The sequence below is a fragment of the Rutidosis leptorrhynchoides genome, chromosome 3, assembly GCF_046630445.1.
Source record: "Rutidosis leptorrhynchoides isolate AG116_Rl617_1_P2 chromosome 3, CSIRO_AGI_Rlap_v1, whole genome shotgun sequence".
Lineage (NCBI taxonomy): Eukaryota > Viridiplantae > Streptophyta > Magnoliopsida > Asterales > Asteraceae > Rutidosis > Rutidosis leptorrhynchoides.
The window spans coordinates 33,898,277-33,970,365 of record NC_092335.1 but is presented as its reverse complement, the minus strand read 5'-3'; the positions used below and the strand labels follow the sequence as shown (position 1 = coordinate 33,970,365).

General features: G+C 34.6%; 1 protein-coding gene and 1 non-coding gene across 2 annotated transcripts; one reads left to right on the top strand and one right to left on the bottom strand.

Annotated features, from left to right (window-relative positions):
* Positions 1–15,134: 15,134 nt before the first annotated feature.
* Positions 15,135–15,241, bottom strand: LOC139903557 (small nucleolar RNA R71). Its single transcript, XR_011778370.1, has one exon. It is a non-coding gene; the product is annotated as a small nucleolar RNA R71 (small nucleolar RNA).
* Positions 15,242–65,629: 50,388 nt separating this feature from the next.
* LOC139895923 (auxin response factor 18-like) lies at positions 65,630–69,009 on the top strand. Its single transcript, XM_071878470.1, has 4 exons — positions 65,630–65,844; positions 66,729–67,810; positions 67,885–68,687; positions 68,783–69,009. Exons 2-4 carry the CDS (start codon positions 66,770–66,772, stop codon positions 68,853–68,855), a joined length of 1,917 nt encoding a protein of 638 aa, XP_071734571.1. The 5' UTR covers positions 65,630–65,844; positions 66,729–66,769; the 3' UTR covers positions 68,856–69,009.
* Positions 69,010–72,089: the final 3,080 nt, after the last annotated feature.

The following is a 72,089-nucleotide window of genomic DNA, read 5'->3' as shown; positions in this document are numbered from 1 at the left end:
AGAATATCCCCATCATTCCGGGACTCTCATCGGACATGATAAAATCGAAGTACTAAAGCATCCGTAACACAATAGGCACAACTCGGTGAATCGTCGTTCGTATGTGGTAATATCGAATCCTTGCGTTCGTAATCCTCTAAGCTCTACCTTGAGCTTATTGACCTCGTTTCTGGGACGGTACTGCTCGTTCATCATGTGTTTGAATGCTGACCACGGTAGTGCGTAAGCAGCATCTTGTCCCACCTGCTCGAGATAGGTGTTCCACCATGTTAACGTAGTACCTGTGAAGTATGTGTAGCGTACTTTACCCTGTCTTCTTCAGCACATTTACTTATGGCAAACACCGATTCTACATTCTCGGTCCATCATTTTAATCCGATTGGTCCTTCGGTTCCATCGAACTCAAGGGGTTTACAGGCAGTAAATTCCTTGTAGGAGCATCCTACACGGTTTCTTACGGAGTTAGTTCCACTACTAGATCCTGAGTTATTATTGTTGTTTTGCATCGAAGCTTGTACTGCGGTTATGTTCGTTGCGAGAAAAGTACAGAATTCTTCCTCGCTCATATTCAAGTTCTGTCGAGTAGTCGGTGTCATTTCTTTCAAAAATAGCCAAATGAGTTAAGTTAATCATATAGAATATTAGGAGTAGTCAATAGTATTTCGTAGCATAATATGAACTTATTTATAAAAGCCTTTTCTTCATATTAGCGTTTTATAATTATAATTCGGGTAGTACCTACCCGTTAAAGTTCATACTTAATAGCTAGCGTAAAAATTAACTACTACTATCGTAATAATATTCTATCATGAAAAACTTAATTCATTAATATTTCACGCTTAAACTTTTTGATACAATATTTTACAATCATACCATACCGCTATTTTACATATCGCATAAAAGTACAAGCACGTTATCATACATATATTACAAGACATGGTAAGAGTAAATGACTTCAACTCTTTTATTCAGACTTGTTTGCTTCATTTTCTTCGGACTCGGTTCGTTTTGCTAATTTCCTAGGGATAAACGGGCCAGTACTCAATACTCATACGAGGAGTCCTTTTCACAAATGGTTTGGAAAAATCTGGTCCCTTAGATGTTCCCGGGCTATAGTTAAAGTTTAAGAAATACGGGTGTTTACGGTATATTCCGTCAGGGTATTTCATGTTAACATATAGTTCATCGGGTGAAACAACCCAACCCGTATTTAACACGAGTAAATTTTTTTTTTAAAATAATTAAACATTTGCACCCAATTAAACGTTTACTTACAACCCATTTAACAATATCACAAGTTTAATGTTTACAAAGGCACGAAGGCCATTAATCCAATGTAATACAAGTTTGACCCACTAAAAATGATAGTTTTAATCTAAACTACACCCGAGCATGGTTTGGGGCTAAACTACCTAAAACGCTAGGTCGACTTCAAAAGCTTCAACAATAATCCAACACGGGAAATAGTATCCAACGACCCCCTTTCCCTTGTCAGCAACTGCATCTAAAAAGATAAACAACGAGAGGGGTAAGCTAATGCTTAGTGAGTGCAACAATTATACGATTACATATACAACCTACTTACTTGCAATCACTTACGCATTTACCGCATACATGCTAGCAATATAAATAATCATACTATCACAAGTATAATGTTAAACCTTCGACCACACAAGCTAGCATAACAAAAGCATATAACTCGAACAATATAATATGCCACATTACAACACACAACCATGGTTAATCAATCGTACAAAGGAATGGTACTCGAATTTCCCATCGGTGTTCACAACAACCGTTAGAGTACTTAACACGTCGTACTCTAACCCCACAGGTGGCATCTTAACACATCAATACTTCACGCCGGGCGGTGTCTTAACACGTCGACACTTCACCCATTACAACTATTGGAGTGGCATCTTAACACGTCGATACTTCACCCCCGAGTGGTGTCTTAACATGTCGACACTTCACTCGCCACGTGAGATGTGGTGTCTTAACACGTCAACACTTCACAACTCATGCTACACAAATAAATAAAATATATATGCACGCATATAATTGTTCCACTCACCTTATCACGCCGGTGGTGATTAAATACTTCCGTAAGCCTCAAAGCAAGTACCTAATACATTAAGTACACAAATCAACATACAACTAGTGAAATTAACCACCATCACTTAACTCTTGAGCATTTAATGATCCAATTGCATTAAATGACTCACTTACACCAAAACCGCCCATTAATGGCCAAGACTCATTATAAATCACTAAAAGCTAGTGATTATAGTCCAATATCAACAACTAGCACCATCTAGGGTATTCTCATACCCATTTCACCCAACTAAGTCAACAATCACCCATTTGACCCATTTTAATACTTATACTCACAAACTTTGGTCAAACTTAACCCATTAACAAGCTTTCATTATTTCACAAGTGTATTAGTGACTAACACCACCATTAACACTTACAAATCCCAAATTACATGACCAAACCCTAGATTAACTCCATTTGGGTTTCCTTACATCCAATTAGCCCAAATTCACCCATTAAGTCCCCAAATGGGTCTTACAAGCCTCAAATGGCCAAAACCCTAGCCATAATTTAACTAAAACTCAAAATACGAAGTTAAGACTTACCAACACTATCCACTCGTAGCTAAGAACGAGGAGAACAACTTTACTTCTTGCACCAATGATCGAATCTCAAATCTTCACTCTCAAATCTCACTTTGAGATTAAATGGGTTTTATGTTTTGAGAGGAAATAGAGAAAGAAATCGGAAAAAAAATGAATAAGAATGGATAAGTGGTTGAGATTTAATGTCCCAATCAGATCCATACGCATAAAGATGGATATACCCTCGAATTTCCCTTTTTAAAAGCTGAATTCGGAACCAGTTGCACAGCCGCGACCCCCTTTCTCGCGGCGTGACGATGCGAATGATTTTTGTGATGACCCGTCCTAATCCACCTGGACGAATACATCAACATCTGGTCCCATTGCGAGGTTTTGACCTCTATGTGATACGTTTTGTAACATTGCATTCGTTTGAGAAGGTATTTCATAAATGAATATATAAATTCCAGGTTTTTAACATCTGATGATTATTACGTATAGACAATCACCATTTAAATGGTTTACAATAATACATCTGCTGACAATACAGTCAAAATAAGGTACATGGTAATGGTTTGGTGAATGCAAGTTTCTTGTATATAGCATGTATGACTCCAAGCACGTATCTTGTATCACGTATAAGCAAACAGCGGAAGACTTCTAGAAACCTGAGAATAAACATGCTAACAAGTGTCAACACAAAGGTTGGTGAGTTCATAGTTTTAATATTACACATAATCCGTATATCAATGTGGATTACAAAAGTTCAGTTGTTTCATTCAAAACGTTTATCAATATGTTTTAACATTTCAAATCATCTGTATGTAAAGGTTGATCACAAGATCTCAGTTATTTTATTCAAAACATTTATCAATAGGTTTTACATAAAAGGTGGACCACAAGATTTCAGTTGTTTCATCCGAAACGTTTATCAATCGGTTCTACAAAATTGAGCACCCTGGTAACCAAGCCTTAACATTTATAATAAGTACCCCTCGTTTAACATGCAACCAACATGTACAATACATGCAATCCAACGTGTACTAACTTCAAATAGCATACGTCTGTTTTATAGTTCAGGCTAGAGTTTCTTTCTATACCTGAAACAGACGGGGATGTCAAGCCCTATGGATCCATATACTACTACTCGCGCCCACCAGTTCTTATAACTGGCAGTTACTAGTTACCAAAGCTAAGGGATTTTCGGTTCAAACTCAGTATAGAATTTAGTATGTACTTGTGTCCATTATTTAAAATAAAGTGCATGTATTCTCAGCCCAAAAATATATTGAGAAAAACGGATCATATGAAACTCACTGTTTAATATTGATATACAATATTGCAGGAAAGCACGTAGACGCATCGGAGATGATAAACACGAGGTTTGATTCACAAAAATACCCCCGAACATTACCCATAATTTCTTTGGTAATAACCCATATTTTTCTTAGCTCTAGCTCGCTCGGAAATTCGTTTTGAAAATTACTTGGACAGCACTCCGTCGTAATATTTTATGTACATTATTATTTTTGTATCGCAAAAATAATAACATTAATAAAAAAATAATAAGATTAATAATAATCTTATTATTAATAATAATAATAATAATATTAATTTAAATAATTTAAATAATACGGAGTAAAATTAAATTAAATCAGAAGTAGAAATGGTCGAGCTTTTATAGTGTGGCCTGATTTCTCCTTCCATGCGATCGCATGGTTTCATGGGCATATGGCCATGCGATCGCATGGCCAACTGTCACCAGCCTGGTTCGTTTGTTTTTATCTTTGTCGACATAATATAAATATTAATATATAATTTATATAATTTATATAATTAATTATATATTATATTAAATTCACGTGCATAGTTGACTTGTAATTTTTGTTTCGATATGTCGTACGTCGTCACTCGACTTATGTCCCGGTTCCGGTTTCTCGAACGCATTTTCGTACGCTTAGAAAACTTGCATTTTACATTTCGTGACTCGTACCTTTGTCAAAATATAGTCTTAAATCATCCATAAACTATACCACTGTAGCAAAGTACTGTAGCAAAGTCACTGTAGCAAATAGTCAATTTTTACTGTAGCAATTCACTGTAGCAAATAGTGATTTTCAAAAACACTGTAGCATTTTGGGTACTGTAGCAATTTGAAAATGTTACTATCGTTTATTAAATAACTTGAAATTATATATATGTATATATCTTTTTAATATACATAAATCAGTTTTTAAATACACATTGGAAGTTATTTATAAATAAATTTTAATAATAAATATTTCAACTTATCATATATATTCAAATAAATATTTAAACCAATAAGTTTAATGTACGGTATCAAATAATTAATACATTGTTACCTTTTCAAGTTATAGTATATATGTATCTATTTACATATAATCGTTCGCGAATCGTCGAAAATAACCGAAGGGTATTTAAATATATAAAAGTAGTTCAAAAATTTTGAGATTCAGTTTTACAGACTTTGCTTATTGTGTCGGAAATGTTAATCATACAAAGATTAAGTTTAAATTTGGTCAGAAATTTTCGGGTCATCACAATTTTTGATATGAAAAACGTGCCTCCTGAATTTGTTTTGGGTTCAACGTCGCGACGCGACAGAAAACCATCGCGGCGCGGCAAAGGCCTGCGACTGATCATTTCGACAACTTAACTCGATTACCAATTTATTCGACTTGTACACTCCAATCCCTCTTCCTATATTCACCTAGCCTTCACCAAATAGTCTCACAAGACTCGACACTTATCGAAACCTATGCATATACTTATACACGCATACATTCTCAAATATATATATATATATATATATATATATATATATATATATATATATATATATATACACACACACATCAACTAACACTTTAACTCATTTAATCACATAAACGAACGAGTTATAAGCGTACTAACGATTAAATATGTACCTTAGACATGTACGGGAAAAACGGGATGTTACATCGGGTTTGGGATCGAGTTTCTCTATTTTAAAAGATTTTCCTTTATTGTTTTCTTTTTCTTTATTAAATTGGGCCTGGGTAATTTCTATCACTTCATCGGAATCCTCATCGGGATCCGATTCATCAGAAAATTGGTAATCTTCCCAATATTTTTCTTCCTCGGCGGAGACACCATCGACCATTTTTAACTTCGGTCCATTGGTTGAGGATTTTATTTTATTTAACTGTTTTTCTGTGTTTTTTAACATTTCCTCCTCCGGATCCTCTTCTTCCAGTTCCTCTTCTTCCGGTTTCTTTCGGTTCTTCTTCTTATGGAATTTGTGAATCTTCCCAAAATACATTCGACTCATCATTGTTATTAGGTGAGTCGATGGGATTGATACTAGAAGTAGACATCTATCACACAATAGCAAGCACGTTAAGAGATTAATATATTACATAATATTTACATGTTAAAAATATATAGTTTTCGACCAAAAGTGTTAAGCAATCGTTTCTAAAACAAACATGGTCGAAGTCCAGACTCACTAATGCATCCTAACAACTCAGTTAGACACACTAATGTAAATTTTCTGGTTCTATAAGACCAACGCTCTGATGCCAACTGAAATACCCCGTTCATATCAATTATAAACGTTTCATATTAATTGGTTTCATTGCGAGGTTTTGACCTCTATATGAGACGTTTTTCAAAGACTGCATTCGTTTTTAAAAAACACCATAACCTTTATTTTATCGACAAAGGTTTATAAAAACATAACGTAGATTATCAAGAAATGATAATCTAAAATATATCGTTTACACACGACCATTATATAATGGTTTACAATAATAATATATTACATTAAAACAAGTTCTCGAATGCAATTTTTAAACAATATTATACAAGCATGCTGACTCCAAATCTTGTCTTTATTTAGCATGCAACAGCGGAAGCTCTTAATAATCACCTGAGAATAAACATGCTTTAAACGTCAACAAAAATGTTGGTGAGTCATAGGCCTAACCTATATCCAGTGTTGTAAATCTCCCGAGATCTCCCACGAGATCTCGTTTTTAGAAGCCAGCCGAGACGAGATGTTCATCTCCCGTGATTTCTAGGTCAACAGATTCAAACTTGGTCAAAGCCACGATTTCTCGGATTTTTTTGCTAATTTGTAAGATTTTCTTGTAAAATTCATAATTTCTAAGATTTTCTCGTTCATTTCTCGAATATTTTTGTAAAATCTCGTAAAAATGTATATAAATATACATATATTTATGTTTTTATGTATATTTTTATTTAAAAAAAAACTATCAACTCAACGTAAGTCAACGTCCGAGATCTCCCCGAGATTATTCCGAGATGCCGAGATCTCCTTAAAAATGTCCAAACGAGATCTCTCCGAGATCCGAGTTCTCCAACCTTGCCTATATCATAAATCGTAATAATAATAGGCCACAAGATTTCAATTATTTAACCGCACACGTATCTCATGTACAACATATGATACACATAACCTGTGTATAAAAATTATTCATATGGTGAACACCTAGTAACCGACATTAACAAAATGCATCTAGAATATCCCCATCATTCCAGGACTCTCATCAGACATGATAAAATCGAAGTACTAAAGCATCTGTAACCCGAATGGGGTTTGTTAGGCCCAATAGATCTATCTTTAGGATTCGCGTCAATTAAGGTTTCTGTTCCCTAATTCTTAGATTATCAGACTAAAAAGGGTGATATCCGGTATAATAATCCAACCATAGAATGTAGTTTCAAGTACTTGTTCCTATTTTGTAAAACATTTATAAAACTGCATGTATTCTCATCCCAAAGATATTCGATAGTAAAAATGGGACTATAACTCACTTTCACAGATTTTCAATTCGTCGAGAATAAGACTTGGCCACGGGTCGATTCACGAACCTATAACTAATATATACATATATATCAAGGTATGATAGAAATATATTCACATCATATTTTTATTCACGTTTTGACGATTTAAGTTGTCAAGTTAGCAGTCCAACGTTAGTAGTCCACAATTAGTCGTCCAATAATAGTAGTACATATATAATTCAAAATATACCCCTGTAATAATCAAAACATAGTATACACATATTGTATAAGACTCAATCATGACCCACAATATCGCTATTGTAGTTACACGTATTGTGTATGTGGGTCTTTCGATTTATTCGACGTATTGTGTAACTAATGTCTTAACTAATCAAGATTACATGATATTGTCTCGGACTCATCCGAGACTAGTATATTACATGGAAATACTCGTGACATGTTAGAATACATGTATAATACAAGAAAAGTTAAGTAGGATGTGGTTAGTATAGATTTTTGTAAAATCATCACGTAGTCATTTTAGCCATTTTTAACCAATATTGTTTTGCTCATAACTTCTTCATTATAAATCCGATTTGGGTGAATCAAATTGCTATGGTTTCGTAACGAACTGAAATTTGTAAAACTAAACTGAAAAAGTGGTGGTTTATAGTCAGAGTTATAGGTTACATGCATATTTTTAAAGAGGTAGTCATTTCCGTTGAAGAACGACATCTTGATGACCATTTTGAAAAACATACTTCTACTTTGAGTTTAACCATGATTTTTGGATATAGTTTCATGTTAATATGAGATACCATTTTCCCAGAAAAACAACTTTTAAATCAAAGATTATCATAGTTTTTAATTATCCAACCCAAAACAGTCCCTGGTTTCACTACGACGGCGTATGTCCGGTTTTACGGTGTTCTTCGTGTTTCCAAGTTTTAAATCATTAAGTTAGCATATCATATAGATAAAAAACATGTGTTAAGTTATTTTTAAAAGTCAAGTTAGAAGAATTAACTTTGTTTGCGAACAAGTTTAGAATTAACTAAACTATGTTCTAGTGATTACAATTTATATTCTTCGAATAATATAGTTATATAGGTATGAATCGCATGATGTTATGAACATCATCACTACCTTAAATATAGTAGGTAAACCTACTGGAAATAACAAGAAATGATCTTGAGCTTCAAAGGATCTTGGATGGCTTGAAAGTTCTTGAAGTAGAATCATGACACGAAAACAAGTTCTAGTAAGATTACTACTTGAATTAAGATAGTTATAGTTATAGAAATCGAATCAAAGTTTGAATATGAATATTACCTTGAATTAGAAAGATAACCTACTATAAATAACAAAGGTTTCTTGATCTTAGATAATTACTTGGAATGGATTAGAAAGCTTGGAAGTAGTCTTGCAAACTTGATATGATTCTTGAGGTGTTCTTGAAAGATTGTTTTGTATGTTGATTAAAGGTTGAATTTATGAGCTAGATTGATGTAGATTTTGATGAAGATGATGAAGAACACTTAGAACATCAAGAGAGAACTTTAGAGAGATGTGTTTGATGCTTGGAAGTTGCAAAAGAATGTGTTTGTGGTGTATGATGTTCACGTGAATATGCATTAGCATATAAGGTTCCATTAGTTTGTTGTTTTGTTAGATATTTCATGCTAGTTGCCAAATGATAGTTCCCACATGTCTTGATGACTCATTAAGGATGCTAAGAGCTGATCATTGAAGTGTATATACCAATAGTATGTACATCTATAAGCTGGGTATAATACGAGTACGAATACCGAATGAATACGAGTAGAATTCTTGATGAAATTGAATGGGAATGTAATTGTAACCATATTTGTAAAGTTGAAGTATTTTGATATATGTCTTGAAGTCTTTCAAAAGTGTGTTAATACATCTTAATACATTACATATATATACATTTTAATCGAGCCGTTAAATCATCGTTAGTCGTTACATGCATGCGTTGTTTTGAAACCTTTAAGTTAACGATCTCGTTTAATGCAATTAATTCATTGTTATTATATCTAATGAGGTGTTAAATTGTTATATTATCATGATAACATAGTGTATTAATATATCTTAATACGATATATATATATATATATATATATATATATATATATATATATATTAAGACGTCGTTACAACGATAATCGTTACATATAAATATCGTTTTGAAATCCTTAAGTTAATAGTCTTGTTTTATGTATATAGTTTATTGTTAATATACATAATGAGATACTTAATTATCATTTCATCATGTTAAACATATATATATGACCATATATATATATTATCATGTCATATACAAGTTATAACGTTCTTGAATCATCGGATAAACTGGGTGGTCAAACGATTACATAAAATCCGTTTCAATTAATCAAGTCTTAATGTGACGCCCCGTACAAAACCATCATGTACGAATCATCAACAACAGGTCCATTACACGGTATAATACTACATGCTGTTTTAAAATGAGTTTTGCATTCATGAAAAGATAATTTCAAATTTTTTACAAAAGATAACGTGACACAAAGGTCGTTACAAAGCCATTATTCAAAATAACATAAGTTGCGAATGCAAAATAAAAGTTCCATGATTGAGACATCTCTAAGTAATGCAGCGGGAGTCTAACACAACGAGTCTGTAACAGCAAGTCTATAACACCAAGACAGCAAGTCTAACAGCGAAAGCAACAACGTCTAAGCACTTGAGAAATACACACTTAAAAGGTCAACACGAATGTTGGTGAGCTATAGTTCGTTTGTAATCAGTAATGTAATGTAAACCACGAGATTTTGTATTCAAAATAGTATGAAAAGTATATGCTTATCCGTGGGCACCCGGTAACTAACTTAACGTAATATTACCCCCTAAAAGTACACTTGGCGAGTGCGTCTATTTATGAAGTATTAAACACTCGTTGAATGCTAGCGCGACTAGCCCGAGTGGAGATGTCAAACCCTATGGATCCATATCTAAGATTCGCGTTCACCGGTTCATAAATCAATGACTAAATGTTACCGAGCTAAGGGGAATCTTTGTGCCGTTATGTCACCCACACATATATAAAGTTTAAGTACTCGTGTCTAGTATGTAAAACATAAAAAGCGCATGTATTCTCAGTCCCAAAAATAGTAGAGTAAAAAGGGAAGCTATAACTCACAGTGAATAAGCAGTAAAAGTTGATATGAAAAGTATGCAAGTACTAAGTCGGTCTGAAAGGTCGTCGACCTAAGTCAAAGGTCACTAAGTCAGTATATTGTCCCCAAAAGTTTAAAAGTGAATAAATTAAGTCTTAAGTATCATCATCATCATCATTCGTAAACGCTAAAGTAAGTTTTCAACAATAATAGAGATCGAAATAAAAGGCTGACTTCGGACAGCTGCTACGACCTCTATACAAACCGAAAAGACACGTGGTCAGTGTCTGATAATGCTAAAAACGAACATATATTTCATAGCATTATTCCTCAAGAAAGACAAGCTTTTAGTTGCAATTGTTCTATTTAAAAGTGATATTCGTTTAAATAATAAAAGGTGAAGACAAAAGACAGATTCGACGAATTGAAGACGCAAACGACCAAAAAGCTCAAAAGTACAAAAGACAATCAAAGAGGTTCCAATTATTGATAAGAAACGTCTCGAAATTACAAGAGTACAAGATTCAAAACGCAAAGTACAAGATATTAAATTGTACGCAAGGACGTTCGAAAATCCGGAACCGGGACCAGAGTCAACTCTCAACGCTCGACGCAACGGACTAAAAATTACAAGTCAACTATGCACATAAATATAATATAATATTTAAATAATTCTTATAATTATTTATATATTATATAATATATTATAAACCGTCGGCAAGAAAGGCTCCAAACTTGTGTGAGCTGTAAAAGCAAACTCCGCGAGTTGCGGAGTTTGCAGTGCAAAAATTACGCGAGTCGCGGAGCCCCAAAAACTGAAACTCCCTATAAAAGCAAACGAATTCTGATCGCAAAAATCATCATATATCCATCCTCTCTATATCTATACGTAAATATTTATATTTATATTTTAATTTTAATTTTAATTTTAATTTTAATCCTAATAATAAGGGTATGTTAGCGAATGTTGTAAGGGTGTAAGTCGAAATTCTGTCCGTGTAACGCTACGCTATTTTTAATCAATGTAAGTTATGTTCAACCTTTTTAATTTAATGTCTCGTAGCTAAGTTATTATTATGCTTATTTATACCGAAGTAATCATGATGTTGGGCTAATTACTAAAATTGGGTAATTGGGCTTTGTACCATAATTGGGGTTTGGATAAAAGAACGACACTTGTGGAAATTAGACTATGGGCTATTAATGGGTTTTATATTAACTAAACAATACCTTGTTAATTTAATATACAAACTTATAATTCGACGTATTTATATATAACCACATACGCTTGACTGGGTACGGTGGGCGGGATATCTATAAATACCAATAATTATTCATTTTACCGGATACGGAACTGGATTAATAGTTAATAGACTTGTTGACACAGGGGTGAATTACATTCAAGGGTAATTGGTGTAATTGTTAACAAAGTAGTAAAACCTTGGTTTACACGCAGTCGATAACCTGGTGTATTCATTAAACAAAGTATTAAAACCTTGTTACAATTCGAATCCCTAATTAGTTGGAATATTTGACTTTAGGAATAAGAATAATTTGACGAAGGCTTTCGCTCTTTATATTTATGACTGATGGACTATTATGGACAAAATCCGTATGGACATATTAAATAATCCAGGACAAAGGACAATTAACCCATGGGCATAAAACTAAAATCAACACGTCAAACATCATGATTACGGAAGTTTAAATAAGCATAATTCTTTTATTTCATATTTAATTTCCTTTATTTTATATTTAATTGCACTTCTAATTATAGCACTTTTATTTATTGTTATTATATTTAATTGCACTTTTAATTATCGTACTTTTTAATTATCGCAAGTTTATTTTATCGCACTTTTATTATTCGCAATTTCATTATCGTTATTTACTTTACGCTTTAAATTAAGTCTTGTATTTATTTATTATTTTACATTTGGTTTTAACTGCGACTAAAGTTTTAAAATCGACAAACCGGTCATTAAACGGTAAAAACCCCCTTTATAATAATAATATTACTTATATATATATATTTGTATTTTTATAAATTTAAACTAATATAGCGTTAAGCTTTGTGAAAAAGATTCCCTGTGGAACGAACCGGACTTACTAAAAACTACACTACTGTACGATTAGGTACACTGCCTATAAGTGTTGTAGCAAGGTTTAAGTATATCCATTCTATAAATAAATAAATATCTTGTTTAAAATTGTATCGTATTTAATATTATTTTCTTGTAAAAATTAATAGTATTTTATATCCCTTAGCTTTAACCATCAAGTATTTTTGGCGCCGCTGTCGGGGAACTCTTAAACGCCGAAAGCGCAACGCTAAATATTTAGAAAACAAAAAGATTTTTAGTTTACTTTTATTAAAATTCGTTTTTATAAAAATACGTTTTAAATATTCGAAAATATAAAAAGAAAAACAAAAATATAAGTATTTTTAAGATTTTGTTAAATATTTAAGTTTTATAAAGTTTCTTTATTTTTATTTTATAAAAATATAAGTTTTATTTAAATATTTTGTTTTTATTTAAAACATAAAAAAACTGAAAAAAATATATATATATAAATCTAGTTTTAAGATTTTTATTTATAAAATTATAAAGTAGTTATATTTTTATTCTAGTTTTTAAAATATAAGTTTTTATTATATAAATATTTTAGATTTTAAAACATAAAACAGAAAATATAAAATAAAAAAATAAAAAAGAAAAACGCGTCGAATTTCAAAACTGTACCTGAGTTGAATTTTGAAACCCCGCGACTCGCGAAGTTTGAAGCATCGAATACCGCGACTCGCGGAGCAGACCTGACACGGGTACACAGGAACCCTAATTCGCATTAATTACGGGTTTTATTAATTTTAATTAATTTTAAACCCTAATTAGTTTATTTATATTATATTGTTTAGTTTAGTTTTTATTTATTTGTTTTATTTAGTTAAATTAGTTTAAATAAAATATAAAATTAATAGTTTTATAAAATAAATAATATAAAAATAATATTTTTATAAAAATTGTACTTTTTATAACTTTTTGTTTATTTTTATATTTTGTCCCTTTTTAATCGTTTTAGCGTAATATTTGTATTTTTAGCTCATATTTAGTTTTAAACTTAGTTTTTGCCATAGTTATTTTTACTTCTAGATTTTTAGGCTTTGCCGTAGAATTCCTTAAGTACTTTTTCTTTAGACTAAGATTTAAGTGCTTTAGAATTTTGCGATGCCTTTTTTAAGTTTTAGTTTCTTTTTAAGTTATTTCCATTTGGGATATAGTTTTTCCTGTAAGCTTTAATATTTTTTTTAGACGACTTTTACCTATGTATCAATTATCATTCCAATTAGTAATCTCAATTTGCGATTATAATTTTAAGTTAGTTGTGGTAATAAGGTTAGGTTAGTCAAGTGTTTTTAAGTTTTATAAGTTTCTTTTATTTTTCCGTCACTTTTTATTTTTCAACCATTTTTCTTTTTCGACCTTTTTCGACACGCACTTTTTCTTTCTTATTTCTCGCTATTCTAGTTTTTAGGACTTAGAATTTTTTCTACTTCTTATCTAAATTTCTTAAAATTACGAAAATTTATTTTAACTGGTTAAATTGATAGACATCAAAATTTTCTGGTTCGTAGTAATAGTTGAATTTGTACGTGGACCGGGTTATTGGAGCCAAACAGTCCTCAATTATATTGAGACCAAACGAATCCTGCCCCTCTGCTGCATCTTTTGGCTATTCGAAACGTGGGCAAAATCAGAAAAGTCTATTAATTGGATAACTTATATAATTTTTCTTTCCTTTTAAAAACTAATAGGATATTCAGTGAATGCACCGAGCAAGACGTTCACCACCTTTTGTACGTTCACCACATGTAACTAGATCAAGACATTTAGCAAATATTACTGCCGTTGATTTTTCTTTAGAATCGTCATCCAGTCGACCAAGTACTCAAGTTCAAATTTCCGATAATCCATTTTTTGAACCCGACCTCACAATTGAGAATCCGGAGAATATTCAGGGACGATTCATAGATCCTGAACCATTAAATTTTTCTCCGGAACCACCAATCATTCAAACAGAGATTGTTGAGGAACGAACCATTAAATCAGAATCCTCTAGTGATTCCGATTCAACAAATTCAATTATGGAAGTAACAGAACCATTAAGTATGGAAGACCGAATGAGAGCTAAACGCACTGGCCAAGGTCACGCAATTACTCATCCAGACATTAATGCGCCAGATTATGAAATCAAAGGACAAATTCTACACATGGTGACTAATCAATGCCAATTTAGTGGTGCGCCGAAGGAAGATCCAAATGAACATCTACGTACCTTTAATAGGATCTGCACACTATTTAAAATCCGAGAAGTGAAGGATGAACAGATATATCTCATGTTATTTCCCTGGACTTTAAAGGGAGAAGCCAAAGATTGGTTGGAATCGTTACCTGAAGGGGCGATTGATACATGGGACGTTTTAGTTGAAAATTTTTTTAAACAATTCTTTCCTGCATCTAAAGCCGTAAGACTTCAAGAAGAAATTGTTACATTTACACAGAAGCCAAATGAAACTCTATATGAGGCGTGGACTAGATTTGGAAAGTTATTGAGAGGATGTCCGCAACATGGTTTAGACACCTGTCAAATAGTACAAATATTCTACCAATGATGCGACATCACTACAAGGAAAGACATAGATATAGCAGCTGGTGGTTCTATTATGAAGAAAACCGAAACTGATGCTTACAAAATTATTGATAACACTGCTTTCCACTCACATGAGTGGCACCAAGAAAAAGATATCGTTAGATCATCTAAAGCAGCTAGAGCCGATTCTAGCCATGACTTAGATTCCATTTCCGCAAAGATAGATACTGTCGAGAGACGAATGGAAAAGATGACTAAAGATATTCACTCAATACGAATTAGTTGTGAGCAGTGTGGAGGACCACATTTGACAAAAGATTGTCTCAGTATTGAATTAACAATGGAACAAAGAGAGAATATTTCATACATAAACCAAAGGCCTGGAAATAATTATCAGAATAATTATCAACCGCCAAGACTGATTTACAATCAAAACCGGAATTATAACAGAAATATTCCATACAACAACCAACAAGGTCCTAGCAATCAACAAGTATCCAATAATACTTACAACCAGCAAAGACCTAATTTTCAAAACAAACCACCACAACAAACCGATGATAAAAAGCCGAATTTAGAAGATATGATGACGAAGCTAGTTGAAACTCAAACGCAGTTTTTCACATCTCAAAAACAAACTAATGAACAAAATGCTCAAGCATTTAGAAATCAACAAGCTTCTATTCAAAATCTGGAACAAGAAGTAAGTAACCTAGCAAGGTTAATAGGTGAAAGAAAACCGGGAAGTCTACCTAGTGATACAAATGCTAACCCCCCGGAATGAAACAGCTAAAGCCATTACCACAAGAAGTGGTACAACACTTAAACCACCTGAAATACCTGTAACTTCTGATGAAGCTATTCCTACTTCACAAGAACCACAACCTGAACAAGATAAGGAAAAAGAACCGGTAGTTGAAAAGGTTAATGAAGATAACACAATTAAGGATAAACCTTATGTTAAATCATACCAACCACCACTTTCTTACCCGAGTAAAATGAAGAAAGAGAAACTTGAAGCCGAGCAATCCAAATTCTTGGATATGTTTAAACAGATAAATGTAAATCTTCCTTTCATTGATGTGATTTCAGGAATGCCTAGATATGCTAAATTCTTGAAAGAACTAATCTCAAATAGAAAGAAAATGGAAGAACTCTCGGCTGTTACCATGAATGCTAATTGTTCAGCAGCGCTGTTGAATAAGATACCAGAAAAACTATCTGATCCAGGAAGTTTCACAATTCCATGTTTTCTGGGTAGTCTTAGTTCAATAGAAGCATTGGCAGACTTATGTGCTAGTATAAATCTAATGCCGTATTCACTATACGCTAAACTAGACCTTGGAGAATTGAAACCAACCAGAATAAGCATACAACTAGCCGATAGATCAATAAAATATCCTAGAGGGATAATGGAGAACATGCTAGTTAAAGTTGGTACTTTAGTATTTCCAGTAGATTTTGTTGTTCTGGACATGGAAGAAGATTCTCAAGTTCCTCTCATATTAGGAAGACCGTTCTTAAACACGGCTAAAGCAATGATAGACGTGTTCGGTAAGAAACTGACCCTAAGTATAGAGGATGAGAGTGTTACCTTTTCAGTTGATAAAGCAATGCAACAACCGCAATCTGCAGATGATACATGTTATTATATTCAAACTATAGATGCACATGCAGAATTATTAGAAGAATTTCCAGAATTACAAGGAACAGGAGAATGTTCTTTAGGAGAAGGTAATGAACCAATTGATGAAGCTGAAATGTTAGCTACACTTATAGCTAATGGATATGAACCAACAACAGAAGAAATTCAAATGCTAAAAGAAGAAGACAGATATTGATACAAATCATCGATATAAGAACCTCCAAAATTAGAGCTAAAGCCACTTCCAAACCATTTGGAATACGCTTATTTACATGGTGAATCTGAATTACCTGTAATAATATCGTCTTCTCTTACTGAAAATGAGAAATCACAACTCATTTCTGTGTTGAAAGCTCATAAACCAGCCATTGCATGGAAGATTCATGATATTAAAAGAATAAGTCCTTCGTGTTGCACACATAAAATCCTTATGGAAGAAGGTCATAAAACGTATGTGCAACGCCAACGAAGACTAAATCCTAATATGCAAGATGTAGTTAAGAAAGAGATTATTAAACTGCTAGATGCAGGTCTAATTTATCCAATCTCTGATAGTCTATGGGTAAGCCCAGTTCAATGCGTGCCTAAGAAGGGTGGCATGACTGTCATTACAAATGAAAAAAATTAGCTTATTCCTACTAGGACTGTAACAGGATGGCGTGTGTGTATTGATTATAGAAAATTAAATGACGCCACCAGAAAAGATCACTTTCCCTTACCTTTTATTGATCAAATGTTGGAAAGATTAGCCGGAAATAGTTACTATTGTTTTCTAGATGGATTTTCCGGATATTTTCAAATTCCAATAGCACCCGAGGACCAAGAGAAAACCACATTCACGTGCCCTTATGGTACTTTTGCTTACAAACGCATGCCATTTGGACTTTGCAACGCCCCTGCAACCTTTCAAAGGTGTATGATGGCGATTTTTCATGACATGATAGAAGAATGCATGGAAGTTTTCATGGATGACTTTTCAGTCTTCGGTGATATATTTGAATCATGTCTAGCTAATCTTGAACGAATGCTTATTAGATGCGAACAATCAAATCTAGTACTTAATTGGAAAAAATGCCATTTCATGGTTAAAGAAGGCATCGTTCTTGGACATAAAATTTCAAAAGAAGGAATTGAAGTGGATAGAGCTAAAGTAGATGTAATTGCTAAACTTCCACATCCCACCAATGTTAGAGGAGTTAGGAGTTTTCTAGGGCATGCCGGTTTTTACCGACGTTTCATAAAAGATTTTTCTAAAATTGCCACTCCTATGAATAAACTCCTAGAAAAGGATGCTACATTCATCTTTTCAGATGAATGTATCAAATCTTTTAATATTCTTAAAGAGAAACTCACTAATGCGCCGATCATGATAACACCAAATTGGAATCTACCATTTGAACTAATGTGCGATGCAAGTGATTTTGCAATGGAAGCCGTTTTAGGACAAAGGATTGAAAAAAGATTTCAACCTATATATTATGCTAGTAAGACGTTACAAGGAGCACAAACGAACTATACAACTACTGAAAAAGAACTCCTTGCTATTGTCTTTGCTTTTGACAAATTTCGATCATATCTCGTTCTAGCAAAAACGGTGGTCTATACCGACCATTCTGCTCTTAGATACCTATTTTCAAAACAAGATGCTAAACCAAGATTAATCCGTTGGATCTTACTCTTACAAGAGTTTGATATTGAAATCCGAGATAAAAGAGGAGCAGAAAATCTCGCCGCTGATCATCTTTCTCGTCTTGAAAATCCCGAATTAGAAGTTCTAAATGAATCGGCCATACAAGACAACTTTCCTGATGAATATCTATTGAAGATAGATTATAATGAAATCCCATGGTTTGCAGACTATGCAAACTATTTAGTATGTGGATTCCTTGAAAAAGGATTATGGTACCAAAAACGAAAGAAATTCTTCAGTGATATAAAACACTATTTCTGGGAAGACCCACATTTGTTTAAAAGTTTTCCAGATGGAATAATACGCCGATGTGTATTCAGAGATGAAGCCAGTAAAATATTAAACCATTGTCACACAGGACCAACAGGAGGGCATTATGGGACTCAATTAACAGCAAGAAAAGTTTATGAAGCTGGATTCTATTGGCCTACAATTCACAAAGACACACACCTTCTTTGCAAATCCTGTGATGCTTGTCAAAGGGCCGGAAAAATAAGTCAACGTGATGAAATGCCACAAAATGTCATCCAAGTATGTGAAGTATTTGACATTTGGGGTATTGACTTTATGGGTCCATTTCCAAAATCTCATAATAATCTCTATATTCTCGTAGCCATTGATTATGTATCTAAATGGGCGGAAGCACAAGCTCTCCCAACTAACGATGCACGAGTTGTAGTCAACTTTTTAAAACGTCTTTTTGCAAGGTTTGGAACACCGAAAGCTTTAATAAGTGATCGGGGTACTCATTTCTGTAATAATCAACTTGAGAAAGTTCTTAAAAGATATGGAGTAACTCATAAAATCTCCATCGCATATCATCCACAAACAAGTAGACAAGTTGAAAATACCAACCGAGCTTTAAAACGTATTCTAGAGAAAACCGTAGGATCAAATCCGAAGGAATGGTCCATTAAATTGGAGGATGCACTCTGGGCTTTTAGAACAGCCTACAAAACTCCAATTGGAACCACACTTTTAGACTTGTTTATGGAAAAGCATGTCATCTTCCAGTAGAAATTGAACACAAAGCATTTTGGGCTTTGAAGACATGTAATCTTGATTTACATGAAGCTGGACGTCTACGATTAAGTCAACTAAACGAATTAGAAGAGTTAAGACATGAAGCATACGAAAATTCGTTAATCTATAAAGAAAGAACGAAGAAATGGCATGATAAAAGAATCAGAAGTTCAAAAGAATTTAAAGAAGGAGACAGAGTTCTTCTTTTCAATTCACGATTCAAGCTATTTCCTGGAAAATTGAAATCAAGATGGTCTGGACCATTCATAATCAAAAGAGTTTTCCCATACGGAACGATATAATTAATAAATTCAAATGGGATTGAATTTAAAGTTAATGGTCACAGAGTTAAACATTACATACATGGTCCGATGGAAGTTGACAACGAAGTTAATCACAATTTCGACACCACAGCTAACTAAGTGTGGGGAGAATCAAGTCTTTAAAGGATAATATGTATTTCTGTTAGAGTTAGATTGTCTGTTTTTGTGTAGTTCTCGAAAATGGAACCCGAATGGTCTTTCCCTAGCAGACCCTAAAGAACTAGTCTTCTCCCCCCATTCTGAATTTTTATTTTTTTAGGAAATGAAGACTGCCTGTGAACTAAACCATGGCCTAATGCTACACGCTTTGATCACTAAACGTAATAATGACACACTTCTGAGTGAAATAATATCAGTAATCAGAGAAAGATTGGACGGAGTTACAAAAGAATCCAGATGCGAAGATAATAAGTTACAATTTGGTAAAGGAAAATCAAAATCCGCAGCGAAAAGAAGAGCACGACACCTAGAAAGATGTCACAAATGCGAAAAATGGTCACATGGAGGTAAATGTTCAAATAATCAAACCTATTCAAACACCGAATTTGTTACTTTATGCAGAGACGGACCGTTCATATGTTTAGAAGAAAAAACACTGAATGCTCGAGGTTACGCCTATGTAGCCATGGAAAACTAATTAAACCGACTATCTTATGAATGGGATAGATCATATAACTAAGAAATCTATTTCACAGGTATGTTTGTACAGTTTTTATTTTTTTTATTTTTATTTTTAACCTTTTGATAATAAACGCTAATTTGTTCGCTATAAAGTATTAAATTGGTATTGAATAAAATTAGGTTTGGCGATCGAAATTATTGATATCATTCAAAAATTTATTACATCACTGCGAAATTTAACGTTTATTCTTAAGGTATAAATATCTTTAATCAATCAACCCAAAATATTTCAAAAATTCGTCATGAGTTAAATTAGGTCTTGGAACCGAAATTACTTTACCGAAAAAAGGGGCGCATATTTTTGATAATATTTGATTGATTAAAGTGGGATAAAAAGCCAAAAAGATTTTTAATTTTATTTTTACCATGTTTTTAAAATTAATATATAAATCTTAAATTAATATTGTAAACTTTGTAAAAATAATATATTTAAAATTGTAAATATTTGAAAAATTAATATAAGTTTGGTGTGAATTTATAATATGAATTTTTAAATTAAGTTTGGTGTGAATTTTTAATTTTTAAAATATGAATTTTATTTTTATGCATTTTAAATTTTAAGTTTGGTGTGAATTTTTAATATTAATTTTGAATTTTATATTTAAGTTGTGTGAATTTAAAAACAAAAATTTACTTTATCTCATTAAGTTAAAAATATGATTTTTAAAATTCGTCGTAAGTTGAAGACTAGGTCTTTGAACCGAAATTGCTTTACCCAAGGGAGGGACGAGAACTTTTATTATCATTATTTTTAATCTTATTGAATTAAAGTATGCCAAAAACATTAAAAAACCCCAAAAATCTTAGCTTTTAAAACAATCGCTACAAAAAGACAAATTTTAAAATTTTGTCAAAGGACGGACTAGGACATCGATCCGAAACGACCTCGTCCTAAATAACAAGGGAAACAAAATTTTAAAATTAATTACTTAATTGTTTTAATAAGTATAAAAAAAATACAAACTCCGCGACTCGCGGAGTTTGAAGGTTCAAACACCGCGACTCGCGGAGGGACCAAAACTCAGAAAAAAAATAAAAACTGATCAGTTGAACATCCCCACACCACAAATACTGCGAAACACAGCCGCAAAAACCCGAAAAAACACCCCCAAAATCACAATTTTTAACCGTTAATCACCAAATCTTTTACTAAAATCATGTTGAGAAGGATGCTATCAAGGAATTACTCAAGAAAAACGGTAAATTTCTACACCTAAACACCATTTAATCTGAAAATTAGTGTTCTTGAGCAATTTTTTCCCCAATTTGATTTTAATGCTTTTTAGTGTAATTATGCTTAAATTGTTTATGTATTATGCTTGTATAACCTAGATTGATGCTATTTAACATGATTAGAAGCCTTAAAATTCAAATTTTGAGTAATCTAGGGTTTGTGTTCTTGAGCAAATTTGGGGCTTTTTGATATAAACAGGTTATGGCCGATTTTTGTCATGAATTGTTGCTAAATTAAGTAGTGTAACATGTTTAGGTAGTTAAATGATCCAAACTTTGAGCCTAAACATGATTTTGAGAATTAAAGTGGACTTTTTCAAGTCTAAAATTCATGAACTTGATTTTTGAAAGATAATGCCATTTGAAACTTGTTTAATTGCTAGTAATGATTATTTTGACATGTTATTTGAGTTAAATGCTTATGAACTTGGCGAACATTTTCGTATATGCTTATTTGAAAAAGTGTAGATTTGATAAAAATATGAAAATGAGCTTAAGTTTGATATAAATTGATCATGTCATTGTAATTATTTTGATTGATGATTTTGCTGACACTAATGCATATTTAGATGCACAAAAATTGTGTTTGATGTGTTTTGAAGACTGAAAGGGGTGAATCTTCATCCCAAGCTCGAAATGCTCCTGCTGAGAATGCGGAACAACAGGAGGTGGATAACTACTACAAACAAGATATACCTCATCCAGTCATGACATTTTCTGATATGCACTTGGAAGATTTGCACCCGAACCTGAGATTTGACAGACTTTGGATAGATTATCCAAAATACCAAAGGGGTTTGCGTACTCTTCATTCTAAAGTTGTTGAGGTACCTAGGGTCATAGAATGGGGACCATTAGAAGCTGTAGAATTGGCCGGGCCAATTAGGGAATTACTTGCACAGAGGTATGGTAATTCTACTTTTAACGACTGGGTACGTTTATTCACCATGCGTAGACCTGTATATAAAGTATGGTGTGAAGAATTGTTGTGTAGTATAGAATTAAATGATCGGGTAGCTAGTTTAACCGATCGATCTTTTATTAGATTTTTGTTAGGAGGTTCGATGCGCCACATGTCTTTACTAGACATGGCTCAGGCTTTACATATATATACGCCTGAGGAGTTAGCATCTGCCGATTGTAGAGGGTTGATACTAAATGGTATAAAGATAGATGAAAATTTTGATACACATGGTGTATGGAGTCAAATGACAAGCCATCACCGATTCAAAGGGGGAAATTACTCTTATTAGGATATAGATAGAGCTGAATTAAGAGTAATTCATAGGTTTTTAGCTAATTCGATTACACAAAGAGGTAAGAACAAGGAAAAGGTAAATGAACAGGATTTGTTTTACCATATGTGTATTCGAGACCCACAAAGCGCTGTAAGTATACCTTATTGTGTGGGTTATTATTTATCAGCTATGGTTAGAGGGATGAGACCGCATAGCATAATAGGAGGTGGTATATTTATTACTTTGATTGCTGAATATCTCGGTGTGGATATAAGTCGGGGGGATTATTAGTCGAAGAACCAGAACCCCGCGATACAATAGGTTTAAATGTATACCATGGTGCGAAAGTTTTGAAGAGGCGAAATAACGCCGCAGTACAATACCATGGTAGACATCCACAGGTTGAGAGAAACCAACAGCAAGGTAATGTAGGAGGGGGAAATGAAATGCAAGAAATGCAAAGGTTTATAGCTTCACAGGAGTACGAAAATGCTAGACAAAGAGCATTTGAAGATTGGCAAGTTCATCAAAACCAAATCATAGCTTATTGCCAACATATAGGTAGAAACTATATTCCTACTCCAAAGCCCATATTCCCTCCCTGGTCTATAGAGATTCAACCACCGTATCCTACGTATAACCCAGCCGAAGCATTTTATAGCACCTATGGTTATGCATGGAACCCCTACTGGTATCACTATCATCCCTAGTCTACTTAGTTTTATTTATTTTGTAATTTGTAATGTTGATACGTTTAATACTTATGTTAATATTGTAATAATTTTTATAATTTTCTAACTTTTATTCTTAGATTTTAATAATTTTTAGATGTGGGGTAATATACCAAACTTCAAAAATATGTATATATGTTTGCAGTTTATCTTATGTACACAACAGGGTAAAACAACGCATTTTCAAATACTGGCATTAAGTTCAGCAAAAGCAACTAATTTTGACGACAAGATGCAAAATATATGTGAAATAACAACAAGACGGAATGAACAAATGATATGCACCATTTATCATTCAGCAAACAAACGCCAATATATTTGGAAACTTTGGTAAAATTTAATCATTTTCACACAAATCACCCTCAATAATTTAAATTGTTACTGATTTCTTGCAAATGAGGGCATTGCAAGATCTTAAGTGTGGGAAGGGGTTAAATTCTTACGGATTTTTAAAAATTTTTATCATAAACACTTGGTTACCATTAAAAATACTAGTAAAGCAGTAGTTGTATTAGAATCTAGTGCTCTCTGATAATAAAGAACAGCCCTAGTCTTATATACTGACTACCCAATTCTAGTAAAAAAATTTCAAAATTTTCAATTAAATGAACTCAAAATCATGTTTATACATATTTATGAACGATAAAACTAGGTTTTAACACTGAAATTATTGTTACCTCGGAAAGGACATAAATTGAGAAACAAACCAAAATGTTAAAATTCATTTAAAATGGAATAGAGGACAATAAAAAGGAAAATAAAAGCCAAGTTTGGGAAAATTCTCCAAGTTATTCAAAACATATGTCACATATTTTTGTACAAATAACTGAAAATACTTTTGCTTTGGACTAAACTAAAATTTTTTACCTGATTTACTGTAAGAAAGATGGATCTACACGATGAATTAATTCCATCATTAAAAGGAAGTAAATTCTTCCGAAAAAGAAACGCGCTTCTTGATTTAGGTCAGGAAGTTGTCGTCCAGACCAGCTGTAGGTTGACGAAAAACCTAGAAAAGTCATCACTAAAATCAGCAGGAAATCCACGGACCTCAGCATTAAACAGGGTCGCCAAGTGGTCAGATTTATCCTAACCATGAGAAGGATTTATCTCGTACAATGGGGGGGGGCACCATGCAAATTAGCTGGATAAGACTAATGAATCAGATCCCCAGAAAGGATAATCTCCTTAAAAGATCAAAAATCAGCTTTTAAGCCTGATATTACTCAATCCTTGAGATTGACCTTAAAGATTGAGAATTACAAACTCATGGAATTCAATGATATCTAAACTCGAGCCTGAACGAGAAAATATTTTGATCAAAATTACAAACCGATTTGTTTTCTAAAAACCCATTTTCAATGCGTTCATTACCATTGAACGTAAAATCCTAGGAATTCACCTGGAATTCATTAGGTCACCTGAACCAAATCGGGTGTCAACCGTAAGAACGGTGGTTGCATAGTGGTCAAAGACAGGACCTTGTGCCAGACCGAAAAATTATAAGGGTGAGCTTTACTAATGCTCCTACCAAGGATAGTAATTGCGTCCGACACGTTATAGACCATAATTAAAAGCATGCCAGGGGACATTGCCTTAATAGTTGCTTGTTCAACGCTTTCCTTTACAACCGGACGGTAGTTTACCGAAAGGTAATATACGGGACAAGTAAACTGGACGTGTTGCTTTCCAAATACAAGGTTAGCAAGTGGGTGACACAAAACCATAAGTTTTGAGCTAAAATTTTCAAATCTGAACCCACCAAACCCACAAAAATATTTTGCAAACACCGGTGAAGGGTTATTCCGGAAAACTTATCTAGGGTAAAAGCTAGATTTAATTTTCAAAAGATCAAATGTTTTCATAAAGATCCAATTTCCTTAATGGATCTAAATTTTTATAGTCATGTGGGACTGTAAACTATATCGTTACTACCATTGTTTATACCGCCGTATAGAAATCACTGATGTACAAAGTGTGAAGAATAAAGAAGTGATTCTAGTATTTCAAGACGATATTGTTGAGGATAAGCAACGCTCAAGTGTGGGAATATTTGATAATGCTAAAAACGAACATATATTTCATAGCATTATTCCTCAAGAAAGACAAGCTTTTAGTTGCAATTGTTCTATTTAAAAGTGATATTCGTTTAAATAATAAAAGGTGAAGACAAAAGACAGATTCGACGAATTGAAGACGCAAACGACCAAAAAGCTCAAAAGTACAAAAGACAATCAAAGAGGTTCCAATTATTGATAAGAAACGTCTCGAAATTACAAGAGTACAAGATTCAAAACGCAAAGTACAAGATATTAAATTGTACGCAAGGACGTTCGAAAATCCGGAACCGGGACCAGAGTCAACTCTCAACGCTCGATGCAACGGACTAAAAATTACAAGTCAACTATGCACATAAATATAATATAATATTTAAATAATTCTTATAATTATTTATATATTATATAATATATTATAAACCGTCGGCAAGAAAGGCTCCAAACTTGTGTGAGCTGTAAAAGCAAACTCCGCGAGTTGCAGAGTTTGCAGTGCAAAAATTACGCGAGTCGCGGAGCCCCAAAAACTGAAACTCCCTATAAAAGCAAACGAATTCTGATCGCAAAAATCATCATATATCCATCCTCTCTATATCTATACGTAAATATTTATATTTATATTTTAATTTTAATTTTAATCCTAATAATAAGGGTATGTTAGCGAATGTTGTAAGGGTGTAAGTCGAAATTCTGTCCGTGTAACGCTACGCTATTTTTAATCATTGTAAGTTATGTTCAACCTTTTTAATTTAATGTCTCGCAGCTAAGTTATTATTATGCTTATTTATACCGAAGTAATCATGATGTTGGGCTAATTACTAAAATTGGGTAATTGGGCTTTGTACCATAATTGGGGTTTGGATAAAAGAACGACACTTGTGGAAATTAGACTATGGGCTATTAATGGGTTTTATATTAACTAAACAATACCTTGTTAATTTAATATACAAACTTATAATTCGACGTATTTATATATAACCACATACGCTTGACTGGGTACGGTGGGCGGGATATCTATAAATACCAATAATTATTCATTTTACCGGATACGGAACTGGATTAATAGTTAATAGACTTGTTGAAACAGGGGTGAATTACATTCAAGGGTAATTGGTGTAATTGTTAACAAAGTAGTAAAACCTTGGTTTACACGCAGTCGATAACCTGGTGTATTCATTAAACAAAGTATTAAAACCTTGTTACAATTCGAATCCCCAATTAGTTGGAATATTTGACTTTGGGAATAAGAATAATTTGACGAAGGCTTTCGCTCTTTATATTTATGACTGATGGACTATTATGGACAAAATCCGTATGGACATATTAAATAATCCAGGACAAAGGACAATTAACCCATGGGCATAAAATTAAAATCAACACGTCAAACATCATGATTACGGAAGTTTAAATAAGCATAATTCTTTTATTTCATATTTAATTTCCTTTATTTTATATTTAATTGCACTTCTAATTATAGCACTTTTATTTATTGTTATTATATTTAATTGCACTTTTAATTATCGTACTTTTTAATTATCGCAAGTTTATTTTATCGCACTTTTATTATTCGCAATTTCATTATCGTTATTTACTTTACGCTTTAAATTAAGTCTTATATTTATTTATTATTTTACATTTGGTTTTAACTGCGACTAAAGTTTTAAAATCGACAAACCGGTCATTAAACGGTAAAAACCCCCCTTTATAATAATAATATTACTTATATATATATATATTTGTATTTTTATAAATTTAAACTAATATAGCGTTAAGCTTTGTGAAAAAGATTCCCTGTGGAACGAACCGGACTTACTAAAAACTACACTACTGTACGATTAGGTACACTGCCTATAAGTGTTGTAGCAAGGTTTAAGTATATCCATTCTATAAATAAATAAATATCTTGTGTAAAATTGTATCGTATTTAATAGTATTTTCTTGTAAAAATTAATAGTATTTTATACCCCTTAGCTTTAACCATCAAGTATTTTTGGCGCCGCTGCCGGGGAACTCTTAAACGCCGAAAGCGCAACGCTAAATATTTAGAAAAAAAAAAGATTTTTAGTTTACTTTTATTAAAATTCGTTTTTATAAAAATACGTTTTAAATATTCAAAAATATAAAAAGAAAAACAAAAATATAAGTATTTTTAAGATTTTGTTAAATATTTAAGTTTTATAAAGTTTCTTTATTTTTATTTTATAAAAATATAAGTTTTATTTAAATATATTTTTTTTTATTTAAAACATAAAAAAAACCGAAAAAAAATATATATATATAAATCTAGTTTTAAGATTTTTATTTATAAAATTATAAAGTAGTTCTATTTTTATTCTAGTTTTTAAAATATAAGTTTTTATTATATAAATATTTTAGATTTTAAAACATAAAATATAAAATAAAAAAAGAAAAAAGAAAAACGCGTCGAATTTCAAAACTGTACCTGAGTTGAATTTTGAAACCCCGCGACTCGCGGAGTTTGAAGCATCGAATACCGCGACTCGCGGAGCAGACCTGACACGGGTACACAGGAACCCTAATTTGCATTAATTACGGGTTTTATTAATTTTAATTAATTTTAAACCCTAATTAGTTTATTTATATTATATTGTTTAGTTTAGTTTTTATTTATTTGTTTTATTTAGTTAAATTAGTTTAAATAAAATATAAAATTAATAGTTTTATAAAATAAATAATATAAAAATAATATTTTTATAAAAATTGTACTTTTTACAACTTTTTGTTTATTTTTATATTTTGTCCCTTTTTAATCGTTTTAGCGTAATATTTGTATTTTTAGCTCATATTTAGTTTTAAACTTAGTTTTTGCCATAGTTATTTTTACTTCTAGATTTTTAGGCTTTGCCGTAGAATTCCTTAAGTGCTTTTTCTTTAGACTAAGATTTAAGTGCTTTAGAATTTTGCGACGCCTTTTTTAAGTTTTAGTTTCTTTTTAAGTTATTTCCATTTGGGATATAGTTTTTCCTGTAAGCTTTAATATTTTTTTTAGACGACTTTTACCTATGTATCAATTATCATTCCAATTAGTAATCTCAATTTGCGATTATAATTTTAAGTTAGTTGTGGTAATAAGGTTAGGTTAGTCAAGTGTTTTTAAGTTTTATAAGTTTCTTTTATTTTTTCGTCACCTTTTATTTTTCAACCATTTTTCTTTTTCGACCTTTTTCGACACGCTCTTTTTCTTTCTTATTTCTCGCTATTCTAGTTTTTAGGACTTAGAATTTTTTCTACTTCTTATCTAAATTTCTTAAAATTACGAAAATTTATTTTAAGTGGTTAAATTGATAGACATCAAAATTTTCTGGTTCGTAGTAATAGTTGAATTTGTACGTGGACCGGGTTATTGGAGCCAAACAGTCCTCAATTATATTGAGACCAAACGAACATAAATTTGATCAAACAAAATAATGGAACCCTAAGCTAGAGAGCTTGGATCCTTTTAACAAAAGTTATGAGATTTCAAAGCTAGAAAGCTTGAATCTTTTATGTTCTTGAAGATCTTCAAAGCAAAAGGCTAGATCTTCAAGTTCCATGAAGATCATAAACACAAGTTTTGATATTTTAACAAAATAAAAGAGATCATAAGTTAGAAAACTTAGATCCAACAAAAGTAATGAAGATTAAAAGCAAGGAAGCTTGAATCTTGAATGTTCTTGAAGATCTTTAAAGCATGAAGCTAGATCTTCAAGTTTCATGAAGATCATAAACACAAGTTTTGATCTTTTAACAAAAATAAAGTGATCTTAAGATATAAAGCTTAGATCCATCAAAGTAATGAAGATTCAAAGCTAGAAATCTTGAATCTTTAATGTTCTTGAAGGATTCAAATCAAAGTTTGAATCTACAAGATATAACAAGATCAAAAAGCTAACAAGCTTGATCTTATAAAGATGATGATGATGTCGTGATTTAGAGGAGGAGGAGAAAAAGAAGAAGAAGAAGAAGAAGAAGAAGAAGAAGAAGAAGAAGAAGAAGAAGAAGAAGAAGAAGAAGAAGAAGAAGAAGAAGAAGAAGAAGAAGAAGAAGAAGAAGAAGAAGAAAATTTAAAACTTACACTTTTTAGAGTGAGAAAGACTTGAGAGAAAATTAGAGAGTAAGTGTGTGTAAAATGAGAATGAGATCAAGTGTAAAATGGATGAGAATAGCTTGGTATTTATAGCGGTGGTGAGGGGTGGTGTCCGTGGGGGTTTGGGGGGGGGGGGGGGGGGACAAGGGGGACACCTTTTTTTTTAGTGGTGGTCTAAAGGTGGTGCTTGTTTTTAGGATCCCATGCAACATTTGTGATAATGGTTAACAAAAATGTTAGTATGTTGGCTCTTATAAATGGATTTTTGTCCTACATCTTAATGGATCATAATCCATTTAAAATTGGGCTAATTAAATGGTCCATTAGCTAGAGTAGGGTGGGCTAAAGTCCAATAAGGTAGAAAGTCTAACAAGACTAACTAGTGAGCATAAGTAAATTATTAAACGTAATTAAGCAACCAAAAACCCAAGTAATTATTATTAGAAAATAACAGTTAGTATTACGTAGTCGTAATATTCCAATTACGACAAAAGTTAAACGTGTACCAAAACATATAGCTCGTTCTAAATGTCAAGTGACCCTAACGGTCATAAAAGCTTTCGAGGATCAAGTTAAGTAACTAAGTACTTAATGGCACGTTGTATGGTATTAATGAAAGTAATTAACATGAAATAAAATCCCAGAATATAAACCAACACAGTACGCACAAATTCGCAGTTTCGTGAAGGTAACAAGCACAAAAGTAAGTCAAAAAAGTTGGGTCGTTACATTTAACAAGTTTGATTGCTTAACATGTTGAAAACATTTAATCATGTAAATATGAATCTCATAAAATATATAATCATGGAAAAGTTCGGGTCACTACATATACGAGTTTTGAATACTCACGCATCTGATAGGGTATATACTCGTGGGTGTAAGGTTCATATGCACAGGTGAAAGGTTCACACGCTTATGGACTGAAGAACAATGCTATTACGGGTTTTAAACACCAAAATCATGATTTTATAAGTTTTAACCATGAAAAAACTTTAGACACAACATATTTATCATATATAAACAATAGCAATCATCAATTTCATAAAACAAACACCGAATACAATGATTCAAGCATATTTCAAGTTCTATCAAAACTCCATTGAAATTGTGTTTAAATCTATACAAATCAGACATGTTTACCTTGTGTATGATACTGTTGATTACAAGGATGTTAACCCCACGAATTTAGCTTATCTTTGTTCCTAAAAATGGAACAAATATAAGGCATAAACCTTATCTTAGAAGCAACCGCCTCAACACACACCCACGGGAATTTTATTCGTGATCTGAAATATAACGCACCTCAATAAATGGTCTTAACGAGGCCCAAATTAAGTAATCAGATATATTCTGCGACCCTTGTCACGAACCATATTCAATCATACACTTAATAAGTTATAAACACAAAATTACTGAAATACATTTTCCCACAAGTACATATAATTTTAATTTCATAACTAAATCAACAATATACTAATATAAAATTTTAGGCCAGTCAAACGGGTGTTACATTTAGGACTCTCGATAGGTTCCAATATGAATTCGATTAGAAATTAGGACTTTATTGTCGACCGTGTTACTTATATACTTTCAAGTTAAAAAGAAAATTGTCCATTGGTGGTCGCTTAACGATGATAAAGGCGATTTTGGGGAGCCTAGGCATTTATTATATTTGTGTTTTCAAATCTCCAGAAGGCGTGTTGGAACCGTTTGAGAGTTTAAGGTCTAAGTTTTTTTGAGGATGAGGAGCAGGGTTGAAGAAATTGGTCTAGATCAATTGGTATAATGTCCTAGCTTTTTATTGTGAAAGTGATTTAAATGTTGGAAGCCTTAAAGCTTTTAATCTAGCTCTTACGCTTAAGTGGAAGTGGATTTTGTTATCTAGTCAACACATGTTATGGGTCAAGGTGATTAAAGCAGTTCATTGGTCAGGTATAAATTGTTATATGATATGGTTCGAATCCTGGTGTGTGGGCGAATATCATGGTTTTGGTCAAATCCTTGCACGAGGATGGCATTACTAATCGAAATATGTTCCAAAGAAAAATGATGATGGATATAGTACTCAATTTTGGAAGAACGTGTGGTCTGGCGATTCTACATTGGCTAATTGTTTTGGTAGACTTTATAGAAAGAAAGTGAGGAAGATTGCATGATTGTAGATATGTTGGTGAACGGCGTGTGGCAATGGAATGAGATTCGACCATTGAGAACTGTTTCAAATTTTCTAACTGTAAAGATCTCTATCAGTTACCTGTGGACATTCATGTGAGTGATGTCCCAGACTCGTGGCAATGCATGATTGGCAACGACATGTTCTATAAGGTCTAAGTGGGAGAGTTTTCATCAATACTACTATTCTTTCTTCCAGGGGCGGACCTAAGGTATCGTCACTGGTAGCACGAGCTACTAGTGAAATACACAATTTAGTGAAAATGAGTGACATCAGTAACTACCATTCCTAAATCTGTCATTGCTTCCTTCACTTCATCGGGCTACTACTTGGTATTCACGGATTCCTAATAATCCAGATATTACCTAGTAGACGGACGGGATCAACTGGATAGAAGATTGGGATTATTTGAAGAATACTACAGATAAGCTTTACGATACTATGAAGACGTATATATGGATGATGTGGTGACATAGGAACTCAATCGCATTATATAGCTATTTGATAAGATAAGTGACATATTCTACTCTATATGTATTTTATTTTTTTTGTTGGATTAGATATAGAGAAAAATGTAATGTTGGATGGAATTCCTGGCTTTTGAAGCCTTTGTAATTGTAACTTTGTCGGTTGTTTTTATCCTCTATAGCTGCTTGTTAGAGTATGGTTTATAAACTAGTGAAATGACCCGTGGAACCAAGGGGTTGTTTAAACAAAACAGTTTAATGATATGTTTTAGGTATTAAGTGAACGTAAATGCTAAAGTTATTTAGTTTAATGACCCGTGGAACTACAGAGTCCGACTAAGAAACTCGTCAGCTGAACATTTCATCAAACACCTAAAATGATATTAAACAATTAACATCCAATCATAAGAGATAATATTGATTGTTATTTCATTTTAAAAGTGTAAATTAAAATATAAATTTAGAATTTGTTTCCTTCTGCCTAGCTTTTATACCTTCTCGTACTCAATTCATAATAATTAATTAAAATAATTAAAAATTATTTAATTTTAATAATTAAATAATAATTAATAAGATTTAATTTTAATTCAAAATTATTTAAATTAATGACCCACCATGTTTAGAATTTTTCTTTTTATTTTTGATTTTTTCTTAACAAAAGAATTAGCCTAATAATAACATCATCATTTTAGGATTTTAATAGAAACTATAGATTATCAGTCGTTCAAAAAAAATTTGTTGAATTTATGAAAAATTTGTTTAATGTCAATTTTATTCTTACACAATCAAACACGCTTTAAAGAATTGTACTATATAATATCATAAAACATATTTGATTATATACGGATAAATTAATTGTGTACGAATTACTCCCCATTTGTTTATATGATAGTCGAAGATTATATAGAATATGAAAGAAACTCAAAGTGTTGGTGTATTGATGATAACTTGACTTCTCATAAGGGAGTTTATGGGTTCGATCCTCATGTCAGGTTGGGTCGTGCTGACTACTGTATGTTGAGTATAGTTCTGAATGACCCATATGTTGCGTGTGGACGGCTATACTGGAGATTCAGTAGTAAGGATTGTCGGTAGACTCTAGCCTGAGGGTCGTAGGTCAGGCCTGGAGCTGTAAAATATTTCCCTTGAGGTTACCCGCCAATTTCATGAGCCTCGCAGGTTGGGGACGTCTTGCGTTCGAGCCTCGCCAGAGGGGGTTTTACCACACACGATGCTTGTACGGATTTAACTTGGTGGTTTCCTCCTGAGAAGTGTAGAACTGTAATGTTTGTCTCAGAAAATGATTGAGTTGGTGAATTCCGATATCGCATTCGGATCCCGCCATTGATTCCTAACCGCTATTTAAAAGAATACAGAATATGAGTAAGTTTGTTAATACGATGATACTACGGTCGATCACCAATAAAGCGAAAATAGAAACACGTACAACCATTAATTAGAATACTCTCGAATTAGGACAAAAGTATTTGTTTAGTAAAAAAGTATTATTGGACAATAATTTTGTAAACATGTTTAAGCTTAATCGGCAGCCGCATAATTTGGATTATCTTCTGATTTCACACCTCTGTATTAGCCCTGCTAGTGTATCTTCTGATTTCACACCTCTGTATTAGCCCTGCTAGTGTATTTAATAAACTGATAAACTCTATAACAACAATTTACTCTATTTTTTTTCACAATATATAAATATATAAGTTTTCATGTTGTTATTAATATTAATTAATCGAATAGGATTGAAATAATGTATATGTTTGTTTTCTATTGATATAGTAAAATAGGGAGGTGATTACAATGTTTGGTACACATGCTTAGTCCAAATATTACATACTATAAATTTAACTTTAAATAATACTCAGAAATGGAGTAGTATTTTTTTTTTTTTTTTTGTTTATTGATATAACGAAATAGTTAACTAAAACGCGAAAAAGGTGGGATGGTTAGTCAACAACTAGGCGCAAGAGTCGGGTCTAAGACATGACTTCACCCTACCCTTTTAAAAATACGGATCATCCACTTCAAAGTCAATTTCTCCCAAATCTCGCGTCTATCGTGATCCCTATTTTTTTTACTACTATTTTATTTCTTTTTTTAATCTTCATTAAATTCCCTGTTTTTCCACTCTTCCTAATCCTAATTAATTAATAGGTTAAAAATTGTTTGATTATACACGGTTTTCGTGTCCACACGCCTAGATACACCGTGACTCCGTGAGACAGCTTGATCATGCATATTTTAACTGAGGGGTTTAATATGCCTGCTCAATACGTAAAGAGGGGTTTAAGGATCTTAGAACGTGGCTCTCCGGTCCGGCTACCGTGAATAACCCTGGCCGACATGATGATGTCGGCGGGGTGACCAAGTGATTAAGTCCACCTTCGATAGCGGTCGCTGATCGGAAGGCCCCAAATAAGGTCGTAGGTACTAGCTTACAAAAGACTAACCTGTTAACCTTGAAAAGATGCTGAATGATGCTGCTTTACGTAATGTGTATCGTATGCGATGGTCACGTAATGTGTTGTGTCCGGTAAACGATGATCAGGGTTTGTATTTATAGGCAAACCCTAATTCTAGAACCGTCCCAGATCATGATAATCTCATCCATAACTGACTCCCCCGAATCACAGATATAATTATGGAAAAGATATTTACTTGACAGCTAAGCAACCGCAGTACCGGGAACAAAGGCATACGCACGCCGCATACCGCACACAAGAACACGCATACGCACAATAGTGATTGTCCGCATACATTTGCGGTGCGCCTGCGGGTTGCGGTATCATTATGTCCCCCCAGTTTGATGTTATATGGCGCGAGGCGTATGATATCAAACTATTAAGCGAAAGAAAAAACAAGAAAACGGCTAGCATTTAATATTCCGCGTGCGCCTCGATGCCATTAAATGCCTGTCACAATCGCAGAAGCCCATTCGGCGGACATGACATAAAGTGGCAGTGTGTCAGGCGCGTGCCAACCACGCGCGTACATGTAATCATACCCAACTGGCATCCACGCGCATAAATAAAGTGCTGGCCATCGATTGCGTAACACGTGTACAGCCACGATCACACCACTCCATCCAACCTGCCCTATAAATACTCCATTTCGCAGCTCATTTCCACTTTCCTGCTTCAAGCTTCCTCGTTACGCTGCCAATTTGAATTCCGATCAAAAATCGAACATTCCGGCCACCATTTAAAGGTTAGTATTCATCCGATTACTCCTAGAAAATGACTAAAGCTAACGAGACGTATGTAGATAGCGTAGAGTCTGTTATAGAGCAGAAGCACATAGATTACTTAGTGAAACAGTATCCTCCCTTAGCCAAGTACAATCCGGTGCCCCCTTTGTCCAATCAGCGAGCCCACGAGCCACCGGAGAAAAAGGTGGCTATTTACGAACATGCTTTTAAGCATGGCAACTTTAGGGTTCCTCCCACTGATTTCTTCCTGGGCGTGCTAGATCATTTTAGGGTCGGATTGGGTCAGTTACACCCTTATGCTATAGGAAAAATAGTCTTGTTCGAGATGCGGTGCGTTGCACTCAAGAAAGTGCCCCTGGTGAAGGTGTTTTGCCATTTATACCGACTAGCCCACCACCACAAATCGTGGTTCACCTTCTTCGCTCGTCAAAACTTCACCAAGACCCCAAAATCGAATGCGGGGAATTGGAAAGAGACATTCTTTTTCGTCGACCAAACTGTGGTGAGTGCAAACTTCCCGCAAACGCTGATATGGTTCGAGAAGGTGGAGAAGGATGTAAACAAGACCCCCGCCCTGGATGAGGATGAAAGGAAACTATTAGCGGAGTGTGCAAACGCACAGCTAGTGCATCGATCATATGGGAACGTAATGCTGCGGCTAGGGAAGATATCCGCACACTGGCCATGGGAGGATGTGCGCCCAGCCATAGTCGGACCGGATGGAAAGGGTAGGAATAGTATAATCGCGTACTAAACTGTTTTTGTATGTATATTATCTAACGCATGCGCGTATCTTTGCAGAAATGAGGATGAAGAAGGTGCTGACTGCGGAAGAGATTGCGGGAATCTCCTTCCGCAAGCAAGATGTGAACGTACAGCTAGAGCAGGAGAAAACTAGCGAAAACGTGGAGCAATCGCCGGCGGCATCTGGCAACAAACGCAAAGCAGCTGAGACCTCTGTGGCTCAGCAGAAGAAGAAGAAGATGACTCCCAAACAAAGGGAGGACATGCGGAACGATAACTTTGTTCCAATCGAGCCACGCTCCGCAGAACTACTTCCCCCCATCACTGGTAAGCGTCCACTCCTTGCGTATTCACTGCATAATAAAGTTTACGTTATAACTATTTACTGATATGCAGAGCATGTGGAGGAGACGCAGCCGTCCACCCCGCGGGTCAACCCAGATCTTCAAGCTACCGCCACATCAAAGGATAAGACGATACACGTGGATTCCGATTCCACACCAACTCCTCCGCAAGGTAGCTTCCGCGTTGCCAACCTCAGCCAACTCACACAGTCTTCCGCAGAAAATGCCGCAGAGCAGTCTGCGTTCCTGCAGCAAATCTTTCCGGACGAATTCCGCGAGCAACTGGCCGCTCTACCGTTTAACCAGGCACACAATGCCTTCATTCAAAACGGCCTTGTATTTTTCGTCATGTTTGCGGATCAGGCCCGCCGCTCTTCCAGCATATACCAGCTAGCTTTGCGCAAAGAGGTAGAGCTGGGACTTCTGCAGGCGGGTGTAGATCAGGTCAAGAAGGATAGGGATGCTGCTGAGGAGGCGCGTAAAGCGGTTGAGTCGACCGCGAATGAAACCAAAGCCGCGCTGATTGAGGAAAGAAAAAAGAGCCCTGAGCTGGTTGGTGCGGTTGAGCAGGCGAAGGGGGATGCAGAACGTTTGCGGTCGGAGCTTGAGAAAGTTACGAGGGAAAGGGATGACGCGGTAACCAACCGCGAGCTGGCAGAGGCGGATCTAGCAAAGCTGTGCACCGCACTCCCTACCATTGCGCAAAAGGTGATGGACTCAGAGCCTGTGTCCGACAAGTTCAATGCCTACGTTGATGCGGTCAGGGACCATGAGATCAACAAGGCTGTGCAGGAGGTAATCCAAGCTTGCGGTCTAACACCGCCGTTCCCCGACATCGTTCAAAAGAAGCTAAAAGAGGGAACGGCAGCAGCGTTAATGGAGGCGGAAGAAGCCATCAAGTCCATCCCTATCCCCCTAATCAACGCATTCGCTGCGGACCCGAACATGTCAATCGATGGGTTTTTAAAGGAGGATTATTAGTGTTGGATTGCACCGTAAGTCCTATGCTTAGGCAGGTATTTGTATTTTTGCAGCCCTAAGTCCCGTGTTGGGCAGGCATTACAAACAATTACCTCTTATGTAAACTTAATTCGATGTATATACATTCCTGACATGCATGCGTAGTGTGTTTATTTGTTTATATATCGCGAATCAAAACAAAAGGTGAACCGCATGCCCATGCGCATAGTTAACCAAAACTCATGCGTATGCGGGTATTTACTGCGTAAAATAAACCAATACTTTAACAATTACCCTTTAATAATTTAGACTCGAAAGCTACTGCGTTATCACTTTGTCATGTACTAGAGGTGCACTATAGCTGTATGGTAAGCAACGCAACTAAAAACAAGCCAATGTTTTTATGCTTTGAGTTCCTCAAGCAAACCAATGCGAGAGTAATTACGCACAAGCAAACCAATGCTTGTAATTTTTTAAGTCGACTTTGCAGCCATCTAGTCTGCGTGGCGCTTGGCTAGGGGAAAACCAATTCCCTTTGCCTGCCGTTAGCGTCTAGCCTTGTAACCAAACAGGCTTCTGCCGCACGGGGGCTAGAGGACACCCCTTAAGTAGGCAGGAACCGCATACAAAAAAGATTTAGACAACAAAAGTATGCGCGAGTAAATATTTAATTGGCATTAATCACAATTACAACCGCGACACATCCAAACGGACGGAAAAATACATAGAAAAAATAATGTGCTACAATAAATTGGAGTGATCAGGTCCACCTAGCTACATATAACATTTTTTCAATAACGTCGCATGCCAAGTGCGTTTCACAGGTTTTCCATCTAATGTCTCGAGATGGTACGCCCCGGTATTGTTTGCCTTCGCTACCCTGTATGGACCTTCCCAACGGGGGCCCAGTTTCCCAGTATCCTCCGCATGACTTGCGTCGTTTTGACGCCAAACCAAGTCACCGCACTTGTAAGAGCGCGAACGCACACGCTGATTATAGTACTTTGCGATTTTTTGCTTGTTATTTGCTTCGTTGACAGCCGCAGAGAGTCTGCGCTCTTCCAGCAAATTAAGATTTTCCCGCAAAGCTTCAGAGTTATTTTGCTCATCAAAATTTTGTATGCGGAACGTTGGTACCCCAATTTCTGCGGGTACAACAGCTTCTGATCCATAGACCAAACTGAACGGGGTCTCACCAGTGCTTGCTTTGGGTGTTGTTCTATGCGCCCATAAAACCTTCGGTAGTTCATCCACCCAACCAACGCGACCATGACCCAACCTAGCTTTGATTCCAGCTACTATATCCCGGTTGGTGACTTCGCACTGGCCATTCGCCTGCGGATGCGCGACAGATGTAAAAGTTTGCTTAATATTAAGCTCCGCGCACCAGCTGCGGAAAGGGTCACCCACGAACTGCGTACCGTTATCGCTAACAATTTCGTTTGGTATACCAAATCGACAGACGATGTCTTCCCATACAAAATTTCGCACCCTTTTTCCTGAGATTGCTGCCAGCGGTCTCGCTTCGACCCACTTTGTGAAATAGTCGATTGCAACAATCAAGAATTTGATGTTTCCTGCGTGTGCAGAATGTGCGTAAGGTACTGATGTGAGTAACATGTTAAGAAAATAAATGATAAAATTACCTCGGCCTTTTGAGAATGGTCCGACTATGTCGATTGCACATTTGCAGAATGGCCACGGTGAGGAGACTGGTATCATTGGATGCGCAGGTGCTCTGCTAATAGGTGCATGTATTTGGCATGATTCACATTGCTTAACTATGCGCGCAGTATCCGCGTACATGGTGGGCCAATAATATCCTAGCCGCATTATTTTTGACACAATGGACCTGTGCCCCGAATGGAGTGCGCATGCACCCTCATGCACCTCGCGTACAACTTCCTCCGCCTCTTTCGGGCCAATGCACCTTAAGTGCGGTCCCAAATAATTCTTTCGATATAGGACGTTACCCTCAAGGGCATACAGCGGTGCCTTAACGCAGACTTTCTTTGCATCTGCGGAATCTGCAGGAGAAGTGCCATCCCGCAAAAAAGCCACGATGGGCGTCATCCATGTTGAGCTTGATTCCTCGACTGGTGCCACTAAAGGCATCATAACAATGGATTTCGCATTGAGTTCTTCTATTAGAACTTTCTTCCCCATATGATCAAAAGCCAAGGCAGCCAGTTTGCTTAGCGCATCCGCTTTCTTATTTTGCCCACGCATTACGTGGGAGATTTGAAAAGCTTCAAACTGGTCAGCGAGGTTGTGAACAAGCGATAGATACTGCTGCATGGCTATGTCATGCGCTTCGAAATCTCCGCTGACTTGACTGCATACTAGCTTTGAATCCACATAAGCGTGCAAAATTTTAACATTTAACCTATGCGCAATGCGCATACCTGCTAACAGAGCCTCATACTCTGCTTCGTTGTTTGTAACAGCAAAATTAAACCGCAGTGCGTATGTATGCTCTTCGCCATCCGGGCCTGTTAAAATTACACCCGCACCCGCACCAGATGCGCTGCATGCACCATCGGTGTACAATTCCCATGGTGACAAAGTTGGTGCAGGTGGATCCTGATGTTCTGCTGATGCCTCGACCTCCGCAGGTAATTCTGCTAGGTAATCAGCAAGTATTTGACCCTTAACCGCACTGCGTGAAGAAAAATTTATTTCATGTTCACCTAATTCAACTGCCCACTTAGCCATTCGGCCAGAAATCTCAGGCTTGTACAACACCTGAAAGAAAAATGATTGCGTTAGTCAATGCGGTAACCCCGGTCATTGCCGCAAAGTAGGCGTTTACCAACCTGTTTGATTGGTTGATCAGTTAGAACCACGATTGGATGTGCTTGAAAATATCGGCGCAAACGCCGCGCCGTATGGACCAGCGCATATACAAGCTTTTCTATTGGTGAGTAGTTTACTTCGCTTGATGTCAGCGTCTTTCTTACGAAGTAGACCGGCATTTGTGTCTGAGAAAAACCTCAGTCGTTAAATTTCTGTGATATAAATAAAGCATGTAAATTAATGGATTACCTTTCCGCGATCCGCGATGAGGACTGAGCTGACAGCTTCCTTCGATGCCGCGAGGTACAGCGTTAGCGTTTCTCCTGATACTGGCGCAGTAAGTGTTGGTAATTCTGCAAGCACCTTTTTCATCTCCTGAAAGGCTGATTCCGCTTCCTGAGTCCATTCGAAGTATTTTTTCTTCAAACAATTTTTCAAAGTATTGAAGAATGGCAACTGTCGTTCTGCGGCTTTCGACAGAAACCGTGTGATAGCCGCAAGCTTCCCCGTTAGACTCTGCACATCTTTCTTTGTCTTCGGAGATGGCAAATTATCAATGGCTTCAATCTTTTTGGGATTGGCCTTGATACCCCGCGCTGTCACCACATGACCTAAAAACTTGCCTTCCTCTTCCCCGAAACTACATTTTAGCGGGTTAAGCTTCATGTTGATCCTGCGCAGAGATGCAAACGTTTCCAGGATGTCCGCGAGCATGTCTTCCTCGGTGTTACTTTTAATTACCAAGTCGTCGACGTACGCTTCAAGATTTCTACCGATTTGGTGCTTGAATGCTGCGTCAATTACACGCTGATAGGTCGCGCCTGCATTCTTTAAACCGAAAGGCATCTTCGTGTAACAATAAATACCCTGCGGCGTATGAAAAGCAGTCTTGTCCTCATCTTCCGCAGCCATTAAGATTTGGTGATAACCCTTGTACGCGTCCAGAAAACACTTGTACCTAAATTCCGATAGTGATTCTACCTTCCAGTCTATCTCCGGGAGAGGGTAATTGTCCTTGGGACATGCCTTATTGATATCTTTGAAATCAACGCACATCCTCCAGTTACCGTCAGCCTTTTTTACCAATACAGGATTTGCAACCCATGTCTGATAACGCACTTCCCGCAGAATGCCTGCTTTGACGAGGTTGTCCACCTCTGCGCACAACCAATCACTGCGGTCTAGGGCCATATGCCGCTTCTTTTGTCTAACGGGTGTCAATGATGGATTAACGTTTAACTTATGTTCCGCAATATCCCGCGGAACCCCTGTCATGTCTGACTCGCGCCATGCGAAAATATCTGCGTTAGCTGACAGTATTCCATGCAACTTGCCCTTCGTTTCAGCTGACAAGCCTGCGCCGATTTTAATTCGCTTATCCGGATGCAAGCGATTTGCTATTACTGCACAGTTTGCCAGTTGCTCTCCTACGCTAGGAGCGCTTACAGACGCGACAGAGCCACACAGCTCGGTTGCTTGATGTGACGCAACTGTGGCAACGCCTCCTACTGTGGGAAACTTAATCAAACCATGCACTACCGACGGGATAATGTTAAAACGCCGTATAAAGTTTCTCCCTAGCAGTGCGTTATATCGTGAAGTTGAACGAACCACATAAAAATCGACCAATTCACGCCTGATCATCTGCGGGTTCCTGTCATCCGCAAGCTCTATCATTAATTCTATTCGGCCTAGCGGCCACGAGTTTTCTCCAGAAAACCCTGATAGCGTAATATCAGGCTGACGTAACTGCGCTTTGACTTCTGCCGGAAGGAAACGATAACAATGCTCATACATAATATCGACACCGCTGCTAGTGTCAACATGCATGCGCTTAACCTGGATTCCGCAATCGGGGATGCGACACTTGATAATAATGGGCTCATTAATAGAATCAATTGACATTACAGGAGGGAAAGTGATCGGGAGAAACTCCCAATCCTGTTGATCGTTGTACTTTCTCCGCTGGCTGATTTTCTCTGCGTCAACCATGTTAATGGTTAAGTCGGCCTTTTTCGCTTTGTCAACTTTCTGCCACGCGAAAGTCTTAGACTTCGGAGCCTCTTCTGCGGCCTTTCCCTTGTCCTTTTTAGGTGGTTTTAGATGATCCAATTTGCCTGCGCGAAGCGCTTCCAGAACCCGTTCCATCAAATTTTTATACCGATTGGTGTCGTGACCATAATCGTCATGAAATTCACAATACTTTGTTTTGTCCCGCTTGCCAAATTCTATAAGTGGAGTTGGAACCGCGAAGGTGGCACATACTGGCTCCGTTGCCAAAATTTCCTTGGGCGTTTTGGACAAACTTTTGAGTAGCGCATAGTTCTGATTATTGATGCCGCGCTGATTATTGTTTCGATAATTGCCACTTGATTTCCCTTTATCATTCCTGATGGGACCACCGCTAGGATACCTTCCGCGAGAGTTGTTACCGCGACCTTGATCGCGCGAACGATCATCATCGTCCCTTCTCTCGTTGCGTGAGCTAGCTGTTGGAATGTCATTATCTTCGCCACTCCGCATATAGTCGTGGCATTCACTAAGCGCCTCAGCATAAGTTGTTGGGACTGTATGGCGCAGACGCCTTATGATGTCGAACGAGGTGTATATAAAATAGTTATTATTTTACTAGGAAAACACTATTAAATACGATACAATTTTACACAAGATATTTATTTATTTATAGAATGGATATACTTAAACCTTGCTACAACACTTATAGGCAGTGTACCTAATCGTACAGTAGTGTAGTTTTTAGTAAGTCCGGTTCGTTCCACAGGGAAATCTTTAAACAAAGCTCAACGCTATATTAGTTTACTTTTATAAAAATACAAATATATATATAAGTGATATTATTATTATAAAGGGGGGTTTTTTACCGTTTAATGACCGGTTTGTCGATTTTAAAACTTTAGTCGCAGTTAAAACCTAATGTAAAATATAAAATAAATACAAGACTTTAAATTAAAGCGTAAAATAAATAACGATAATGAAATTGCGAATAATAAAAATGCGATAAAATTAAAAGTGCGATTAAATAAAATAACAATAAATAAAAGTGTGATAATTAGAAGTGCAATTAAATATAAAATAAAGGAAATTAAATATGAAATAAAAGAATTATGCTTATTTAAACTTCCGTAATCATGATGTTTGACGTGTTGATTTTAGTTTTATGCCCATGGGTTAATTGTCCTTTGTCCTGGATTATTCAATATGTCCGTCTGGTTTTTGTCCATAACAGTCCATCAGTCATAAATATAAATTGCAAGTGTCCTTGTCAAATTATTATTATACCCGAAGATAAATATTCCAACTAATTGGGGATTCGAATTGTAACAAGGTTTTAATACTTTGTTTAATGAATACACCAGGTTATCGACTGCGTGTAAACCAAGGTTTTACTACTTTGTTAACAATTACACCAATTACCCTTGAATGTAATTTCACCCCTGTTTTAATTATTCTAGTGGCTATTAATCCATTTCCGTGTCCGGTTAAATGAACGATTATTCGTACATATAAATACCCCGCCCATCGTGTCCGATCGAGTGTATATGGTAATTTATAGGGACGCCCAATTGTAAATCTTTATATTAACATTAACAAACTTTCATTTAGTTAAACAAATATAAAGCCCATTAATAGCCCATAGCCTAGTTTCCACAAGTGTCGTTCTTTTGTCCAAACCCCAATTATGGTACAAAGCCCAATTACCCAATTTTAGTAATTAGCCCAACATCATGATTACTTCGTTTTAAACAAGCATAATAATAACTTAGCTACGAGACATTAATATAAAAAGGTTGAACATAACTTACAATGATTAAAAATAGCGTAGCGTTACACGGACAGAATTTCGACTTACACCCTTACAACATTCGCTAACATACCCTTATTATTAGAATTAAAATTAAAATTAAAATATAAATTATAAATATAAATATATATTACTCGTATATATTGAGAGAGAGATATAAATATGATGATATTTTGATCAGAATTCGGGTTGATTTATAGCCAGGAATGATTTTTGGGGCTCCGCGACTCGCGGCAAAAAGCCCTTCAAACTCCGCGAGTCGCGGAGAGGTATTTTCACTTTACACCCTTGGAGTTTCTGGCTGCCGACGGTTTTAATAATATATATATATAATATATATATAATTAATATAATTAATTATATATTATATTATATTTATATACATAGTTAACTTGTAATTTTTAGTCCGTTGCGTCGAGCGTTAAGAGTTGACTCTGGTCCCGGTTCCGGATTTTCGAACGTCCTCGCGTACAATTTAATATCTTGTACTTTGCGTTTTGAATCTTGTACTCTTGTGATTTCGAGACGTTTCTTATCAATAATTGGAACCTTTTTGATTGTCTTTTGTTCTTTTGAGCTTTTTGGTCGTTTGCGTCTTCAATTCGTCGAATCTGTCTTTTGTCTTCACCTTTTATTATTTAAACGAATATCACTTGTAAATAGAACAATTGCAACTAAAAGCTTGTCTTTCTTGAGGAATAATGCTATGAAATATATGTTCGTTTTTAGCATTATCAAATATTCCCACACTTGAGCGTTGCTTGTCCTCAAGCAATATCGTCTTGAAATACTAGAATCACTTCTTTATTCTTCACACTTTGTACATCAGTGATTTCTATACGGCGGTATAAACAATGGTAGTAACGATATGGTTTACAGTCCCACATGACTATAAAAATTTAGATCCATTAAGGAAATTGGATCTTTATGAAAACATTTGATCTTTTTGAAAATTAAATCTAGTTTTTACCCTAGATAAGTTTTCCGGAATAACCCTTTACCGGTGTTTGCAAAATATTTGTGGGTTTGGTGGGTTTCAGATTTGAAAATTTTAGCTCAAAACTTGCGGTTTTGTGTCACCCACTTGCTAACCTTGTATTTGGAAAGCAACACGTCCAGTTTACTTGTTCCGTATATTACCTTTCGGCAAACTACCGTCCGGTTGTAAAGGAAAGCGTTGAACAAGCAACTGTTTAAGGCAATGTCCCGTGACATGCTTTTGATTATGGTCTATAACGTGTCGGACGCAATTACTATCCTTGGTAGGAGCAATAGTAAAGCTCACCCTTATAATTTGTCGGTCTGGCACAAGGTCCTGTCTTTGACCATGCTATGCAACCACCGTTCTTACGGTTGACACCCGATTTGGTTCAGGTGACCTAATGAATTCCAGGTGAATTCCTAGGATTTTACGTTCAATGGTAATGAACGCATTGAAAATAGGGTTTTCAGAAAACAAATCGGTTTGTATTTTTGATCAAAATATTTTCTCGTTTAAACTCGAGTTTAGATATCATTGAATTCCATGAGTTTGTAATTCTCAATCTTTAAGGTCAATCTCTAGGATTGAGTAATATCAGTCTTAAAAGCTGATTTTTAATCTTTAAGGAGATTATCCTTTCTGGGGATCTGATTCATTAGTCTTATCAAGCTAATTTGCACGGTGCCCCCCCATTATACGAGATAAATCCTTCTCATGGTTAGGATAAATCTGACCACTTGGCAACCCTGTTTGATGCTGAGGTCCGTGGATTTCCTGCTGATTTTAGAGATGACTTTTCTAGATTTTTCGTCAACCTACAGCTGGTCTGAACGACAACTTCATGACCTAAATCAAGAAGCGCGTGTCTTTTTCGGAAGACTTTACTTCCTTTTAGTGATGGAATTGATTCATCGTGTAGATCCATCTCTTCTTTTCTTTCATCGGGTAAAACAGTTTAGTTTAGTTCAAAGCAAAAGTATTTTCAGTTATTGGTTACAGATATATGTGGCATATGTTAAAAATATCTTGGTAAATTTTCCCACACTTGGCTTTTTATTTTTCTTTTTATCGTCCTCTATTCCATTTTAAATGAATTTTAACATTTTAGTTTGTTTCTCAATTTATGTCCTTTCCGAGGTAACAATAATTTCGGTGTTTGAAACCTAGTTTTATCGTTCATAAATATGTATAAACATGATTTTAATTCATTTAATTGAAAATTTTGAAAAATTTTACTAGAATTGGGTAGTCAGTATATAAGACTAGGGCTGTTCTTTTTTATCAGAGAGCACTAGATTCTAATACAACTACTGCTTTACTAGTATTTTTAATGGTAACCAAGTGTTTAATATAAAAATTTTTAAAATCCGAAAGAATTTAACCCCTTCCCACACTTAAGATCTTGCAATGCCCTCATTTGCAAGAAATCAGTAACAATTTAAATTATTGAGGGTGATTTGTGTGAAAATGATTAAATTTTTACCAAAGTTTCCAAATATATTGGCGTTTGTTTGCTGAATGATAAATGGTGCACGTCATTTGTTCATTCCGTCTTGTTGTTATTTCACATATATTTTGCATCATTGTCGTCAAAATTACTTGCTTTTGCTGAACTTAATGCCAGTCTTTGAAAATGCGTTGTTTTACCCTGTTGTGTACATAAGATAAACTGCAAACATATATACATATTTTTGAAGTTTGGTTTATTACCCCACATTCAAAAATTATTAAAATCTAAGAATAAAAGTTAGATAATTATAAAAATGATTACAATATTAACAAAAAATATTAAACATATCAATACTTACAAATTACAAAATAAAAATAAAAATAAGTAAATTAAGGATGATATTGGTACCAATAGGGGTTCCACGCATAACCATAAGTGCTATAGAATGCTTCGGCAGGGTCATACGTAGGATATGGTGGCTGCATCTCTATCGACCAAGGAGGGAAGACGGGCTTCGGTGTAGGAATATAGTTTCTACCTATATGTTGGCAATGCGCTATGATCTGGTTCTGATGAACTTGCCAATCTTCAAATGCTCTCTGTCTAGCATTTTCGTATTCCTGAGAAGCTATAAACCTATGCATTTCTTGCCCCCCTCCTACATTACCTTGTTCCTGGTTTCTCTCTACCTGTGGATGTCTACCATTGTATCGTACTGCGGCGTTGTTTCGCCGCTTCAAAACTTTCGCACCATGGTACACATTTAAACCTATAGTGTCGCGGGGTTCCGGCTCTTCTACTAATAATCCCCCCCGACTTATATCCACACCGAGATATTCACCAATCAAAGTAATAAAAATACCACCCCCTATTATGCTATGTGGACGCATCCCTCGAACCATAGCTGATAAATAATAACCCACACAATATGGTATACTTACAGCGCTGTGTGGGTCTCGAATACACATATGGTAAAACAAATCTTGTTCATTTACCTTTTCTTTGTTTTTACCCCTTTGTGTAATCGAGTTAGCTAAAAACCTATGTATTACTCTTAATTCGGCTCTATCTATATCCAAATAAGAGTAGTTTCCCCCTTTAAAACGGTGGTGGCTTGTCATTTGACTCCACACACCGTGTGTATCAAAATTCTCATCTATTTTCCTACCGTTTAGTATCAATCCTCTACAATCGGCAGACGCTAATTCCTCAGGCGTATATATACGTAAAGCCTGAGCCATGTCTAGTAAAGACATGTGGCGCATCGAACCGCCTAACAAAAATCTAACAAAAGAACGATCGGTTAAACTGGCTACCCGATCATTCAACTCTATACTACATAACAACTCTTCACACCATACTTTATATACAGGTCTGCGTATGGTGAATAAACATATCCAGTCATTAAAAGAAGAATTACCATACCTCTGTACCAGTAATTCCCTAATTGGCCCGGCCAATTCTACAGCTTCCAAGGGTCCCCATTCTATGACCCTTGGTACCTCAACAACCTTAGAGTGAAGAGTATGCAAACCCCGTTGATATTTTGGATAATCTATCCAAAGTCTGTCAAATCGTAGGTTCGGGTGCAACTGTTCCAAGTGCATATCTGAAAAGGTCATGACTGGATGAGGTACATCCTGCTTGTAGTAGTTATCTACCTCCTGTTGTTCCAAGTTCTCAGCAGGAGCATGGCGGGCTTGGGATGAAGATTCACCCCTTTCATTCTGCAAAACACATCAAACACAAATTTTGTGCATCCAAATATGCATTAGTGTCAGCAAAATCATCAATCAAAATAATTACAATGACATTATTAATTTATATCAAACTTAAGCTTATTTTCACATTTTTATCAAATCTACACTTTTTCAAATAAGCATATACGAAAATTTTCGCCAAGTTCATAAGCATTCAATTCAAATAACATGTCAAAATAATCATTACTAGCAAATAAACAAGTCTCAAATGGCATTATCTTTCAAAAATCAAGTTCATGAATTTTGGACTTGAAAAAGTCCACTTTAATTCTCAAAATCATGTTTAGGCTCAAAGTTTGGATCATTTAACTACCTAGACATGTTACACTACTCAATTTAGCAACAATTCATGACAAAAATCGGCCATAACCTGTTTATATCAAAAAGCCCCAAATTGCTCAAGAACACAAACCCTAGATTCTAAAAATTTTGAAGTTTTTGGCTTCAAATCATGTTAACAAGCATCAATCTAGGTTATACATGCATAATATACTAACAATTTAACACTAATTACACTAAAAATTAACAAAATTCAAATTATTAAAATATGCTCAAGAACACACTAAAATTCGGATTTAAAGGTGATTTGGGGTGTTATTGTACCTGTTTTCTTGAGTAGTTCCTAGATATCATCCTTCTCAACATGATTGTAGTGAAAAATTTGAAGATTAACGGTGAAAAATTGAGTTTTTGGGATGATTTTTGTGGGTTTTCTCGGGTCTTTTTCGCAGTATTTTGGGTGTTTTTGTGTTGGTGGGAGTGAACTGATCGTGTGCAGCTGTTTTATTTTTTTCTGTAATTTTGTCTCTCCGCGAGTCGCGGAGGTTTTCACTTAAAACTCCGCGAGTCGCGGAGTTATTTTTTTTTTTTTTTTTTTTTTTTTTTTTTTTTTTTTTTTTTTTTTTTTATAAACTTTAACTTATAAAACAATTAAGAAATTAATTTTAAAATTTTGTTTCCCTTGTTATTTAGGACGAGGTCGTTTCGGATCGATGTCCTAGTCCGTCCCTCGACAAAATTTTAAAATTTGTCTTTTTGTAGCGATTGTTTTAAAAGCTAAGATTTTTGGGTTTTTTTAATGTTTTTGGCATACTTTAAATCAACAAGATTAAAAATAATGATAATAAAAGTTCTCGTCCCTCCCTCGGGTAAAGCAATTTCGGTTCAAAGACCTAGTCTTCAACTTACGACGAATTTTAAAATCATATTTTTAACTTAATGAGATAAAGTAAATTTTTGTTTTTAAAATTCACACAACTTAAATATAAAATTTAAAAAATTAAAAATTAAAAATTCACACCAAACTTAATTTAAAAATTTATAAATTCATATCAAACTTATATTAATTTTTCAAATATTTACAATTTTTAAAAATATTGTTTTTACAAAGTTTACAATATTAATTTAAGATTTAAATATTAATTTTAAAAACATGGTAAAAAATAAAATTAAAAATCTTTTTGTCTTTTTATCCCACTTTAATCAATCAAATATTATCAAAAATATGCGCCCCTCTTTTCGGTAAAGTAATTTCGGTTCCAAGACCTAATTTAACTCATGACGAATTTTTAAAATATTTTGGGTTGATTGATTAAAGATATTTATACCTTAAGAATAAACGTTAAATTTCGCAGTGATGTAATAAATTTTTGAACGATATCAATAATTTCGGTCGCCAAACCTAATTTTATTTAATACCAATTTAATACTTTTTAGCGAACAAATTAGCGTTTATTATCAAAAGGTTAAAAATAAAAATAAAAATAAAAACTGTACAGACATACCTGTGAAATAGATTTCTTAGTTATATGATATATTATATTCATAAGATAGTCGGTTTAATTGGTCTTCCATGGCTGCATAGGCGTAACCTCGAGCATTCATTGTCTTTTCTTCTAAACATATGAATGGTCCGTCTCTGCATAAAGTAACAAATTCGGTATTTGAATAGGTTTGATTATTTGAACATTTACCTCCATGTGACCATTTTCCGCATTTGTGACATTTTTCTAGGTGTCGTGCTCTTCTTTTCGCTGCGGATTTTGATTTTCCTTTACCAAATTGTAACTTATTATCTTCGCATCTGGATCCTTTTCTAACTCCGTCCATTCTTTCTCTGATTACTGATACTATTTCACTCGGGAGTATGTCATTATTACGTTTAGTGATCAAAGCGTGTAGCATTAGACCATGGTTTAGTTCACAGGCAGTCTTCATTTTGTAAAAACCTAAAAAAATAAAAATTCAGAATGGGGGGAGAAGACTAGTTCTTTAGGGTCTGCTAGGGAAAGACCATACGTGTTCCATTTTCGAGAACTACACGAAAACAGACAATCTAACTCTAACAGAAATACATATTCTCCTTTAAAGACTTGATTCTCCCCACACTTAGTTAGCTGTGGTGTCGAAATTGTGATTAACTTCGTTGTCGACTTCCATCGGACCATGTATGTAATGTTTAACTCTGTGACCATTAACTTTAAATTCAATCCCATTTGAATTTATTAATTCTATCGTTCCGTATGGGAAAACTCTTTTGACTATGAATGGTCCAGACCATCTTGATTTCAATTTTCCAGGAAATAGCTTGAATCGTGAATTGAAAAGAAGAACTCTGTCTCCTTCTTTGAATTCTTTTGAACTTCTGATTCTTTTATCATGCCATTTCTTCGTTCTTTCTTTATAGATTAACGAATTTTCATATGCTTCATGTCTTAATTCTTCTAATTCGTTTAGTTGACTTAATCGTAGACGTCCAGCTTCATGTAAATCAAGATTACATGTCTTCAAAGCCCAAAATGCTTTGTGTTCAATTTCTACTGGAAGATGACATGCTTTTCCATACACAAGTCTAAAAGGTGTGGTTCCAATTGGAGTTTTGTAGGCTGTTCTAAAAGCCCAGAGTGCATCCTCCAATTTAATGGACCATTCCTTCGAATTTGATCCTACGGTTTTCTCTAGAATACGTTTTAAAGCTCGGTTGGTATTTTCAACTTGTCCACTTGTTTGTGGATGATATGCGGTGGAGATTTTATGAGTTACTCCATATCTTTTAAGAACTTTCTCAAGTTGATTATTACAGAAATGAGTACCCCGATCACTTATTAAAGCTTTCGGTGTTCCAAACCTTGCAAAAAGACGTTTCAAAAAGTTGACTACAACTCGTGCATCGTTAGTTGGGAGAGCTTGTGCTTCCGCCCATTTAGATACATAATCAATGGCTACGAGTATATATAGATTATTATGAGATTTTGGAAATGGACCCATAAAGTCAATACCCCAAATGTCAAATACTTCACATACTTGGATGACATTTTGTGGCATTTCATCGCGTTGACTTATTTTTCCGGCCCTTTGACATGCATCACAGGATTTGCAAAGAAGGTGTGCGTCTTTGTAAATTGTAGGCCAATAGAATCCAGCTTCATAAACTTTTCTTGCTGTTAGTTGAGGCCCATAATGCCCTCCTGTTGGTCCTGTGTGACAATGGTTTAAAATTTTACTAGCTTCATCTCCAAATACACATCGGCGTATTATTCCATCGGGACAACTTTTAAACAGATGTGGATCTTCCCAGAAATAGTGTTTTATATCACTGAAGAATTTCTTTCGTCTTTGGTACGATAATCCTTTTTCAAGGAATCCACAAACTAAGTAGTTTGCATAGTCTGCAAACCATGGGATTTCTTTATAATCTATCTTCAATAGATATTCATCAGGAAAGTTGTCTTGTATGGCCGATTCATTCAGAACTTCTAATTCGGGATTTTCAAGACGAGAAAGATGATCAGCGGCGAGATTTTCTGCTCCTCTTTTATCTCGGATTTCAATATCAAACTCTTGTAAGAGTAAGATCCAACGGATTAATCTTGGTTTAGCATCTTGTTTTGAAAATAGGTATCTAAGAGCAGAATGGTCGGTATAGACCACCGTTTTTGCTAGAACGAGATATGATCGAAATTTGTCAAAAGCAAAGACAATAGCAAGGAGTTCTTTTTCAGTAGTTGTATAGTTCGTTTGTGCTCCTTGTAATGTCTTACTAGCATAATATATAGGTTGAAATCGTTTTTCAATCCTTTGTCCTAAAACGGCTCCCATTGCAAAATCACTTGCATCGCACATTAGTTCAAATGGTAGATTCCAATTTGGTGTTATCATGATTGGCGCATTAGTGAGTTTTTCTTTAAGAATATTAAAAGATTTGATACATTCATCTGAAAAGATGAATGGCGCATCCTTTTCTAGGAGTTTATTCATAGGAGTGGCAATTTTAGAAAAATCTTTTATGAAACGTCGGTAAAAACCGGCATGCCCTAGAAAACTCCTAACTCCTCTAACATTGGTGGGATGTGGAAGTTTAGCAATTACATCTACTTTAGCTCTATCCACTTCAATTCCTTCTTTTGAAATTTTATGTCCAAGAACGATGCCTTCTTTAACCATGAAATGGCATTTCTCCCAATTAAGTACTAGATTTGATTTTTCGCATCTAATTAGCATTCGTTCCAGATTAACTAGACATGATTTAAATGTATCACCGAAGACTGAAAAGTCATCCATGAATACTTCCATGCATTCTTCTATCATGTCGTGAAAAATCGCCATCATACACCTTTGAAAGGTTGCAGGGGCGTTACAAAGTCCAAATGGCATGCGTTTGTAAGCAAAAGTACCATAAGGGCACGTGAATGTGGTTTTCTCTTGATCTTCGGGTGCTATTGGAATTTGAAAATATCCGGAAAATCCATCTAGAAAACAATAGTAACTATTTCCGGCTAATCTTTCCAACATTTGATCTATGAAAGGTAAGGGAAAGTGATCTTTTCTGGTGGCGTCATTTAATTTTCTATAATCAATACATACACGCCATCCTGTTACAGTCCTAGTAGGAATAAGCTCATTTTTCTCATTTGTAATGACAGTCATGCCACCCTTCTTAGGCACGCATTGAACTGGGCTTACCCATGGACTATCAGAAATTGGATATATCAAACCTGCATCTAGCAGTTTAATAATTTCCTTTTTAACTACATCTTGCATATTAGGATTTAGTCTTCGTTGGCGTTGCACATACGTTTTATGACCTTCTTCCATAAGGATTTTATGTGTGCAATACGAAGGACTTATTCCTTTAATATCATGAATCTTCCATGCAATGGCTGGTTTATGAGCTTTCAACACAGAAATGAGTTGTGATTTCTCATTTTCAGTAAGAGAAGACGATATTATTACAGGTAATTCAGATTCACCATGTAAATAAGCGTATTCCAAATGGTTTGGAAGTGGCTTTAATTCTAATTTCGGAGGTTCTTCTATCGATGATTTATATCGATATCTGTCTTCTTCTTTTAGCATTTGAATTTCTTCTGTTGTTGGTTCATATCCATTAGCTATAAGTGTAGCTAACATTTCAGCTTCATCAATTGGTTCATTTCCTTCTCCTAAAGAACATTCTCCTGTTCCTTGTAATTCTGGAAATTCTTTTAATAATTCTGCATGTGCATCTATAGTTTTAATATAATAGCATGTATCATCTGCAGATTGTGGTTGTTGCATGGCTCTATCCACTGAAAAGGTAACACTCTCATCCTCTATACTTAGGGTCAGTTTCTTACCGAACACGTCTATCATTGCTTTAGCCGTGTTTAAGAATGGTCTTCCTAATATGAGAGGAACTTGAGAATCTTCTTCCATGTCCAAAACAACAAAATCTACTGGGAATACTAAAGTACCAACTTTAACTAGCATGTTCTCCATTATCCCTCTAGGATATTTTACTGATCTATCGGCTAGTTGTATGCTTATTCTAGTTGGTTTCAATTCTCCAAGGTCTAGTTTAGCGTATAGTGAATACGGCATTAAATTTATACTAGCACCTAAATCTGCTAATGCTTCTATTGAACTAAGACTACCCAGAAAACATGGAATTGTGAAACTTCCTGGATCAGATAGTTTTTCTGGTATCTTATTCAACAGCACTGCTGAACAATTAGCATTCATAGTAACAGCCGAGAGTTCTTCCATTTTCTTTCTATTCGTAATTAGATCTTTCAAGAATTTAGCATACCTTGGCATTCCTGAAATCACATCAATGAAAGGAAGATTTACATTTATCTGTTTAAACATATCCAGGAATTTGGATTGCTCGGCTTCAAGTTTTTCTTTCTTCATTTTACTCGGATAAGGAAGTGGTGGTTGGTATGGTTTAACATAAGGTTTAGCCTTAACTGTGTTATCTTCATTAACCTTTTCAACTACCGGTTCTTTTTCCTTATCTTGATCAGGTTGTGGTTCTTGTGGAGTAGGAATAGTTTCATCAGAAGTTACTGGTATTTCAGGTGTTTTAAGTGTTGTACCACTTCTTGTGGTAATAGCTTTAGCTGTTTCATTCCGGGGGTTAGCATTTGTATCGCTTGGTAGACTTCCCGGTTTTCTTTCACCTATTAACCTTGCTAGGTTACTTACTTCTTGTTCTAGATTTTGAATAGAAGCTTGTTGATTTCTAAATGCTTGAGCATTTTGTTCATTGGTTTGTTTCTGAGATGTGAAAAACTGCGTTTGAGTTTCAACTAGCTTTGTCATCATATCTTCTAAATTCGGCTTTTTATCATCGGTTTGTTGTGGTGGTTTGTTTTGAAAATTAGGTCTTTGCTGATTATAAGTGTTATTGGATACTTGTTGATTGCTAGGACCTTGTTGGTTGTTGTATGGAATATTTCGGTTATAATTCTGGTTTTGATTGTAAATCGGTCTTGGCGGTTGATAATTATTCTGATAATTATTTCCAGGCCTTTGGTTTATGTATGAAATATTCTCTCTTTGTTCCATTGTTAATTCAATACTGAGACAATCTTTTGTCAAATGTGGTCCTCCACACTGCTCACAACTAATTCGTATAGCATGAATATCCTTAGTCATCTTTTCCATTCGTCTCTCGAAAGCATCTATCTTTGCGGAAATGGAATCTAAGTCATGGCTAGAATCGGCTCTAGCTGCTTTAGATGATCTAATGATATCTTTTTCTTGGTGCCACTCATGTGAGTGGGAAGCAGTATTATCAATAATTTTGTAAGCATCAGTTTCGGTTTTCTTCATAATAGAACCACCAGCTGCTATATCTATGTCTTTTCTTGTAGTGATGTCGCATCCTTGGTAGAATATTTGTACTATTTGACAGGTGTCTAAACCATGTTGCGGACATCCTCTTAACAACTTTCCATATCTTGTCCACGCCTCATATAGAGTTTCATTTGGCTTTTGTGTGAACGTAACAATTTCTGCTTGAAGTCTTACGGCTTTAGATGCAGGAAAGAATTGTTTAAGAAATTTATCAATTAAAACGTCCCATGTATCGATCGCCCCTTCAGGTAACGATTCCAACCAATCTTTGGCTTCTCCCTTTAAAGTCCAGGGAAATAACATGAGATATATCTGTTCATCCTCCACTTCTCGGATTTTAAATAGTGTGCAGATCCTATTAAAGGTACGTAGATGTTCATTTGGATCTTCCTTCGGCGCACCACTAAATTGGCATTGATTAGTCACCATGTGTAGAATTTGTCCTTTGATTTCATAATCTGGCGCATTAATGTCTGGATGAGTAATTGCGTGACCTTGGCCAGTGCGTTTAGCTCTCATTCGGTCTTCCATACTTAAAGGTTCCAGATTCTCCATAATTGAATTCGTTGACTCGGTATCACTAGATGCTTCAGATTTAATGGTTCGTTCCTCAACAATCTCTGTTTGAATGATTGGTGGTTCCGGAGGAAAGTTTAGTGGTTCAGGATCTATGAACCGTTCCTGAATATTTTCTGGATTCTCAATTGTGAGGTCGGGTTCAAAAAATGGATTATCGGAAATTTGAACTGAAGTACTTGGTCGACTGGATGACGATTCTAAAGAAAAATCAACGGCGGTTATATTTGTTAAACGATGTCTTGATCGAGTTACAGGTGGTGAACGTACAAAAGGTGATGAACGTCTTGCTCGGTGCATTCACAGAATATCCTATTAGTTTTTTTAAAAAGGAAAGAAAAATTATAATAAGTTATCCAATCAATAGACTTTTCTGATTTTGCCCACGTTTCGAATAGCCAAAAGATGCAGCAGAGGGGCAGGATTCGTTTGGTCTCAATATAATTGAGGACTGTTTGGCTCCAATAACCCGGTCCACGTACAAATCCAACTATTACTACGAACCAGAAAATTTTGATGTCTATCAATTTAACCACTTAAAATAAGTTTTCGTAATTTTTAGAAATTTAGATAAGAAGTAGAAAAAATTCTAAGTCCTAAAACTAGAATAGCGAGAAATAAGAAAGACAAAGAGTTCGTCGCAAAATGTCGAAAAAGAGATGGTTGAAAAATAAAAGGTGACGGAAAAATAAAAGAAACTTATAAAAACTTAAAAATACTTAACTAATTTAACCTTATTACTATAACTAACTTAAAATTATAATCGCAAATTGAAATTACTAATTGAAATGATAATTGATACATAGTAAAAAGGTGTCTAAAAATATTAAAGCTTACAAGAAAAACTAAATCCCAAATGGAAATAACTTAAAAAGAAACTAAAACTTAAAAAGGCGTCGCAAAATTCTAAAGCACCTAAATCTTAGTCTAAAGAAAAAGCACTTAAGGAATTTTACGGCAAAGCCTAAAAATCTAGGAGTAAAAATAACTATAGCTAAAACTAAGTTTAAAATTAATTATGAGCTAAAAAAATACAAATATTACGCTACAATGATTAAAAAGGTACAAAATATAAAAATATACAAAAAGTTGTAAAAGGTACAATTTTTATAAAAATATTATTTTTATATTATTTATTTAATAAAACTACAAATAATACAATTTTATTAAAACTAATTTAACAAAATACAACAAATTAAATAAAAAGTAAAATTAAATCTAATAATAATAATAATAGTAATTAGGTTTTAATAATAATAATAATAAATTAAAACCCGTGATTAGGGTTTTGTCCGTGTGTCAGAGGGCCTCCGCGAGTTGCGGTGAATAAAGAGGAAAACCCCGCGAGTCGCGGGGTTCAGAAATTCAGTTGACAGGTTTTACTTTTTACGCGTTTTTTCTTTATTTTTTTTTTTTTTTTTTTTTATTTTGTTTTCTGTTTTTAATTTAAATAAACGATTTTTAATAAAATTTATATTTTTATAAATTAAAATAAAGATAAAGAAACTTATAAAACTTAAATATTTAACAAAATCCTAAAAATACTTATATTTTTGTTTTTCTTTTTATATTTTTGAATGATTAAAACGTAATTTTTACAAAAACGACTTTTAATAAAAGTAAATAAAAATCTTTTTTTTTTTTTTTTATTAGCGTTGCGCTTCCGGCTTTTAAGATGTTTTCCCCGGCAGCGGCGCCAAAAATACTTGATGTCGAACGAGGTGTATATAAAATAGTTATTATTTTACTAGGAAAACACTATTAAATACGATACAATTTTACACAAGATATTTATTTATTTATAGAATGGATATACTTAAACCTTGCTACAACACTTATAGGCAGTGTACCTAATCGTACAGTAGTGTAGTTTTTAGTAAGTCCGGTTCGTTCCACAGGGAAATCTTTAAACAAAGCTCAACGCTATATTAGTTTACTTTTATAAAAATACAAATATATATATAAGTGATATTATTATTATAAAGGGGGGTTTTTTACCGTTTAATGACCGGTTTGTCGATTTTAAAACTTTAGTCGCAGTTAAAACCTAATGTAAAATATAAAATAAATACAAGACTTTAAATTAAAGCGTAAAATAAATAACGATAATGAAATTGCGAATAATAAAAATGCGATAAAATTAAAAGTGCGATTAAATAAAATAACAATAAATAAAAGTGTGATAATTAGAAGTGCAATTAAATATAAAATAAAGGAAATTAAATATGAAATAAAAGAATTATGCTTATTTAAACTTCCGTAATCATGATGTTTGACGTGTTGATTTTAGTTTTATGCCCATGGGTTAATTGTCCTTTGTCCTGGATTATTCAATATGTCCGTCTGGTTTTTGTCCATAACAGTCCATCAGTCATAAATATAAATTGCAAGTGTCCTTGTCAAATTATTATTATACCCGAAGATAAATATTCCAACTAATTGGGGATTCGAATTGTAACAAGGTTTTAATACTTTGTTTAATGAATACACCAGGTTATCGACTGCGTGTAAACCAAGGTTTTACTACTTTGTTAACAATTACACCAATTACCCTTGAATGTAATTTCACCCCTGTTTTAATTATTCTAGTGGCTATTAATCCATTCCCGTGTCCGGTTAAATGAACGATTATTCGTACATATAAATACCCCGCCCATCGTGTCCGATCGAGTGTATATGGTAATTTATAGGGACGCCCAATTGTAAATCTTTATATTAACATTAACAAACTTTCATTTAGTTAAACAAATATAAAGCCCATTAATAGCCCATAGCCTAGTTTCCACAAGTGTCGTTCTTTTGTCCAAACCCCAATTATGGTACAAAGCCCAATTACCCAATTTTAGTAATTAGCCCAACATCATGATTACTTCGTTTTAAACAAGCATAATAATAACTTAGCTACGAGACATTAATATAAAAAGGTTGAACATAACTTACAATGATTAAAAATAGCGTAGCGTTACACGGACAGAATTTCGACTTACACCCTTACAACATTCGCTAACATACCCTTATTATTAGAATTATAATTAAAATTAAAATATAAATTATAAATATAAATATATATTACTCGTATATATTGAGAGAGAGATATAAATATGATGATATTTTGATCAGAATTCGGGTTGATTTATAGCCAGGAATGATTTTTGGGGCTCCGCGACTCGCGGCAAAAAGCCCTTCAAACTCCGCGAGTCGCGGAGAGGTATTTTCACTTTACACCCTTGGAGTTTCTGGCTGCCGACGGTTTTAATAATATATATATATAATATATATATAATTAATATAATTAATTATATATTATATTATATTTATATACATAGTTAACTTGTAATTTTTAGTCCGTTGCGTCGAGCGTTAAGAGTTGACTCTGGTCCCGGTTCCGGATTTTCGAACGTCCTCGCGTACAATTTAATATCTTGTACTTTGCGTTTTGAATCTTGTACTCTTGTGATTTCGAGACGTTTCTTATCAATAATTGGAACCTTTTTGATTGTCTTTTGTTCTTTTGAGCTTTTTGGTCGTTTGCGTCTTCAATTCGTCGAATCTGTCTTTTGTCTTCACCTTTTATTATTTAAACGAATATCACTTGTAAATAGAACAATTGCAACTAAAAGCTTGTCTTTCTTGAGGAATAATGCTATGAAATATATGTTCGTTTTTAGCATTATCACCTTACCAGTGTTGGATGACGTTCTGAGTTTATACCATGTATGAGTCCGGAAATCTGTTGCTCTGGTTTGAGATCTGGTATACGCAGGCACTCATTAGTATACCTTGTGAGAAATTCGCCCAAAGATTCCTTGGGCTTCTGCACGATGTCATGGCATTCAATGTGAGTGCGCCTGCGTGGTCTCTGATTCTGATATTGCAGTAAAAACTTCGTCCGCAGATCCATAAACCCGGCAATACTACCCGCCGGCAACTTATTAAACCACTCACGAGCAATACCCTGTAGTGTCATAGGAAATATCTGACACGCAACCGGATCCACCCAGCCTTAAGTGCGCATTGCGCCTTCGAAGCGCTGTAAAAAATCATCTGGATCGGTCAGGCCATTGTAAGTACCCAACGTGCTAGGTATCTTTGGTGCTGATGGAAACGGGTATGCGGATATATGCGGAGGAAACTTGTCAAAGGTAGTCGGTAGCTCGAAGGGTGGTTTAACAGGATCCCCTTTCAAATTTGCAAAGAAACGTTTCATCATGTCCTGAACAAAGTCAGGTTGTGAAAATAAGTGAACCATATCGGGAGGTGCGGCCTGCATGAATTGACTTGCAAGATTTGCCTGCCATTGAACATTTTGCCTAGGTTGACCCTGCGTCTGCGGATATAACCAAGGCTGCTGCGTTGGAAAAGAGGGATAACTTGAAGACGCAGAGTACACAGGTGGCTGTAAAGGAAGCGAAACCTGTGGCGCAGATATCTGCGAAACTTGAGGGTACACACTTAAAAGCCCAACTGTATGCGCTGTGCTTTGCTGCTGCGCTGTTATCGGCGCCCAATGAGAGTTCGCATCTGGGATGACCCCAAATCCCCAACTATTAAGTAACGCCTGCGCATCCGCAGGAGTTAAAAATTGTGAAACTGGGCGCGGTGGTTGCCAAGGTTGCAACGGTGTAAATGACGAATTCTGCTGAACGCTCTGCGTATGCAGAGGTATTGAAACAGTGGTACTGTAAATAGGTACCTGGCCGCAGCAAACCACATGCGGCCCCGTTGTTCCACCGCCAGTGCCTGCAAAGATGACCCTTGGATCCACTGACGAAAAGTCCAGCCGCGTGGTTGTGACTGGTGAGTTTGCTCTTGGTGGTGTGACCCCGTCTGAATATATCGGCTTGTACCTCTGAAAGGGTTCGCCGGATATAGGTGGAGGGTATATCGTGTATCCCGCCTGAGTAGCGGCCCCCGTAGTCATAACCGGTGTATGTTGACTACCAGACGGTGCGTTCTGAACATCTGTTTGGGTATGTTCCGATGATTCCTCGGAAGTCATGATACTGTTAAAGAAAAAATTCAAAAATTTTGTAAATAACGAGTCATACAATTCAAAACCTTAAAAGAAAAAGCAATTAAACAGTCTTGAATTAATTCGACTCTCAATGAAAGCACCACTTGATCATGCATATTTTAACCGAGGGTTTTAATATGCCTGCTCAATACGTAAAGAGGGGTTTAAGGATCTTAGAACGTGGCTCTCCGGTCCGGCTACCGTGAATAACCCTGGCCGACATGATGATGTCGGCGGGGTGTCCAAGTGATTAATTCCACCTTCGATAGCGGTCGCTGATCGGAAGGCCCCAAATAAGGTCGTAGGTACTAGCTTACAAAAGACTAACCTGTTAACCTTGAAAAGATGCTGAATGATGCTGCTTTACGTAATGTGTATCGTATGCGATGGTCACGTAATGTGTTGTGTCCGGTAAACGATGATCAGGGTTTGTATTTATAGGCAAACCCTAATTCTAGAACCGTCCCAGATCATGATAATCTCATCCATAACTGACTCCCCCGAATCACGGATATAATTATGGAAAAGATATTTACTTGACAGCTAAGCAACCGCCGTACCGGGAACAAAGGCATACGCACGCCGCATACCGCACACAAGAACACGCATACGCACAATAGTGATTGTCCGCATACATTTGCGGTGCGCCTGCGGGTTGCGGTATCATTACAGCTCAATGGAACTTAAGTAACATTCAAATTCGTTGTTAATTGTGGTCTTAATTTAGTCATTTACACCCTGTGACACTAATTGCAGTCACTATTGTAAAAAACTTCAATTACTCCTGATAAATCATCAATTGCTTATGTTTAAGAATACTCCGGTCCGATGTTTCAAAATCCTATTAGTTAATCGGCCAACATCGGTCAAAGGATCACAATTAGAGTTGTTGGTTGATGTCGGTCAAAATTGTTCAACATTTTAACATAAATTTAAGATAAAATTTTAGAGTTTTGAATAAAATTAATTATTAATTATTACATGTATGTTATTAGATATTTATGTTAAATTTATGTTTATGTTAATGATTTTTTATACGTTCACACATGTAATTTTGAAATTCATTATATAAATGCATAAAAAGTTTAATCTGACTAATTCTTATTAATTTTCAAATTTTCAATTATTTTTTTCAAAGTCTCAACCGATTATTTCCCAAATAGCGAGTTTGTAACCTTAGTTGCAGTGTGTCAAAAGCTCGAACAAAGTTATAGAGTTTCAGGTGGAAGGTAAAAATCACTTGTCACTCCTAATCTTAACTTTCTAGTAATGTTTGGACCACAAACAATTCACACAATAATATATCACAAAATAAAGTTGTTGAAATTAGTCAATTAAAATCTACATTAATATCTCTATCTTTAAACTACTGATTCAAGGACTTTTTATAAATACATTTTTGTAAAAGTTGTGTTGTTCAATCATTTTATTTATTTTTTTACCTTTTGTATTTTTAGATTTTTTTGATATAGTAAGTAATAACCACCATTGCCGACTTGCCGTCCTTGTAAACCCACCATTGTTCTACATCACATATGAAAATTTGGTAATGAAAGTTTGAACTTTTTAATAACTATTTAAAAAAAAACTATTTTAATATTATCGTTATCTTGTATAAAAGTGTTGTACAACACAATAACCGTCACTTTAAACTTAACATATACGAAGTAATAGGTATGTAAAATAATGTTATGCATATTAACGACTACTTTGTGTTTTAAGAGATGTTATAAATATTTCTTAAAAGTTTTATATGTGTTTATTAAAATTAAGCTTTACATTTAATTAAAGTTTCATTTTTAAGTCACCAAAACTTTATATTATATTGGATTGAACTATTAAGTGAATTATAAGTATATAATTTTTAATTTAATAAACAAAATTTTAAATTCAATAAGTATTCTAGAACTAAAAAATCTGAATATTAACTGAATTATAAGTATATAATTTTTGAGTGATGATATGTACACAACCACTTTTTACACATATACAATCAAATATGCTTTACAGTGTTGTACAGTAAAATACTATAAAGCATGTTTAGTTATGTATGTATAAAAAGTGATTGTGTACATGTCACTTTCCATAATTTTTACAACTACAAAATCGCTACACACAACGTACTTTTAAAACGGACAAATCATGCATATCCACTTTTCCTACATGAGAGGTGGCGAGTACAGAAGACGCGCCTGACATTGCAAGTTGGAGAAGGTTTCACAACTGCGAAGATTAGATCTGAACATAGACAGTAGTAGTTTCAATAATTTGAAGAAAATAACCCATAACTCTTATGTTATTACATTAAAGGCCCTCATCCAATTTCACATACCTTTAATGAATTCTTCAATCATTTATCTAATATCTTCTTACTATTTTCAAATTCAAATATTTAAGATATGTCTATATTAAATTAAATTCTTAATGAATTCATCTGATAATAGAAATTGGGCATACGTAAAATTGTGAACTTTAAACATAACTATAGTTTTAGATTTCTTCCTTAAAATCCAAAAATTGAAACTTTATGTGTGAAAGCTAAAAAATGCTTTAAGTGCACATGATAAGCACAACCAATGAACTACAAATTTTTAAAACTAATATAAATTATAGTTAATATTTTTGTATAAATAGTAATGTATGAGTTTAATAAATAAAATTTAAATTATATATGGAATTTTTAAGTGCATTTATTCTTCCTTATCTTATGCTCTTAGGGCACTAGTTAGTCAAAACCATATATGGAAGGTAACAAAAATTATCTAATTTCTAGAAATACTAATATCCGAAATAAGTTGTATTGTTTGGGGTGAAAAATAAGAATTTTATTGTCGATTTCGACTATAGCTTCTGGGGCATTATGATCTTTTTTTAAGACCGTAGATATTGGTGATTGTGAGGTGGAGTTGATTTGGTATACTTTTTGGGGAAAGACGCTGACCGGACCATGGCAGAAAAATGGGGAGTTGTAATGGGAGGCTTTTGTCAAAGGTTGTTGGGGCGTTTGTGGGTGATGTGGCAAAATATAAGTGGATGTTGGGTTAAAATGTGGTTATAATGGTTGGAAAAGAATTAAAAAAAAACAAAAAAGAAAACCACAAACGCATCTAAAGTCTTTCGTGCTCTTTTGACAAATGTCCCGGCACAAACGCCCCATTCCGGACGTTTGTGGGGCGTTTCTCGTGACATGTAGGCGGCGATGAGGGAAGAAACGCCGCGTTAACCATGGTCTAATTACTAATTAGTCACTTGATGTGACATGTATTACCGATTCGTATTTTTCAAGTGAATAGCACGTGATCTTTTTTGCAACGTTTATTTTCTTAAGTGTTTAATTTTTAAAATTTTGTTTTTTAAAATTTGTAGTTTTGAATTTATTTACTTTTATAATTAATTATAGTAAGACTTTTTTTTAATGATAATTGATGTTATAAACAAATGTTAAATAGCTATAGGTATGTAATGTACCAAAAATGAGTAAAATATATATGTTAGACGAGTGAAATACGAACAAAGAAAATGGTGAATGGTGAAGTTGCGTAACAAAATTATAGTAAATTGCCACTTTGATAAATTTGGTGGCACATGTTGATAACCTGTAACCCTGACCGGTATAAGAAAATGAATGTGTGACAAAATTACATGTAATACCTTCATATATATCCACAAAATTTGGACTCTACATACGTCATAGTAACTTTATTAACTACAAAAGTCTAATAGTAGTATTTAATAATTTAATAATGATCGAAAATGAAAATTAGAAAGTAAACAAGCTTAAGAAGGTTGATCTATAGGTTATGACCTTGTTTGTTTATTTGTGCGATGTGTTTCAATTTTTAGTTTTATAGTATTGTTTAGGTCTCCTTCAAGTGGTTCTTATATAGATGGCTCTTTGTAGTTCTCGATATATTGTTTGTTTGATTTTTGATTTTGACGGGTAAGGATTAGTTAAAGATACTTTGTCTGATAGTTTTTCTTTGTATCTTTTTAGGAGCGAGCTTCGTCCTGGTCGCCTCATTTGTACTTCCAATGACGTTTTCTTTTTAAAAATGTATTCGTCTCAATAAATTTTCGTATGTTTAGTAAAAAAAAATATTATGAGAAAAAACTAAATTTTACCTTTAAGGGGGACCATAATACAAAACAATGAAAGTGAAAGGGAGAATATTGTAGTTTGTTGTATCAAATAAATTTAAGTAGAGCAGTAGAGATAGAGTCTGTACCGAAATACTTGGGGCTCTACTAATTTGGTGGAATCTATAACAAACACCTCTCTTCTCTCCCCCAATTCACACACACAATCTTTATTATTGAAATAAATTATTTCTCTCTCTAGAATTTGAAGTAGAAATAGTATATAGAATAGAATTAGAATTAGAAATACAACTAGAATTTGATAAATTGTCTGTTGTATGTTCTACCGTCTGTGTCTGGTCGGCAACAAAGCCTTTTCAGGTCAGTCACTGTTTCTGTCTTTCTTTCTCCTGTATTGTCACTCTCTGTTTTCTGATTCTTTTAAATTCTTTTACCCACCTTTTACTTTTCAATGACAAAATTTAATTCTGTTTTTATTGATCTGGGTTCTACTTTCTTTTTTCTTCTTCATTTCTAGAGTATTTGCTTTAGTCTTTAAAAAGGTATGTGATTGCTACTTTGCTAGTTGGTTATTTTGTAATGAATGTTGACAACTTTTTATAAAGTTCGTTGCTTTATGTGGGTATGTACATGGGTTTTCGAAAATATATATGGGTTCTTTGTGGGGTTGCATGACTTGCTTGCAAAAGAATTAGTTCTTTGAATTATTGATTCAAGATTTTGTAGGCGAATGTTATGATATATTCTTTTTCTTTGCTCTAAATCATTTATTTATGTGACTGTATACGTGGGTTTTTTGTTTTCCGTGGTTCTACAGGAATTGTTAGCAAAAAAAATTTAATTCTTGAAATTGAAGGTACAATTTTATCACAAAAACACTTTTTTTTTTTTTTTTTACTGTGTGTGATTATATTTAAGTAAACTGGTTTTTATGTTGTATGCTTTTACATAATAGAAAAATATAAAGTAGTATTTAAATTGCAGAAAAATATAAAGTAGTATTTAAATTGAAACAAGTATTTGATGAATGTTTTCTCAAGTTGGTTGCTTTATGGGATTAAAAGGGGTTTTGTATATTTTCATGCGTTTTTGGTTTGTCTGGTTTTACAGTAATTGTAAGCAAAAACATTTTGTTCTTTAAAATGAAACAAGTATACCTGATTGATCAAGTTAATTACTTTATGTGATTTTAAACTTGGGTTATTCAAGATACTTATTTGGTTTTGTTTTCCTTGATTTTACAGGAATCCTTGATTAGCAAAAGGGTTTCAATTCCAATTTCAAGATGATTAATATAATGGATCATGTGAATAAACCCTTGAATGAAGCTGATAAAACCTTAGATGGTCAGTTATGGCATGCTTGTGCAGGTGGTATGGTACAAATGCCTGAAATAAACTCTAAAGTTTTCTACTTTCCACAAGGTCATGCCGAACATGCCGCCATAGGCAATGGCGGTTTTCGGGATCTGCCACGGATCCCGCCGTACATTCTTTGTGGTGTATCTGCAGTGAACTTCATGGCAGATAGTGACACAGATGAAGTTTATGCCAAAATTGGACTTGTCCCTTTAAGAAATCACAAAGATTGTGATTTTGATGATGATGGTCTCTTGGGGTTTGACCATAACAAACATGAAAATCAAGATAAACCGGCTTCGTTTGCAAAGACATTGACTCAATCTGATGCGAATAACGGTGGTGGTTTTTCGGTTCCAAGATACTGTGCCGAAACAATCTTTCCAAGATTGGATTACACTGCTGAACCGCCGGTTCAAACCATCTTGGCTAAGGATGTTCATGGCAAGTTATGGAAGTTTCGGCATATCTATCGTGGAACCCCTCGCCGGCACCTTTTGACAACCGGTTGGTCCAACTTTGTCAACCATAAGAAGCTGGTGGCTGGCGATTCAATCGTGTTTTTGAGAGCAGATAATGGTGATCTTTGTGTTGGGATTCGAAGGGCGAAAAGGGGAATTGGTAGGGGGTTTCTTGATTCAAATTCTTCTGGGTGGAATACGGCGGTTGGTGGGGTCGGGAACTCGGGGAAAGTGAGTGTGAATTCAGTGATTGAAGCTGCGAGTCTAGCGGCTGCTGGTCGGCCTTTCGAGGTGGTTTATTATCCTCGAGCTAGTACACCAGAGTTTTGTGTGAAAGCTGCGACTGTTAAGGCTGCAATGCGGATTCAATGGTGTCCTGGGATGAGGTTCAAGATGGCTTTCGAGACTGAAGATTCGTCCAGAATTAGCTGGTTTATGGGCACGATTTCTTCTGTCGATGTTGATGATCAGATTCGTTGGCCTAATTCGCCTTGGAGGCTGCTTCAGGTACAATCTTCATTCCATTTTAAAAGTTTGTTCTGCTGTTGTTATTCGATAATTGAACTTAATTCTGAATACAGGTAGCATGGGATGAACCTGATTTGCTACAAAATGTGAAACGGGTCAGCCCGTGGTTAGTTGAATTGGTGTCGAATATGCCATCGATTCATCTTTCACCATTTTCGCCACCAAGAAAGAAACTTCGGATCCCACAACCGCCCGATTTCCCACTTTTATCAATGCCATCATTGATCTCAAACCATATTCCTGCAAGCATTCAGGGAGCCAGGCATAATCCACAATTCGGATTCGATCATCACCTTCATCATCAAAATCAAAACCATCATCAATACTTCAACAAGATCCAACCTTTTCCATTCGGGTCACCAAGATTTCCTCCAAGATATATGGAAACAGTCCAAGAAAATCAAGAAAATGTTTCTTGCTTACTAACAATAGGTAACAACTGCGGTAACTCGAAAACAAGCTCAAAAGATGAGAAGAAACCGACCCTAATGTTGTTCGGTAAGCCAATTTTCACCGAACAACAGATCTCGGATAGCAGTTCTGGTGAGACTGTAGGGAACCAATCTGATGGTTCTGTAGTGGTCCAAAATGGTCCAGTTGAGAGCTCATCAGATGAAGCTGGTCCATGGCGCAAGGACCAAAGATCTGAGTTTGGTCTTGAAACGGGCCACTGCAAGATATTTATGGAGTCAGAAGACGTGGGACGTACGCTTGATCTGGCTGCTCTTCGTTCATACGAAGAATTGCACCGAAAGCTTGCAGATATGTTCAGTGTAGAGAAATCTATAATGCTCAACAATTTGATTTACCGAACAACATCTGGTTCGGTAAAACACACTGGAGATGAATCATTCAGGTAACCTTATTATGCATATGAATATATGAATATATGATGTTGTACCTTATTTAATCTACCATTTGTATCTAATATCATTTTTTATTGTGTTGCAGTGAGTTCTCAAAGACAGCACAAAGACTAACAATTGTGATGGATTCTGGCAGCAATAATAATGTAGTAGTTTAATTAATGGTTGATTAGGAGGTTTTTTGTAACTTGTAGAGTCCTGTTTTTAATCAAATTCTTGCTATTTTCCTTGTCTTAGTTTCTGGTAGGTGTGGTAAAGTCCTGATTTATAGATTTTGAGACAGTTTAGTTCTGTTCGTGTAGCCATCACTTTGTTTAGCATTGCATCTTTCAATCAATTCTAGATTTTTATGTTGTTTTTTGATTAAATTCTGTAGATTTTGAACAACTGTACTAATTTATAAAGTTAGAAACTGTAACTTAGGTGACAATGGGACAAAAGGACAGGGAAAACATCAAATTTGACAAGGATGACATAGTTTTTTTTAGCTTATTATAAAGTACACAGTAAAACTTTAACTCAATCTAATAGGTACAAAGTAGATAAATGACTTTTTGAAAAAAAAAAATTGAAAAAAAACAAAAAAAACAAAAAAGAGTTCGTAAAAAGTTTTGGAAAAGCTGAATAAGGAAACATCCAAAATGTGTGTCCAGAAATGCAAGGTTTGTGCAATAACCATCAAAACTGCATCTTACAAGTTAGAAAACATGTGAAAGACCATTCTAGGTGTCATCTAGTGTAAAAAACTTTTAAAATACTCCGTACTATGTATGAGACTTTTCCATTTTTTTAAAAAAATTAAGTATATTTACTGTTATTCTGTGAACATAAATTTAAGAACATTAAAAGATTTAGCAATTTTATTTCGAAAAGTAAAAAACAAGTTTTGGAAAAAGTACAAGTTTATTGATTATTGGAGTTAACAATAGCCATAAATTGAAGGCGTTAAAGAAGGGGTGGTCACATAACACAAAAATGTGTATTGTTAATCCCAACTAAACAAATTAAGGGGCGCAAATAATGGACAGCCAAATTTATAGGGATTTGAGAGTAACATTTTAAAAAGTTTGAAGGCCCTGAATTTAAGGGTTTTTTGGTCAAAGAAGTTATAGAAGTTTTGCATCTTTCTAGTGGGAGGTATGTCATCCATACATGCCAACTTTTAGTGTATGTCAAGACCATACCATACCTACTCAATGTAATGACTTTTTTTGCTTATAAAAACTTGTATCTAGTTGCATGTATAATTAATGATTAACTTTAGTACTCCAATATATAGGGTGAACATTATTATAGAGTATCAATTTGAAAATAGAACTCTAGTACTCTACTACTCTCATTACTTTTGTGAGACTATAGTGTTAGTGGGAGTATGTATTATGAGTCTGAATATGTGATGTGAGACTTCACAAACTTTTAAAATTTTCTAGCTAAATTAGTTCTCATTAAATTATTTTACCATAAACAATGGTGCATGATAAGTCTTATGGGAACACATAGGGAAGTATGATGTAAAAACATGACAAACATCTAATGACGTGTCTTTACTAGATTGGGGACTGAAAATTATTAACCCCAAATTTTGGGGTAGGATTTAAAAATCACCATCGTTTTGATAAATAGACAGCTTGCTCACGTGCGGTCAAAATGCGGATCAATATAAAAATATATTTTGCTTAGAAAGTAATTAACAATTTATGATTGTTTTTATGAAATTCATAATTTACTTTTTCAATACTACTAGTATAGTGCAACTACAAATTTTTTTTTTTCCTACTAAATGAGACTCGTAGACTAATTTTGGCTAAAAACTTGTGTTGGTAATATTTGATGAAAATGCTCTTTGACATTTAACATTTACTATTATATTAATATTATTTATTATTTATATTTACAGACCTTCTATCAGGTTAAATAGTTTACAATTATTTTCTTGTTTTAACTGATGATAATAGTCGGGGGTAATTAGAGATAGGGTAATAAGATTATTGTTTTAATAGAAATAATAATTAATAATTAAAGACATATATATAGTTTTGATAGAATTGTAGTTTTATATTGAGTTATTAGGTGGAAAAAAGAGTAAAAAGGGATCCAATCCAACAGATTACAAATCCATAGGCCCAAGATCCCAAGCAAAATGTTTTGATCACCAACTCCCTGTTACAAAGTCAGAGAGTCAACCCTAAAAATTCTCCAACCATGTTTTCCTCATTTCTTCTTAGTTTTTTACTATTTCATTCATTATTTATATTTTTGCCTTTATGTTTTTAAATGATAAAAATTATTTCCAAATTTATATATACTTGTCAAGTATATTAATATATTTAAGGGCCTATATTTAATTTCAATTTACAAGTATGTTATATATTTTTATTTTTTATTTTCTAGTAAAGATAATAATGTTATTTTTGTTCATAAAATGTTCCTTTTTACTGAAGGTGACAACTATTGGAGTTTAATTGTACAAAAAGTTACTATTATTCTACCAAAATAATATATAGTTGTAGCGAAAACATGAAAGATATCCTAGGAGTTTGAAGGGCAAAGATAGTTGGGATGAAACGAGTTGGGTGAAAACACACATATTTCTGTGCTAAATGAGAAGCATCCAATGCTTTTGTTTGGAAATTCAAGATTGACCATTAAACAACCCACACTTCTAAATGTGGGTGAGTGGGTGTAAATGTCTTCTGTCTTCCCATATTATGAGGGATGCTATATTTTCAGTTTTATTTAAACATGTTGAATTATCACTGTGTTATAGGAATATAGGAGGTGGTCCTTTAGTCTTTAGATTACATAAAATTAAATTATGCGTACTACTAAAAGTTATGGAAGCATCATATCATCATATCCTATATAGCATATAGTTTTATATGCATGCAGTATATTGTATTATTGTGTGAATTGATTCATTTTAAATTTTTAATGTTTATCGATCAACTCTGCATGTATTATAAGATTTACACTTATATTTAAAATTCTTTATAATATTCTTAAATGGGGTATAGCCGTATAGATACTCAATTCATTTTCTACATGTAAAATTTAAGACCATTTGTAGTGGTAGTTCGTGTTGTGAGTTCGTGTTGTGCACTTTTTGCACTTTTTTGATGACTAGGACGTGTTGCGTTGTTGAGTGGAGTAGTGGTGGTGTTGGATGTTGGTGTGGGTTAGGAGTATTGTGGTGATGTGTCAAAACATAATTGGGTAAGTATTAAAAAGGGAATAAAAATAATATTTTTTAATAATAAAAAATTATTAAAGCGAAGGCAACGGCCGTTGCCTATTCCGTTGCACCAGCTCGAACGCCACGAAAAATGGAAACGGCAACGCCGCGATACGGCTTCTGTCGGCGTTTTTGGGGTGCCAGATAGGCTACAACGGGG

Bases quoted from the DNA above. Each gene is read 5' to 3' on its own strand.
- LOC139895923 (XM_071878470.1), top strand. From the start codon at position 66,770: ATGATTAATATAATGGATCATGTGAATAAACCCTTGAATGAAGCTGAT. The intron at 67,811-67,884 runs GTACAATCTTCA...TTCTGAATACAG, and splicing joins CGCCTTGGAGGCTGCTTCAG to GTAGCATGGGATGAACCTGA. The intron at 68,688-68,782 runs GTAACCTTATTA...ATTGTGTTGCAG, and splicing joins ACTGGAGATGAATCATTCAG to TGAGTTCTCAAAGACAGCAC.